General features: G+C 37.4%; 2 protein-coding genes across 6 annotated transcripts; one reads left to right on the top strand and one right to left on the bottom strand.

Annotated features, from left to right (window-relative positions):
• The first annotated feature begins 33,549 nt into the window (after window positions 1–33,549).
• On the top strand, window positions 33,550–44,185 carry LOC308686359 (uncharacterized protein). Of its 4 annotated transcripts, XM_081394768.1 has the most exons (7): window positions 33,550–36,528; window positions 37,441–37,606; window positions 38,370–38,960; window positions 39,839–39,883; window positions 41,769–41,810; window positions 43,062–43,105; window positions 43,361–43,406. In XM_081394768.1, the coding sequence occupies exons 1-6, from the start codon at window positions 36,316–36,318 to the stop codon at window positions 43,082–43,084; spliced, it is 1,080 nt and encodes a 359-aa protein (XP_081250894.1). In that variant the 5' UTR covers window positions 33,550–36,315; the 3' UTR covers window positions 43,085–43,105; window positions 43,361–43,406. The 4 variants fall into 4 exon arrangements, 3 of the variants coding, with proteins under 3 accessions (XP_081250894.1, XP_081250893.1, XP_081250892.1); XR_014029581.1 differs by having other exon boundaries at window positions 41,769–43,105; window positions 43,361–44,185; XM_081394767.1 differs by lacking the exon at window positions 43,361–43,406 and having other exon boundaries at window positions 43,062–43,268.
• Window positions 44,186–47,804: 3,619 nt separating this feature from the next.
• On the bottom strand, window positions 47,805–59,506 carry LOC308686360 (uncharacterized protein). Of its 2 annotated transcripts, none has more exons than XM_081394769.1 (18): window positions 56,193–59,506; window positions 55,716–55,833; window positions 55,352–55,444; window positions 55,010–55,220; window positions 54,506–54,675; window positions 54,312–54,410; window positions 53,710–53,942; window positions 53,444–53,622; window positions 53,263–53,356; window positions 52,773–53,117; window positions 52,442–52,559; window positions 52,275–52,366; window positions 52,055–52,172; window positions 51,661–51,777; window positions 50,858–51,049; window positions 50,480–50,632; window positions 49,603–49,805; window positions 47,805–49,454 (listed from the first exon to the last, which is right to left on the bottom strand). In XM_081394769.1, the coding sequence occupies exons 1-17, from the start codon at window positions 56,292–56,294 to the stop codon at window positions 49,603–49,605; spliced, it is 2,637 nt and encodes an 878-aa protein (XP_081250895.1). In that variant the 5' UTR covers window positions 56,295–59,506; the 3' UTR covers window positions 47,805–49,454. The 2 variants fall into 2 exon arrangements, with proteins under 2 accessions (XP_081250895.1, XP_081250896.1); XM_081394770.1 differs by having other exon boundaries at window positions 49,603–49,799; window positions 56,193–59,505.
• Window positions 59,507–72,089: the final 12,583 nt, after the last annotated feature.

Raw genomic sequence — 72,089 nt, forward strand, 5'->3', positions numbered from 1 at the left:
GCGAGAGCGGTGTGGTGCGCAATGCTTGCGCGAATAATAGCGCCGCTTGCTCCAGGGACCCTCGACTCTTCTAGATTAGGGCTCACAATTAATACAACACATACACGAGACAGAGAGAGAGAGAGAGTGAGAGAGAGAGAGAGAGGCCTGCTGAACACGATCCTATTGGAACATCTCAGACACTGAATGTTTACGAATGAGGCTGCGTCTGTTGGTCTCCTTTGTGATGAGCTTAAGTTTTGTCACATTTTCTTAGAGCACATAAAGTGCTCTGTTTGTTTCCTGGTACTCATTGTTTTTGTGTACGCCATGTAGGAAGCAGTTGCAACAAAGGCAAAACTTCACATTCATGTGTATGTCTGGGCCGTGCAAAAATTCCGAATTGAAGAATTGGCTGCCTTTGAATTCATGAGTGTGGTTTGTAATTGAATTAGCCACACCCCACAGGAATTGAAATGAAACGAGAGGAAGAGGAATTTACTGAATTGTTATTCCAAAAATTATAAACATTAGCAATGTAAGTATTTTTACACCCTGTTCTAAAGTTAAGTTGGATTTTTTTTTTCTTTTACATATTTCTAAAATGTTTTAATAATTATTATATATGTTATATGCATGTTAATATAATATTTGATTAAATTATTATTTTTCATAAGATTGTCTCTGTCTGTAAGGTCTTTAAAACACTGTAAAAAATGTTACTGCTATTTACTTAAAAAAATTATGGTAACAATATTACACATAATATTTTTGAGTAGTTAAAGCTTGATTTCATTCATGGAATCTACCTGAATAAATCATGTAAAACGCCTTAATTTATTTAGTCTATGACACACAATTTTTTAGTGAAAATGTGCTTTTTTATTTGAAGTATTTTTTATTCTCAAAATTGTGTGAAGTTAAGTGAATGATGTGACCTGTTTATATTTAACTTTGAGATATATTGTTTTATAAAAAGACCATATACTGTTAGAATAGCACAGAATCAAACTTGTTACTGCATCATCTTTAGCAGAGCTATTGCTACATGTATGTAACAATATGCTTCAGAATATTTAAAAAATGCAGTTATTCACAGCCTAACCATAAGCCCTACTCTTCTGCACAATGGTAACGATCACAACTTTAACATAATAGAAACTCTTTCAAATGTCAAACATACCTGAACATTAAACATTAACAGATGTTTCCCTTTACTCAAAAACACATGAAATAAAACTTAATTTCAAGATTTACACTCCATTTCCAGCCATGTGCAAAGCATGCTGGGAACAAACAATGGTGTCTCTAAATAAAACCGCATAAATTAGCTAATTCTCTCAAAATAAATAGGTAGCCCCTTTTCCTTAATTTTATGAGGTTTATCAGTTCCTCAATTCAAGCCTTAAAATTGTGTATGTTTCCTTAAAAAAAAAATAGGAAAATGCATCTCTTGGTTTTATTAGTGAAATGTTCTCAATATTTTCAATAAAACCCTAACCACAATTTTCTTAATAAAATATACATAATATTTTTAATGATCACCTCAATTTTTTTAATGAAAATTACAAGACTCATGATTCATTTTTTACAGTGAATGTTTTCAAGACTTGTCTTGACAAACTTTACTTTTCTAATTAAATTACAATCATATGAATTTCTTTGAATTCATTTTAATTTGACTTCCCTTTAAAGGATTAGTTCACTTTTAAAAAAACTTTTGCTGATAATTTACTCACCCCCATGTCATCCAAGATGTCCATGTCTTTCTTTCTTCAGTCGAAAAGAAATTAAGGTTTTTGATGAAAACATTTCTCCATATAATGGACTTCAATGGGCCCCAAACAGTTCAAGGTCCAAATGACAGTTTCAGTGCAGCTTCAAAGGGCTTTAAACGATACCAGACGATGAATAAGGGTCTTATCTAGCGAAACAATCGGTCATTTCAAAAATAAATAAAAAAGTTTACGTTTTATAAGCACAAATGCTCGCCTTGCTCTGTTCTGTGATGCGCGTTCGTGACGTCACGTAATACGCAATTACGCTGAAAAGGTCATGCTTGAAATTTTCTTTTAGGCTTTTTAATATTAAAACACCCAGGATACGCACACGAAATGGGCATTTTAAACGATAAACTCACACAAAGACATTTGAATATGTGTATATGGTCCTCCTTCCGCACATTTGTAAACACTGACTCGGTACTTCCGCCTACGTCAAGCGTGACCTTTTCAACGTAATTGCGTATTACGTGACGTCACGAACGCGCATCACAGAACAGAGCAAGGCGAGCATTTGTGCTTATAAAACTTAAACTTTTTTATTTATTTTTGAAATGACCGATCGTTTCGCTAGATAAGACCTGTATTCATCGTCTGGTATCGTTTAAAGCCCTTTGAAGCTGCACTGAAACTGTCATTTGGACCTTGAACCGTTTGGGGCCCATTGAAGTCCATTATATGGAGAAATGTTTTCATCGAAAAGCTTAATTTCTTTTCGACTGAAGAAAGAAAGACATGGACATCTTGGATGACATGGGGGTGAGTAAATTATCAGCAAAAGTTTTTTTTTTTTTTTTTTAAATGAACTAATCCTTTAAGTGCAATTCTGTAGCCAAGATTTAATTTTATGTTGATTATTTTATTTAATTTTATTATTATTTTTAATTATCATTATAATTATTTTCTGTTTTTTTTTTTATTATTTAATGGCACACAAACCGTGTGTTTTTGCATGTGTGTGTGTGTGTGTGTGTGTGTGTGTTTGCGTGTCTGTGTGTGTGTTTGCGTGTGTGTTTGGCCTTGGCCTATTTATTTATATTTGCCCTGCAAAATAAAAAGCATGATTCATTCTTCTCGTCCTGATGAACAAAAAATGACCTCATGTCTTCCTGTTGTCAAACAAAAGATTCTTTTATAAAAAAAAAAAAAAAAAAAACGCATAAAGGGGGGAGCAAACACGAAGCGAAGAATTTAAAACAACGCAACCCAAATCTCATCAGAGGGAAATGTGAAGCATACGCATTTAAGAGAAACAGACAATGACAACTTTTACCAGCAGCCCTGCCTCGACCTTGTTAGTGGGGCACTCTGGTAATCTGCGCTTAATGATTTTTCTCTTTTCTCCCTCGCCCTCCCTTCACCTCTCCCTCATTCTTCCTCCTTTCTCTCTTTTACATTAGACCACAGCTTGAGCCTGAACCGCAGAGTGTCACAGTCATTTAAGACGCAGCCCTAACGTTTTTTTCCTCCTCACATTCCGACGCCATTATGTTACATTGTTGCAGAATAAAGAGCCGTATTATGTTCCAGCAGTAAAGGGCACAAGTGGACTGAGTTTTTATCTGCTGAACGAATCAATCAGGATTATGTCAGTTGAAAAGAATCACAGACAGCAGTCGCCAGCGGACGAGGCCCGTGTATGTGCGCGATTGGGAGGGATACGTCAATATACGTACGAGAAAAGCGTATAACGGTTGTTGAGTGAAGCGTCATTTCTGCGAGAGCTCTGTTTTATTTTACACTGTTCTCTCACAGTCAGAGGATTGTGAGGACACTAATTATCATTTCAGCAGAAATGATTACGAGATCAAATGGAGATCGAATGCCATTTCCTTCCATTAATGCGGGGGGTTTAGTGCGGCTGTCATGCATTGGCCATCGCCGGGCCTGTGGGAAAAAGACTGAGGGAAGAATTGGGAGAGGCTTAGACCAGGGCGGGGCTTGGCCGACGGGAATATTCATAACAACAGTGCACAGAAACGGATAGATGACCTCCGGAGAGATTGAAAGATCGTCCGGGGTCCTCATGAAACTTTAAGATGTGTGTGGATGCTGGTTAAAAACGGCTGTATCTGTTCATAAAACGTGTCTTTTCATTTATTTAGCGGTTTTTGTCCGCACTCAATGCCTCACGTGCCGGGATGGAGGTCGTGGCCTGAGGGTCGCCCCTCACAACCTGCTAGTGAATGAGCACTCAAGTGAACAGCCATGAAAAGGACATTTTGTTTGTCAGTGTAGTCGGACAAATTGTTCCACTGCACCGCGTTCCTGTCCCCTGTTAGTAGCTTCGAACGAGCGAAGAGATTTGTGCTGCAGTAGTGGTAAAATTGTAGATATTGTTTAAATATCCTCCATTGGCTTTGCTTGAAATGGATGATGGAAATTTTCAAAGTGCTGCATAGCCATTTGTATTGTATTTATGTATTGCAAAAAAAGGTAATAGATCAAGCACATTCCATTATCCCCTTATAAGATCATTAGCAAATATAATTAGATATGAAAAGAAAGTAATTTGGGTTAGAGAGGGAGAAAAGCGCTATCAGGCACAGAAGACAGATTGCAACATCAGTGTTTGGCTTTAAATTGCTCAGTGGAGGTAGTATCAGTGTGAGAATCTCTGCCCCAGAAATAGACTGAGTCAGAGAGCAAGACACATCCACATCCCAGCCCTCCGTTTTCTCCGTTTTCTTTTCTTGACGTAGTCAGAGTGAGTCTGGTTGGTGTGTGATAGTTGCTCTTATTCTGGTTAATATGTGCAAGACAAACAGTTTTTGTGTCATTCTCCATCATCTGAGGCAGGTTTATTTGCTGCCTAGTCATTCGGCGGAGTAACAAACTCGCTGTTTGTTTTACCTTCACAGTCGTCCTTTCCTCGCGGTGCATTTTAACTCGAAAAAAGCAGAGGACTTTTTCAAGTGTGCCGCACGCATGAGGTCGCCTGCTTCTTTGTGCTCCTCCGTATACTTATCTAAAGGCAATCTGAACCCACACAAGGACCAAACGTACAATTCTGCCGTTTCCTCTAGAAACATTGGGTTTCTTTTACGCTTTGAGGGGATAGAAGGGGGTGGTGTGCGAGGATTCTTCTAGTCTTTGTGAATCCCTACAAATGGTATTCATAAACATCCTGTATTCATTAAAACCTTCTAAAAATATGATTTGGGTGCACTTCCTTGCGTTCGGCCCGCTTATATGTGTGTTTGCGTGTGTGTGTATTCGCACGCTGACTCGTATTTACATATTTATAAATACTGGGCTGTACAATGAGGTCTACCTTTGCCAAAAACAACTCTTTTCCAGCAGCACCGGATGCCTGGGAGAGAACAAAGCCACCCTCCATGGCAGAATGTGCGGTGTGTGTTGTGTTTGTGTTCAGCAGGAGATGATGGTGAACCACATCACTTACATCTAGACTTCATTCATATCGAAAAACAGAGACTTTTAGACTACCAAAAACAGCTGAACTGAAGTTTTCCTGTAAACAGAGGATATTAGACTAAGCACTTAGTAGTTACATAATGTGGTAAAAATATCAGTCAGAGGCCATGTGCAAAATAAATGTTCCCGATTCCTTTCCATAATGCATGTTCTGCCTTATCTGATTGTTTAAACATGTATTCAAAAGTTCTGAAATTCATATCCTCGCATTTTCCTCCAATTAAATGACCCCTGTTCTCTGGAAACCTAAAACGAGCAGGCCTTTGAAACACAAATATTCACTAAGTAGATTTCATGGTAAAAATAGAATACCTGAGGGAGGTCAGGGTATAAAGCGGCCCTGTGTTTTAGATGGGAGCGCTCTTCGCCTTAACTCTGTGGTCCGGGAATAATAAGAAGCAGTTAGGAAATGTCAGGACTTTGACTCAGACAGCCCCGCTTTTCCCCAAGTGTGCTGGCCCTTGTTAACTGAGCTTGCTTCCAGCCTTGTGCTGTGCTATTGTTCTGTCTGCCTTTTCATTTAGCCATTCTGTTAAGCATGACACTTGTATTAACATAAGATGGATCCTGGAGCTATGTGTCCTCTTACCATATGTCTTGTATTACTTTCCAGGGCCCTCTCTTGTCTCACAGTGAGAGTGTATTATCATGTTTGAGCAGTAGAGGGCGCCACATTTTCTTTTTTGTCATTTTGACATTTCAACGTTGTCATTTTCATTACCATTTAAAGTTCTCCTGTTGATGATGTAAAAATAATTTAGCTTTTCTTTTTTATTTGTATTGACATAATGACTAATTATTTAAAACCAATGTTTGGGCAAGCACAAACAAAGACACTTGAGAAAATAGACTGATGACAATGTAACATGACAGGCCAGAGTATGATAAATATTTCTAGGGTGGCGAAATAATTAAGCAATCACTCCACATGCAGACAGGGAGGCTTCAAAATTGATCAGAACAGGAGGAGGAAAAAGTTGCTAGGATCGTAAAGTTGGTGTGCTAGTCTCCAGATCGCAGTGGCAGTTGTTTGGGGAAAAGAAATGGCGTCCTTAAATAATAACATTCCAGGTGGCTTAGTTAATGAAGAGTGAAAATCAAATATGGGGCGGAATCTGTAACTCATTACCAGAACTTTCTTTAAGAGGAAGTCACCAAGAGCACTGGCCCCTGGGAGACCAGGCGTTTTTAAAACCTGAGAACATAATTTATTATCATTATGGTTATGATTATCTTAATTTCCTCATGGACGCACAACGAAAAAAAAAATGCCAGCAGACAGCTGTAGAGCCGCGACCACAGTATAGTCGTACAAAACACTGCCAATCACTTCAGATTTGATAAATATCAAACACTTTATCTGTAGATTAACATGAAATATCAGCAGGTTAAAGGAAATTGACATTGAGTAACAAGATCTTATTTTCAACATGAAGTTGGGCGGAAAGCTAATTCGGGGGCTTATACTGCCATCTCTTGGACAAAGTGTGCACTGCACCCTTCAGCCTGAACGGTTGAAAGAAATCAGTGGTTGTGCTTTTGCTTATCCTTGGTATTTAGTTTCTTTGATGTAGGCTACACATGATATTAAGACTCCAGACACAAAAGTGGCCTAGCTAGTAAAAGCTGTTTTATATTTATTTTATATGAAGCAGGTCGACTTCTGGGTGCCGACATGTTGAGATCACATGACCAGTCGAATACTACTCTCTTGGTACCCTGTATTATTGGACACAAGTTGCTACCTAAAATTTTTAAGTACAACCAACTTGGATGTTTAAGTAATTTCAAATTAAATGACATTAAACTGCCTTTAAAAATAATTGTTGCATCTTATATAACTTATAAAACTTATATAATAGTTGAAAATTGCTTAACTTATTTTTATGAGTTAAAGCAATGTAAAAACACATGTTGTCATAACTTGTTGATCATATATTTTTTGTACAGTGTACTTTCATAAGTAAGTAGAGCAGTGGCATTTGTGTTGTTTTTTTTTAAAAAGATGTGCGATTATTGATTCTTTTTTTTTTTATTTGCATAAGAATAATTTCTACCTGAGAACACAAAAGTGGTTAATTTTATTTCTTAATCTATATAAGCAATTTCAGAAGCGCCTGACATCTGAGTGGAAAGTGTGTCTGTTAAAGAAGAGCACATCTGAGATGTGCGCGTAATGCAAAGCGAGTGGGCGTCAGCGTTATTGCTCTTTGGCAAATCTAAATGACGATGTTTTATTCCATTATTAGCGGGGAACTGACTCCTTGTTTCATTTCCATAACATTTCTTGCGAGAGCACACTCAAATAAATGCATGTTTTAATTTCATTTTGTCATTTTCATAGAGGCACTTGAAAAGAACATGACTCGGAAATGCACTCTGTAGATTTTATTGCCAAATAATTTTCTTAGAGGCTGTAGAGGGAATTAAACAACATTTATATTATTTAGTTCAAACGGCGATAGCACATAAATAGGGAAAAAAAGCAGTAAGCGTTTTCGCCGGATTCAAACTTCAGCAGTAATTGCACAAGTGCAATGTTCACAGAGTTATTGTCTTTATATTAGAAGACTTTATATATTTATATAATATATTTATATTAGAGCAGGAAGAAGTCTGAAAGTGTTCAAATTATCCTCTTCCCATATCTAATATTTTATCTTACGATTCACAAGATGCGTTTTCTTTAGTGCCATTAGAGGTTAATGAATGGAGAGGGTAATAGTCAACATTTAAGCACACACACAAACACACACAGGCATTACAGTGGTCGTTCATTTCTTTCCAAATGTACCCTAAATAAAATAAAAAATTGTCTCATAATAACTGCTTTGAAAATCATAATTAAGTGATCACAAGTAAACTGTTTTTCTTTTATTCATTATTGTTCAAAACATTTTTTTTAGTCAAGGGAATTAAAGGATGTACATTTTGGTAACACTTAAGTGGACCTTAAGTCAGTTGAATTCTTATAAAACATGTTTTAGTCATTATTGATGGTCATAGTCATTATCACAGGCTAATAATAGTTCTTTGAATTTCATGTCCTTGAAGTGTTACCAAAATCTGAGATGCCAATTTAAAATAAATGACAACAAACATGATAATATGGTTTGATTACTCTCTTTCTTTTTTTCTGTTAATGATGGTCTGTCAAAAGTTGTATATGCATTTGAGAGAGAGAGAGAGGAACGACACAGGCCGTGGTGTTAATCTGCGTTTGTTCTCTTAACCGTAGTTCATCTGTGGGCGGAGGAAGAGGCGTCCCGAAGGTTTGGTCCTGCTCTTACCCCTGAACATAGCCTAACTGACACAGAGATGCAGGACTAATCAGAAACTAACATCACCTCCCCCTACTGGACTGAGCGGCCAAGAGCAGGCGACGGAAAAAGAGGACGAGGATTGTGACAATGAAGGACATTATCTTATCAAAAGCATTATTTAACGTAAAAGACTTCAAGAGAGAAAAGAAAAAAAAAAGACTAATAAATTGGACAGCTCAGATGGTTTCCTACACGAGCGTTCTCGCTGGATGGAGGGAAGAAGATCTGTTGATGTTTAGTGAGCTGGAAACAGTGAGGGAAAAAAAAAAAAACAATTTTTTGCTTCCTGTGTTTTATGTGTCTTGAATCCTCCCTTGTGTAGCTGATAAATACTTTCTGTGTTTTTAATTGCTTTTTTGACTTTGACCTAGTGAGGAAACGTTGAAGTGCTTGTCCCTCAGAGCAACACATTCCTTGAACCAAGATGGTGGAGAGTTGCCAGTCTCAGAATGAGAGAGTGAGAAACCGTACAGACTTCCCTCTCTCTCTCTTTCTCTCTCTCTCTGTCTCTGTCTCTCTCTCTCTCTCTCTCTCTCTCTCTCTCTCTCTCTCTCTCTGTCTCCCTCTCTCTGTCAGTGTTTCTCACTGCCCACCGAATCTTCACCAGTGTTATTTGTCTGAGGCTTCCTAAACCGTTCCTCTGGACGTTTGGACCAACTCACTACACGTTTGGAGACCAAGCACATCCTTGTCAAAAACTCAGCACACTCTTGGCAGTCAGTGCCTGGACGTCAAAGCAGAAGAGTGACAGTCCAGTGCATTCAGGAAATGGGAACACTGCGTTTAAAAAGGGAAGCTACTGTACGCATTTTTCTTTGAGAACTGGCTCCGTGATTTGACGATTTGTTCTCCTGGTGTGTTTGTGAGACGTTCAGAGCTGAACTCCTGAGAAAGAGGACGCTGTAGCGCTCGAGACAAAAAACCAGCCGAGGTGACGGAAGAACTAGTTTACATCGAGCGCGTCTGATGAAACGGCACGAGCCAAGGAGACTGCGAACGCGCAGCCTGCAGAAATCAAACAGAAACGCGGCCCCTAACCCTACATGCTTTGATCTCAGTCTTGCTCACTTCAAGTACTCTGGTTATGAGATTGTGTTTGTAATATACTGCCACCAATCAGTGTTGCAAAGTGTTACTGACTACTGAAATGGTTTGATGTATTCAATTATTAAAGAAAAAGAAAAGAAAAAAGAAACAAGTATTGTCTAGCCATAGATACAGTCATACGTTGTTGCATTTACAAAGCTAGCTGTTTTAGAGTGTAGGTATTAGATTGGAGTTTTCTTCTCTAGTACTGTAATTTTTGCCTTTCACCTTTGTAAAATACCAATAACATTAAAAGAACAGGAAAAAAAAGAAAGATTGACAATCTTCTTCTGTTGCTGCAAGCGTATAAATCCATACAGTATATATATACCCATGCCTCATGCAAGCAGATACAAACTGAGGTTTCCCCCCTGAAGTATTTTGCACTGTGATAGTAAATGAAAATCCAGTCTATACAGTACGCAGATCGCTAATGGAAAATGAAGGTGCGTGTGTGCGTGCGTGTTTGTGCGTCCCTTGACGTTGTGGACTGATATTCTCTCTAATCTTTTGTGAACTCTGCTGATTTGGTCTGTGTAGTTCAAACTATTTCATCTTATGATGGTCATCTATGTTGCTTTGAGAATCAAATCAATGGACTTCATTGAAGTCATTGTGTGTAGACTGATGCGTTGGAGTCCAGTCTCTTCAGATATATTCTTTAGTTGTCCTCTTTGCAAAAAAAAAAACAAAAAAAAAACACAAAAAAAAACAAAAAAAAAAACCACACATCTCTGAAAATTGAATTTGTTTTTATAGTTTCCAACCAAGGTTATGTCTTATTGTAAATGCTACAATTAAATAAATAAATAAATAAAATAAAAAAGTCTCAAAGTGAAGCTGTTTAGTGAACTAGTTTCAGTAAACTAGTACAGGCTACGGTAAGGTAAAGGACTTATGACAGGGAGGGTCAGTGATAGGAAATGTATTGACCAATCCCTATATACACTGGTTATAGATGAGCACACTTCTGGCTCCCTCCTCTGTGTAGTATAACTGAGCATCTCTCTCTCTCTCTCTCTCTCTCTCTCTCTCTCTCTCTCTCTCTCTCTCTCTCTCTCTCTCTCTCTCTCTCTCTCTCTCTCTCTCTCTCTCTGTCATTCTGGACTAATATATGAGCATTCCACACCTCTGAGCTGTCTTGTGGACTGTATGATTTTCATTTGGTTGCTGTATCTTCATGGCAGATGCTTTGTTTTGTAACTACTGAACTGTACTTATAATGAGAAATAAAATGTATTCAAACTATGAAACACCAGTGTGAACAACTGAGCATTTTTTTTTTTTTTACTACATATTTACAATTTTAACTTTGAACTTGCAAACGTTTTGTGAGGAAAGGGTGCAATAAATATTAAGGTACTAGTAAAGAAATGTATACTTTTACTTTATATTATACTTTGATATAATGTTACAAAAGATTTCTGTTTCAAATAAATGTTTTTCTTTTGAATATTCTATTCATCAAGTATCACATTTTACACAAAATATAAAGCAGCACAAGAAATGAGCATAAAATATTTTTCGTTAGCAGCAAATGTAACATTAGAATGATTTCTGAAGGATCATGTGACACTGAAGACTGTAAAGAGAGTAATGATTCTGAAAAAAAAAAAAAAAACTGAAGCTTTTTCCATCACAGGAATACATTGCATTTTAAAATATTTTTTAAAATAGACAACAATTGTTTTTTTTTATTATTATTATTGTTTTTTATTACTAATTCACAGTATTACTGTTTTGTATTTTTGATCAAATAATTGCAGTCTTGGTGAGCATATGAAACATTTAAGAAATCTTATCGATGTATGTATTTCCATTATGATGTTCATGTATATATATACAGTCTATAATTGTGAGTGGAAAAATCTACCAGCAGGGCGAGACAAATGCACAAAATACACTGAAGATATTTTTAGTGATTAAGATATCTTCTATAATGTTGCTTTTTCAGTAAACATTTTTTTAAGAATATTGGCATTTTACTGGAAAGACTTAATACAATAAGCATAGAGGACTTTTATCGGTTACAGTTATATGATTGAGATTTAACTAAATCATTTTAAACCCAACTCTCTCTCAAATAGAATTGCAGAGACACACACATGGCAACATTTCAGCACACGTGTGAGCTGAGGACTTGTACGATAGACAGCAGAAATGATACATTTCTCTGTCTTCCTGTTTCTCTGCACCCCTGACTCCCATGTTAAGCGTAGTACATGGTGTTAGCTGCAGGGCTACAGGCCTCTGCGTGTGTGTGTGTGTGTGTGTGTCTGACTCGGGAGCAGTGCGGATTATGACAGCTCGCATTACCGGCTGTGTTCCTGCTAACTGTGGCTCTCTACCCTAGGGCTATAGCCGTGTTAATTCCCCAAACCTGAGAGAGCTGGAAACTAGTGTGCCAATTGATGCTCATCCTCTTTTTTTTTTCTTTTTCTTTTTGCCTTTTCTAACTATTTCAGTCAAGACAATACATTCTGTAGTCCATGTGATTCAGCGCTGTGGCATAAATTAGCCTAAATGACCTTTTTTGACTTTCTAAGATCTGATCCAAGTAGAATAAGCAGATATGTCTGCTGTTTCTCTGATGTCATTAATTGTATCAGAGAAACACATATGTGACCCTGGACCACAAAACCAGACACATGGGTAATTTTTTTTTATTTTAATTATGTATACATAGCTGAATAAATAAGCTTCCCATTGATGTATGGTTTGTTAGGATAGGACAATATTTGGCCGAGATACAACTATTTGAAAATCTGGAATCTGAGGGTGCAAAAAAATCGAAACATTGAGAAAATTGCCTTTAAAGTTGTCCATTTATGTTTGCGCTTTTGCTGCATCCACTCAAAAAAATATATTTTTTAATATATTTACAGTAGGCAATTTACAAAATATCTTCATGGAACATGATCTTTACTTAAAGCTACACTGTGTAGGATTTTATCCCATCTAGCGGTGAAATTGTTTATGACCACCAACTGAATATTAGTTTCTAGCCCCTCCCATTCCGAGGGCGTTTTAACTCGTACGGTGGCCGTATTATTTCAAATCTGCCGGCAGTCGTGAGTAATCTCCCCCTCGCATCCGTCACAGTGCCACTGAGTGTAGTCATTATAAAACCGTGAAAGTGCGAAGCTTGAATTTCCAGGTATGTCCCTCTTTGGCTAATGTACTTTCAAGATGGAGGCACAACATGGCTGCCGCCATTCGAGCGACTCGCTCGTATGTATTCTAAATGGCAGATTCTACGCTTACGAGAATACTTGATTAGTTGGTAGAAGTAATTACACATTAATGAGCACATATCATTTTGAAAGAACAAAGTGTTTTTTTGCTAAAAATCAACTTAAAAAATTACACAGTGTAGCTTTAATATCCAGATTATTTTTGGCATAAAAGAAAAGTTGATAATTTTGACCCATGCAGTGTATTGCCACAAATATACCTGTGCGACTGTGCGGTTTTGTGGCCCATGGTCACATATTATTCTTTATTTTTCAAGGATAACCCCTTGAGATGCACCATCTCATTTTCGAGGGGGTCCTTTATATTACAAAGAAACCAGCAACAAAATGGAAAATCATAATTAAAGTAAATACTACACATATAAGCGGAGGATATACCTCTCAAGGACGTTCCCTCTCTCCAGCCCTCTTTCAGAGATGGATTTGCCCCATCACACACTCTCAACGTAGGCCAGTGACAAGCGATAAACTGACACCCTTTGGCAAAGAGGCCTTTTGTGTCAATACCTCAGAGAGATAAGACACTGCTCTCTAAACACATGAAAACCATTCTAAAACGCACATTCACACACCGCAGACTGAGAGAACATTTTCCCATTATAGTTCCGTATTTCATGTTTTTCTTAACCTTTTCCTGTGGGTTAGCGGGGTCTCAGTGGAGGGAAACCTGATACCCTTTAGTCTGATGGGATCCATATTTGTGTTAACCTGCCGTCAAGACCCGGTGAGGGGAGGTGTCCGAGGTCAACGCCTGACTAATTTTTAAACGGATCAGCTACACTAGACCAGATGGAGAAAGGCCTGGACCTAATAAAACTCACATCCTGAAAAAATAACCGTTTCATTTTCCTGAACCCCCTCCCTGTGTCTAGCTTGTCTGGCTGTTGAGTGAAGAAATTGGCGAAAGTCAAGCTATTTCTTTAAGATAGATGGATGGATGAATAGATAGTCAAAGATTAGGTTAATGCATTATCTTATTAATGATAGTCTTTGAAAAATGAGTAACATTGTTCGAGTTTTGGGTAACACTTTATTTTACAGTGTCCTTTTTACACACATGCAGTTACTGTAGTAATAACTATAAATTATGCATAATTACATGCAACTAACCCTAAATCAAATCCCAATCCTAACCCTAACCCTAAAGTAAGTGCATGTAGTTGATTAGTACTCAGTACTTAAATGTATACTTACACTGTAACGCGGACACCTTAAAATAAAGTGTAACCGGTTGTTGCTAAACTTCTTGTTACAGTGTAGTTATACATTTAAGTAATGAGTAATATTAATTAACAACATGCACTTACTATTGGGTTTGGGTTTGGTTTAGTTAATTGCATGTAATGATTCATCATTTACTTTTATTACTATAGTAAGTATAACAAGGAAACTAAAGTGTTACCCGTTACAACATTAGTTGTATACTAACCATTTGTTAAAGGAGAACTCGGCAACTCTAGCGAACTCTAGTCACTTCTTCGCTGATTTTCCCTTTTGTTGTCGCATGTTTTCCACACGAGCTCCCCCTACAGCTGTGGGGGGGCGTATATGTCACAACACGGTCGTAAAAAACTCACTTGCGGCGGCCTCCTCCCCCTCTCTACCGCTGCTCACGTGCGTTTGTTTTGATCGGAGCAAGCCAACTGAATCGTGTGGAGCTTTGTCTACCGAGGTGGGTAATCTGGTAATACATCATACATGCGTGTGTGTTTATGTTGAATTGCCGTAAAGCGATTCGTGTTTCGCGCTCGTTCTCGTTCTCGTTCCCGCTTCTCACGAGACTTCCCATTTCTATTTTGCCGGGACGCTAGTCCCCAAGTTGCAAGGTTGGTTTTCCGCCTGGGAACGCTGGGGGGAGCGGGGAAAGTCACCAGTATCACCAGAACAGGTTGTTTAACCATCCAAATGATTTCTAGACAGTTTTATTAAGTTAAAAAAGTTACCAAGTTCTCCTTTAATGCGGTAGACATCATGAACTAATAATAGACAATAATATTTAACATTAGTTCATGTATTATGAATGTCTTATGAATAAATTAACATTAATCTAAATGAATAAATGCTGGGAAAAGTCAGTTTTCGATGTTAGTTAATGATATCTGATGCATTAATGTTGACGAATTGAGCATTATTCTAAAGCGTTACCTCAAAAATACTAACACCCCTGCATTGACCATTTGATTCTTTTAGATCATACTGTTTCTCCCTCTTGTTTGATGGTCTTGGCTGGTTTAGGCTGGTTTCACAGCACTCAGTTGTAGCGAATCAGCTTACAGTTGGCTTGTTTCATTTTTTTTATTTAATTCATTTATCAATGAAGTATTCATTTGGAATGTGAGTATGGTAATCTTTTAGTCACCATACTAAGTTATCAAGATGATATCTATTTGTATAAGATATATCGATAATTAATAAGGATATACAGGTTTGTGTTTGTGTGCGTACATTTACGTATTGTAAAAGGTATTTCAGCGCATTAGTGTCACTCTGTCTCTGGTGTCATATTTGTGTGAGTGTGTGTATGTAGCTGATGTGTTTAAGAAGGCTGCGCGGCTGGGTTGCTGTGTGCCAGCACTTGTAGCTGGGCAGATGGTGACCTGCGCTTGAACCTCTCTTCTCTCTCATTTGTTCAGCTGGCTTTCATTTGGCCTGCATGCAGGCTGCATACTATAGCAAACGCAATTATTTATTCACACCACCAGGTGGCGCTATAAACCAACTTATAGCAACAATGCTTCTGATGGAGGCTGAACACTGTGATCTTTGAACACCAACACATGACATATAATAGATTACAATCAAGAAATGGATATTACATCAGTAAATCTTGATAGAAATGATGTGAGAGCTTGTGGCAGACATTTTAACATTCAGACCTTATATTTTTGTCCTGCCACTGAGTCAGTCACATGGATTATAGCCTGTTTATACAGTAGCATATCTTGTCATTAAGGGCAACTAAATGATATCTGAGAGAGAATCGCATTGTCTGCAGAGAGAATTGCACTCCATTTTCAATCTGCAGTCAATCCGTAATCAATCTTATCAGACGTTCTTTGACAGGCTTTTCACATTTTTACACATTTTTGCGCACTCTTCCTCTCTCATTTACACGCACGCAGACAACAGTCATCTGTCACCATTCGAGAGCTCTCTGGGCGTCTGGATACACACCGTGTCATAATGCTCATCATCGGCGAGCCCATACAGTCTCACACACATACACGTGCAACTTAACAAGAGTGTGTGTGCGTGTGTGTATTTGCTCAGCTCTCAGGCAGGGTCTTATGAATCGATGATCATGTGGTATAAGAGAGATAGATGGCTCGGAGCTCCGTCTTGTCTCCTCTAATTGTAAAATATTAGTTACATTAGAGTGTGTTGGGTGATTAATGGAACTTATTTGGAGGTGGCCCTTCCTGGCCCTCCCCCCCAAACCCACCCACCCCCCACTGCCAAAGCCTTCTCCACTGACTCCTCCGAACTCAGGGAATTCTCTTACGGCAGACAAATTGGTCCTGGGGACAAAATAGAAAGGAAATGATGAGAAGAGAGAGGAAGATGGAGGTGGACGGGAAATTCAAGAGAAACATATGGAAAGAGTCGTATGAGACTTGTAACAAGAGAGCGAGATATTTTATTCAATTTAACATCTACTTCTGTAGCTTACATGCAAACGGTCATGCGTCTGCATTGAGTCGCCCTCATCGATATTTTCCGTGTCTGCATGGGAAAAGATCAGTATTGGTGTATATAAAAGCTGATGGGAAATGTTATTGATACCTGTGCAGATGAGCACTTAGTCCTGCTGGAGGTCCAGTGACGCTCGGCCCTGCTCCCCTTTAGCCAGCCATTAGAAAACCATGGATCATGTTATGGCTAGCAGAACAACACCTGCTGACCCAGTGCCACACACACCTTCACCCTCTGCCTTTGTTCATATCAGTGTGTCTGTCTGCTTAGTGTCGATGCCTGTGGGAAAGGGAATGTTTTGATTGTCTTTTCAAGTGTGGAGGCCTTAAGGAACAACTGCTTGCCGCAAATATATGCACTTTCATTTTGTATCACTTTCATTACATATTATATTACACACACACACACACATGGTTTTGCTCTCTTTGTGGTGATTCTTCATATAGGCGTAATTACTTTTATACTGTACAAACTGTATATTCTGTCCCCTTACACTAACCTAAACCTACCCTCACAGAAAACTTTTTTATATTTTCAAAAAATATATATTTAGTATGTTTACTAAATAATTTCCCTTGTGGGGAATGATGTGGTGATATTAGGTTTTACTATCCTACTACCCTCTGTTTTATAAACCTCTCTCTCTCTCTCTCACACACACACACACACACACACACACACACACACACACACACACACACACACACACACACACACACACACACACACAGACAGTAGTGGCCAAAAGTGATCTCCGGAGGGAATATTTTTTTTAACGATCATTTGTTAATTTAATGATCATTTGTTATCATTATTTTCAATGTGTTTCATTGTTTTCACAAAATATGAGGAAACTATTTTATATTTTTTTAAATATATATATATTTTTAAATTAAATTATATATATATATATATATATATATATATATATATATATATATATATATATATATATGTTTGTTCTTATGAGGGAAGAACAAAACACTAAACTTGGTTCAGGTATTTATCTGACAAAATTATTTTGGTAAAAAATATATATATTTTAGTATGAATAAAATGTATAGAAAACAAAAAGCTCAGAGGAATACAGCGTACATTGGCTATTACTACATACATAATATTTTGATGATTTTCTCTTGTTTTTGCATGTGTTTTTGCATTTCTTAGTGAGACACCCTGACCAACAATTATGTCTGCGAAATTTGGCATGTTTCATTGTGTAATTAGACTGACTCAAGTATAACTGCGCAATATTCTTACTAAAATGTACATATATGTACAAAATATTTTGTTTAAAGGGTGAAGATAGGCCAGACCACAAACAAACAAAATTACAGTATTTTTTTTTATTAAGTAATCCAAAGGGAATTTTTGAGCTTGCGTCGAGTTTCATCCTCAAGTCCTCCATCACAGACAGTAGGCCCAATATTTTTCAAGCAAGGATTATAAAAATGTGAACTTGAGGGGGAAACTAATTTTTGTGTGTACTTCCTCTATTCATAGTTTAATTTTTGTTTGTTTATTCGCATATAATTACATTTTTGTTATTGTGGTATTTTTACTCAATATATTGCTTGTGAAAGTATACTACTGCATATATTATTATGACAAAATATTTCATTGCTTTTTTTTAAAGAAACACTGTCATGGTGATAATACCACAAATACTGAATAGTAATCATACAGATTTTGTTGTTTTTTGCTAATTTATTTCTACATATATATTTATCTATACTTATATATTTATAGGTTTAGCCTAAATAGTTGAAATTTTATCTTGGATATCTTTGACATTACAGCCGTCATTACCTTTGTCAATTAGATTTACCCATTAACTTAATTGAGTCAGATACAATTAAATTAGACGTACACAAAGGCTGATGTTTCGTGGTTAATTGTAATGATAATGTGTGATGAATGTAACAACAAATGAAATTCTCTATAGTGTGAATAATTGTATTTACTACGATACACAACCTGCTCAGACACTGGGCATATTTTAAGATTATGGATAAGCATTAATACAGATCAGACTTACGCATGCAAACTAGCTGATATGGAAACACATATTTTAAGGAAGACTTAAAATCTGCAGTTTAAAATCGAGCCCCAATTTACATTGTAATATGAACAGTTATGGCAAATGTAAATTTTGGTTCTCTGTGTCCATATATATATATATATATATATATATATATATATATATTATGAATCTGAAATGCATTGGGAATCAGGTATTGAGGGAGTCTTACAATTTGCCGTAGTCTGAATAGCAGGTGTGTGTGTGTGTGTGTGTGTGTGTGTGTGTGTGTGTGTGTGTGTGTGTGTGTGTGTGTGTGTGTGTGTGTGTGTGTGTGTGTGTGTGTGTGTGTGTGTGTGTGTGTGTGTGTGTGTGTGTGTGTGTGTGTGTGTGTGTACAATGATCATGTCTATATGGAAATAATAGATATGTAGCCTATTTATATATAGTAAAATCATAGATACAGTGACTGTCTAAAATGTTTTATTGTAAATACAATTTCTCAGAAAGACATTTTACCTTAAGCATTCTAAATAGTTCAGTGTTCCATAAATGTCAGCGTTATGATTATCCCTGCTTTCCCGTATCAAAGTGCTGATGCATCACTCAGCCATGCTACAGTACTTTTTTATTTTTATTTTTGTCCAGAGTGACCAAATTCAGAGTGAAACTCGTCAGGTACAAGATGCTCTCTTTTCTCTCTCCTTCGCAAAACACACACACACACACACACACACACACACACACACACACACACACACACACAGCATACACACACACACACTCGTAGACATTTATTATGTGTCTGGCGTGACAGCTCAGCACTAGAATGTGCAGCAATATGCTCTTTAGGGAAAGAGAGAAGGAGAGAAGTGAGCAGTACTGCAGATGAGTACTCATGAACTCTTCCTCCCCTGGCCACACAGATACCCACACACAGACACACAGTCCAGCTGAGACTGCCTGACACATCGCTCCCATCACATGATGTATATACTGCCTTTTACCCATGAGCTTTTCTAACTCTTGACCAATCACGGGGTTCTATTCAGACCCTTGCCAGCACCTCTCATGCACTGTCAGTAAAGGAAGTGGTATATTATCCCAAAAATCCTTCCCTTACCTTTCTGCACACAGTTACTCAGATATGTCCGTGTGGGAGAAAAAAAAATAAAAAAATAAAATGAAACACTCTGGGACACTTCAAAGAATTCCATTTGTTCAGAAAAGAGAGAAATGAAGCCAAGTAAGGAAGATTGAAGAGAGATATAGTGGCAGGCGGACTGGGAAATGCATAGCAGAGAAACAGAGAGTATATTAAGAGGTACGCCTGCTGCATCAGTTTGTAATCTAGTTCAGCGGTTAACATGGGACCTGCTTCCCCGGTGGAGCTTTTAGAGTTTGCTTTTGATACATACACACAATGCCAAATCCAAGTTCCCCTGTGTTTTTTTTTTTTTGTGTGTGTGTTTTTTTTAGAGAGTCAGACTACAGCATCATTTCTTCAAACTATTTCCATTAGAGCTGCATTTAGTGCTATATAATCTCTCATAGCTTTTCTTTTCAGTTTGAGAAATATCCATTGTGGTTGAGTAGAGGCTCATTAGCAAAATTCAAAACTGTTCCTTTTTTTTCTTTTTTTCTATGGAAACCTCTTGATATCTATGTGAATGCATTTAAACTTTATAATGATAAAACTTAACTATATTATTACTGAGCACAGTGCAGGTGCAAAGATGTTCAGCTTAGTGCCAGTCCATTGTAGTGGCGTCTTTGCTTCTTTGTGTTTACCGAATCAGAGCGAGTGGATCTGAAGGTGTGATGTCGGTTTTAGTGTGGAATCTTTCTCAGCAGGGTTTTGGGAGCAGGTGGGGAGAGATAGTGCGTAGCGCACTAACGTTGCGGAGGGATTTGGGTGTTTGGAAGCTCTCTTTGCTGAGTAATCTCCCAGCCTTTACAACACGCAGGTTATTACTGGCCGACAGATGGTACATCACTTTTTACTGCTCACACCTTCTGTGGCTTGCGTTCTCCCCAGACACACACTCCCTCTGTTTTTCTTTATTTTTTCCTTCTCTTCCATATAGGTGACACTCAAACACACACACAGAGACAGAAGTTTCCACTCAGATATAAGCACAACGATATGTAACATGCTTCACAGAGCAGAAAAACCTGGCCCAAAAACACACACATGCACAGCTTTGTGTAATTCCTACAGATACAGATTCATTATATTTGAAATATCACAAAGGCTTAGAGTATCACAGAATGGGCATGTTGTTCAAAAACATTTCAAGAACAGAAATCAGTATGGCACTCAGGGTATGACTCAGACGCAGGTGATCTTTGAGCACGTTGACTCTCCACAGGTTTGAATTTTAACATTTATACAACAGTATGTTCTAGTCCTCGATTCTGATTTGTTGAGCACAGTCCAACAGTACTGGGACTTTTCACTGTTTACATCGTGCTGCTTGTCTCTGTCTTTTGATAGACTGTCAGTTTGTGTATTGATGGGTATTTTTCAGTTACTCTTTCTGCAGGTTACATCATTATGCCAGAGGGTGGCGACGAGTGACTGTCTTTATGAGTTAATCATTGATCAGTTTCAGTTTGTTTTTATTTGATAGGGACAGAGCATGTTAATGAACATTGTACAAAATACACAATGTAAACAAGCCGGATTATAGCAACATTGCTAATTTACTCCTCAGTCCCTTGGCAGGTACACACAAAAACAAATACTCAGCACACAACTCTACAAAAAAAAAAAAAAAACAATACCCAAAACAAATTACTAAGAAAAATGTTTACACCTGATTTGTCATAAGCCACTTGTTCTTTAAAAGTGTGATAAGTAGAACATTGTCTTATTGACTGTGGTAAACTATTATAATATTTGCTCCCTATCACAGATAATACTTTCTGACCAAAAGATGTTCTCCTATATGGTACTTCACAATCTCCTCTAATGACAGACCTGGTACCAATACCACCAAAAGATGGTATGTGCATCCAATGGATGTGAAGTGTGTATACTATCCAATTAGGCCATGGGAGAGGATTTGTGAATGTCAGTAAAGTGACCCAACTGACACTGGTAGGTCACTTTACAAAGACAATATGACGAATGTTGGATGTCCGGGTTACATTTATACTACACACATTCAAAATTTATAGAACATTTTTGAACAGTTACAAAGTACTTATTCAAAAGACGTGCCTACACGGAGAGAATGCGATTTCGGATGCAGACAGTTACTTTATGAGTTAGTCATTGAATGATTACTTCAAATGATTTGTTAAAAAACTCTTAATCATTCAGGAATGAAACAAGAGATTGTCTTTATGAGCAAGTCACTGAATCATTTATTCAAAAAACACTGATTCCCTCAAGAACACTATACTACTGTGGCCTTATTTAGAAATATTTTCATTGCCGCTCCAAAAATAAAAGTATGTTGCATCTAAAATCTAAGTCACTCAAAATGAACTTATTGTTTGTTGAACTGTTGTATAAAAGCAATATGACTTTCATCCACACAGAGCGGAAGTGTTTAACTCAGGTGACCTCATTCATATCTACAGTGTGAGTTGAAAGGATGTGAGTGTTTAAACCCTTAATCACCCGCAGAGCGGAAGTCTCTCTCTCTCCTTCAGTATTCCTATCTCGCTCGTTCTCAAGCTGGAGTTACTCACAGTGAGCATCTGAAAGTCATTAAAGGCTCTGCAGTCTGTCAGGTGCCCCCCCCCCCCCCCCCCACACACACACACACACACACACTAAACATGCAGTATTCCTCCCAAACAAAGCCACACACATGCAGAAACAGACATTCATGACATGCTCATGAGCTATTATTTTTCTAAGACATGCCACACATACACAGGGACACATGCTCGAGTGTGTAAACACACACACAGTAAAAATGCTGAAGCCCTGCAGGTTCTTTCTGCTGCGTGGGGCAAGGGATTCGTCATGTGCTGATGAGCTGTTATAATAATATATGAGCAAATCACAAGCATTCTGCAAATTAATCATTTTTCCTCCTCAGCACCCTTCTTCCCGCTCTTTCTCTGTCACACACACATACACACTCTTTGTTACTGAGCGTTGGACAGGGTGACTTCTCACAGACAGACAGAGGTGAGAGGCAGCATTCTTTCACAGATGGTAGCTCTGGCATCAGATGGAATTTATATAAGACTGATTTTGATTACATGCCAAAGCACCTCCATGTCTGTCTGTGTGTGTGTGTGTGTGTGTGTGTGTGTGTGTGTGTGTGTGTGTGTGTGTGTGTGTGTGTGTGTGTGTGTGTGTGTGTGTGTGTGTGTGTGTGTGTGTGTGTGTGTGTGTGTGTGTGTGTGTGTGTGTGTGTGTGTATGAGTGACGAGATAAGAAAAGGAGAATGAAAAGGAGAGCGTGAGAGGGCAAGATCAGGTGGCACCACAAGAGGGAGCATTAGACGTGTCTTCAGAAAGGATGGAGATGAGGTATAAATACAGACTAGATTCAATGATGTTAAGATGTGTTGTGTATAAGAGAGAAAACGAGTGAACTGAATGAATAAATGTGATTATTTATACTATTTAAATTGTTGCAATGATAGACGGTGAGAAGGACAATGATGGAGTGATAATGTGGAATTTGCAGGAAGTGGGTGTTGTCATCGGTTCTCCCCCCTCCTCTCCTTCGCCCTCTGATCTCCACATATGAGGCCTTCAGGGGTTAATTAGGCAGGCGTGATAATGGCACACTGCTGAAAATAATAGAACTCTTTCGCACTCTTTTTCTCTCTCTATTTTGAGACAATGTTAAAAAATGATGGAAAGGGGTAAGAGGAAAAAAGGGTGTTGGAGATAAAAATCACCTGTCATTTCCATATGTTGTTTTGCAAAGCTTTGTATGTATAGAGGTGCAAATGTGTTCATGTGTGTTTTTTGGCCATGGAGCATTCAAAAGATTTATTGGTCATTGGTAACAAGTACATTGGAATTTTTACTCACACAGGACTCACAGTTTCGGGAAACAGAATGAAAAAAATGTGGAAAGGACTGACACATACTGGAGAAAGAGAGAGAGAGAATGGAGGAATAAAAATCCTCATACTAGCTCATGTCACTTGGCACCTTAGTTGCAGTAAATGTGAATCACAGGAGAGCTATGAAAAGAAGAATGAGAGAAAGAAAGAGGGAACAAGAAAGAGAAAGAAAGAGATGCCATCACTGCTGACATTCATGATTATGATGTTTGCCTATATGAGGACATACCTTGGACTTTTATTGTTTTTAAGTAAAGGTAATCATAATTACTACAGATTACTACAATTTTAGAAATAAAAAAAATATGTATTTCTTAAATTATTAAAAATGTGTATCTTTATTGTCCCTGGATGTCCCCAAATGAGAGGTTTTGTCAGATTTAATGAATGTATGGGGACAATTGTCCCCCAGTATAAACACAAACACACAGGCTTGTACTCATATGTTTCTCATTAACTTCTGTTTTTCTTTAATTAATCCTAAAAATAATCAGCACACCCTATAACCCAATCCCTTACTGTCAACATTTTGATTTTTTTTTTGATTGCAAGATATCAGAGACAATATTTAACCCATTATGAACCCTTTACATTTATGCATTTAGCAGACACTTTTATCCAAAGCGACATTTACATGCAGTTCTTGCTTTCCCTGGGAATCGAACCCATGACCTTGGTGTTGCAAGCGGCAACGCTCTACTGTTTGAGCTATAGAAAGCTACTGAGCTCTCTCGCTCGCTCTCTCTCTCGCTCGCTCTCTCTCTCTCTCTCTCTCTCTCTCTCTCTCTCTCTCTCTCTCTCTCTCTCTCTCTCTCTCTCTCTCTCTCTCTCTCTCTCTCTCTCTCTCTCTCTCTCTCTCTCTCTCTCTCTCTCTCTCTCTCTCTCTCTCTCTCTCTCAAATGTATTAAAAATGTTGCTTTAATATACACCGAAGTGTTAATATTTGTGTGTTATGTTTTAGAGATTAAATATGCTAAAATAAGAAAGAGATGAATTTGAGTAAAATGACAAAAAACAAACTTGCTGTAGTGTACTAGCATGGCACACACATGACACACTGTAATCTTTGCCCATAAAATCTACTATTCTGTCCCCTCTTATTTTGTCATTTGGAACTAGCAGCAACAAGCCGAAATTGCCCCAATTAGTTTTTAAGTAATCGGGGCAACTATTATGGGAAACATTTTGAGAGGGGACTCAATGTGTGTGCTCTTTTTGATATAAGAAAAATGTGCCCTCGAAATATGATTCATTCTTGCCAATTATTTTGATCACCAAATAGGCACCCTGAAGGGGCAGTATTATCTCACTTTGAAAAGGGAAGCTGGAGGAAGCTTTCTGGATGAATACCGAGGGCTGTGACAGAGGTTACATGTCAATAGGCATTGGTTTTCTTTTTTGTTTGTCTCTGAGGCCTGTTCATCATTTACCTGGAGTCCTGTCACAGCCACAGTGAGCACAATGCTCTCCTCCCAATATTCCTCTGAATTTCTGTATTTATTCTGTTTATCCCATGTACAGAAAATGTAGATTTCCTTTTTAAATGGGGTTGAAAATCACCCCATTCCGTAGCCAGTTGGACCAATCTCTGACAACGGCCAGCTCCCTCTGTGTTTTCCTAAACAGCCGCCACTTCAGGAAGAGACAAGATAGGGGAGAAGAAAAGAGAGGAGAATAAAAATGAAAGAAAGCTGACTTACAGTTGGTGACACTGGTGGCATGAGAATATGCTGCCTCTCCGACTTAGCGCAATGTAAGGGAGTGTGAAATTAAAGTGCGTATGAATGAAGCGGCCGGGATTGTGCATCGCCGGCTTGCTTATCAGACAACTGGAACATCGAAAGCTCTAAAACTTGTAGCAATCCCCTTTGTACCGAGGCCTCAGCAGACATTGTAGTATTCGAAAGCCACTGAGACTCCAAAGCCAAACACAAAGTGCTAATAAATCCTTCTTTTTTTGGGGCCACACACGCATATTTAAGCAGTCGAAGATACACACACTTACTTTGGGGATGCGTACATTTTTCACGTTGTGTTGCGGCTACACCTTTAATGCAGCCACTTTACATTCCCCACACCAACGCGGCTGCTATTTTAAACCGCCATGTTAATTTGATTTAGTGCTTTTCAAATTGAATTGAGAAAAATGTAGAGCAAATGTACTGTTATTAATGTTCTAAAGTATGTGTAGCTGAAAGTGCCTGGCTTTGCTCTAAGTGGATGGGCCCGATAAGAGAGCCAGATATGATAGGCACGTAATCTGCATTCCTCAAACAGACTTGTGTGGGCTATTAAGGGTCATTGTGTACAATGCACCGATGATCAGATCCAATCTCTTAAACAGCTGTACTTGCTCTAAGCTGAAAAGAGCACTTTCAAAGTTCTGTAGGATAACGCACAAAGAAAACGTCTTCACATGAAGAGCAGAGATTGTCCGCAAGGAAATGCTTTTGATACATACTGATGTATCAGAAGATTAAACTTCCATCTTGTGGTGGTTGTAACGGAGTACCTTACAAATACTAAACACAAGCGTTGTGTGGACCTTCTGATTAAAATTTGGCACAATATGTTGAATTCTTTTGATATTGTCAGTGTACAGGATGTTAATGTCGTTGATTTCTTTCCCAGGTCATGGAGGTCAGAGGCCATTCCAGTGCCGCTACTGCCCTTACAGTGCCTCTCAGAAAGGGAACCTGAAGACCCACGTGCTGTGTGTTCACCGCATGCCCTTTGACAACAGCCAGTACCCGGACCGACGCTTTAAGCGCTCTCGCATTGACTCTGATGTCTCCGGGAACTCGGAGGATGGGAATCTTCCCTCCTCCGGCCAGGTGAACACAGGAGAAGGTATTTCTGGTGATGCTCCTCGTTCTCTTGAGTGACGGTGCGTAAAACTTGATCCTTTCTAAGGATTTCTAAGGCCCTTCAGAGGTTTGAAGTGATAATGACACAACATCATGCAAACATTCCCACTGCATCCTTCTAAAAGAAACGTGAAGAGATTTAAAATACTTCTCAAAAAAACAACTAGTATTCCATAAGTTGGGGATCATAAACTCCCAAATCGAAACACTTCAGCCTCAGTAATGTTCTGTGAAGCACAGGATAGAGATGATGAAGTAGAGAAACCTGAACCATATTTCTGATGAGTCTGAAACTAAATACAAGCCTTTTATTGGAGTTGCCTGAATTGTGCATTGAAGAGACATTACTGAAGAGGGGAAAAAATGACAACGTTAAAAAAAAGACTGTCATTAAATTCCGTCTTTTGTCCCAAAAATAATGCTTTTATCAGAAAAACGATCCGCGCCAACGATTTCGCGACAGTTGGAAGGGATAGAAAGATGGAGGGGAGCTGTTGAGCACACCCTTCAAGAACATGACACCACCAGTGGCCATTTGCCCAGCGCCGCTGACGCACAGGGATGGAGTGAGCGGACGGAGGGATGTGGATGGTGAAATGGGGGGGTTGGGGCGTTTGGTGCCAGCCTGACTGGAGCTGTCATCACAGAGGAAATCAATTCAACCCCCCTCCCACGCTGCTTCCATTCAACCACCCCCCCCCCCCTCCCCCTCCCCATTTCACCTCTCCTCACTCTTTCAGAACACGTCAAGAGAAACCTTAGTCGCCTGAACAGCCGGGCCGCAGAAGGGTCGGTCGACGACTGTAGCACTTCCTATCAGCCTCCCTCATTCCCTCCCTTCCTCCTTGTATTTCTACTATGAAGTAGAAAAATAAATAAATCAATCAATGACGGCCAATAACATTGTATAATAATCAGTGGATAGATTGTTTTTTTCTTCTTTTTCATTGTTGTGCAGTTTTAGGATGTAATTTGTAAGTCACTTGAAGTGACACAACTGAATGGCGGAGACACATTAAATGTGCTTTATTTCCATTCAACACTTCTTAAAGATTAAAAAAAATGAAATTTTGTTGTTCTTGAAGAAGGTGCTGCTTTCCTTCTAACTGGTGGACTTCCGTACAGTATGTAACCAAGAAGGTGAATATGTTATTTGCTAAGTGTGACTTGGAAATAATATGAAGAAACCGTAGCGTTTTTCTGGGGTTTATTGACCCGCAGCGGGACTACCTTCTTTATAGAGCTCTTGAGAAAGCAGCACTATGAGGGCACTGTAGATATGAAGTATATAGATTATAGATAATCACTTCTCTGCTACATGTCTGTAATCTAAACTTCAGGATGGCATTTATTGGGTTTGTTTGTTTGTTTTTTATGTTTTGATTTCCCTAATAATCTTTACTTTTTTATGTTTCTTTTTTTTTTTAATGCCATGAATCATCATGGCCTCATTTTTTTGAGTGCATTTGTTGTCCTGAATGTTCCTCAACTAAAATAGATTAACAATACAGGCAGTTTGGATCCTCTGAAATCAAGCCTCTTAAAGAACAAAATAAAGTGTATCAACTTTCATTGTACTTCCTTTTATTAAAGGCTAGCAGGGGTTAGAAGGTAAACAAGTATGGTAGCGGGTTAGATGCAAGGGTGTTGGGGGGTGGGGGGTGGATATTAATGTTTTGTGATAAACAGAAATGATCCAGATTTTAAGAAAGTCAATATCTTCCCGCTCAGCACAGGGAAGCTCAGCACTTAAACCCCAGGGCCTTACGGCTGCTCTATTCACGCCGGGAGGAGTTTAGAGGACTCACAAATACCCGCCACACTCCTCACTAAGCAGTAAATAAAAACATAAACCCTTATCAGAGCCCTAAGTCCACAACATCTCGAGAAAAAAAGAGGGAAAGATAAAGAGAAGTTGAAAGTGGTCTAGAAGTGGTGCACAGAGATTTTACAAGTTCAGAAAAACAGTAGAGGTTCCGAGCAATGATTCTTTAATTCACCATAACGCAAGAAGATACTAACGTATTTTATTTTTGGTCTGTTCTTTGTTGTTGCTCTTTTCTTCTTCTTTTTATTAAGATAGTTCTCACTGCCTTAAATCGAGTTGATAAATTTAATACAACTATTTGTATGAGCTCTACTGGAGGGGCAACGTTTGAAATTAAAGACATACTTTCTGACTGCATTGAGCTTTAGAGGTTTCAACGCAAACTGTGTTTTCTGGTGACTGTCAGATGTTTGCTTTTCTTGTATTTAAGTGTGCGCACTCCAACATAAGTATATTAGAATAAATAAACTTTAAAAAAGAGAAAAAGAATAAAGGCAAAACAAAAAAAAAAATACAATAATAAAGGCAAAAAATAAAAAGACATTCCATTCATAGCACTTTTTCTTACATCTGACCTATTGGATCATGTTTGGAGCTCCGAGACAGGCAATAATTATTTTAGCGACACTGGAACTTTTTTTTTTTTTTGTACTGTATAGTGATTGTCCATCCCATAATTTCAGGTGCTAATGTATTCACGTTATACTCCCACCTCCACCCCCCAAAAAACACCATTATTTGTATCATTATTATTATTAGTAGTAGTAGTAGTAGTAGTAGTATTCCAACTCCACTCCACTATAAGAATCTGTAACCATGTCATTTCACTGGTACAGCCATTTGCATATTTTAGAGCTCTACAATATTGTGCTTCTTGGGAAAAAAAATAAAAAATAAATAAAATCATGTCAGTTTTCTTTCTCTCTATGCTATTCTATTGTATGTGATCATGAACATTATACTGTCCAACATTCCTAAATGAAGAATATTTCTATATCAGAGGATTTGCAGAGGAGGCTAGAGGATTATATTGCTACTTATATGCTTTTAACAAGTAGATGACTTGTTATTGTATTTAAGGATTATTCCTGGTCATTATTTATTGTCACACATCTTTTTGACAAAAGAAGAGAAAATAAGTATTCTGATGAACTATCAAGAAGTTGTTTTTATTTCAGCAATGGCTGTTTTCTTTCTGCTGTTTAGAAGTTCTAATGTCTTTGAAGCAGTACAGTTTTATCCAGTGTTTTACGCAATAAAACCTCTACCTCTTAAAACAATGACTTTGTCTCAATAATTTGTGTCTTTTCCTAGTTCTACCAGAAAGACTCGGGAGGCAAAATAACGTAACAAGTATGCATTTATTGCATACTTTGCATACTTGCAGCCCAGCAAGCAAGTATTATGATATAAAGTTCTTTGGCGTAGGCCCCGTCCGTAGCTCGCAATCCAAAGGTAACGGACTCTGCATTTCCTGCCTGAAGACGAAGGCATGGGTGTAGCCGACCCCCTGGGAGGTATGGGCAGGGACCATCCTGGGTGTGGTGGGGAGGATGGAGGTGAATGTTGGCATCAGCATCTGCGAACTCAGACATGTTTAAGTACTGATCTTTTATACTACAAGTAGCCTTTTAGAACACGATTGGTTAGATGTGAAGGTAATAAGTGACGTAACAATTGAGTCTTCCCGGCAGAACTTACGTTAAAGCTTTCATTTCAGTCATTTCAATATCCTTTTTGCAGAAAACCACAGATCTTTGTCAAAAAGCATTTAAAACCATTTGCATTCCTTCATGGCTGCCACTGTTGGCCATAACATTTACGGATAGTGAAACAAAAAAAAAAATAGTCTGTTGATGTGTGGCACCAAAGAGAGCCGTGAACAGCACTAAATGAAATCAAATGGCTTTCATAAACCGTAATGAGCACCACCTGTAACACTGAGACCCACAGAGTCATCAACACAGGACACATGCAAAGATATAAGTGTTAAAAATTTAACACTGACATACATGCCTTTATGCCTTCTTCTCTGTGTATGTATAATATAAGATAACCAACGCACTGAAAACGGTGGAAAAACAAGAGGAAGCTCAACACACAGCCCTTGAATCTAAAACGTCCCCAATGCATGCTCGTTTTACTGTTAATGGAGAAATACAGTGTGTGGCATGTTTAATAGGCTTTATTTTTATTATACAACACTGAATAATTAACTCTGAGGCAGAGTGTCACATAGATTTATCTTTTAATTAAAATTGCGTGGTTCACGCATATTTGAGTGGTAGTCCAAATAAATGCAATATCCAAATTTATGTTTTGTTTATCCTCCTGTTAATTATCGAGAGATTGTTCGCTCTATAACCCTTCATATTTTCCCTCTCCTCGCACAAAGTTGGGAGGTCTGCATCACAACTAATAAAACCTTCCAGTCATATTTTATTAATTTATAGGTCATTCTACAAAAAAAAAGAAAAGAAAAAAAAGGAGGTGGATATTCACAACAAAGGTGAATATTATGAATCTGTCTCTTTCAAATAAACCCAGATATCACAGTAAGTAAAGTCAAAATGTATTTAATTCACACAGGATTATGGGTCGATGATGTCAATGACAAAGTAAACAGAAAACCAATAGTGTAATTTATTAATATGTAATTAGTTTACACTTTCATCTAGTCTCTCTGTCTCTTGAAAAAAAAAAAAAACATAAACTTAATTTTACACTGTGTTTATTAGCATTATTAATATCAGTATCTATTATTTACGGAGCATTATGTGTTTTTCTTTTTATGGTTTCTGTCTCTTTTTGCTAAATATTTATTTTGTAGTCCACTTTATCTGTCCATATATATAGGAGACATAGATTAAGTGGATTATATAATAAATATTTCAAAAAAGAAATAGCTGTATATATTGTGTGTTTTTTAAAAAGCACGATATAAATAAACTTGATATACAGTAATGACTGGTTAACGGGATTTCTTTTGATTGTTTCTCTTTCATTTCTTTATTTAAATACTATAGTACATTACATACAGTGATCAAGGTTCTCATCTTAACATGACCTCTTTTATCTGTATTCAACCCAGCTCTGTGAGTTTAAACAGGTGATCTGTGGTGTTATGTGTTGGTAGGGGCAGGTCTCTCATTGCTCTAATCCTCCACTGCTGTTCTGAGATCAGCCCCTGCCGGCCCCTCCTGAGGCTGCAAGCTCTTAATTATGTCTGTTTTGTCAGGAGTTGGCAAAGGCCATCATTTGAACCTGCGGTCGCCCAATTATATTCTTTTTTACGAATTGCAGGCAAAGACGGCCATTTTGCATATCCACGCTCCCCTGTCATTATTGATACTCTCTCAGCAGAAAAGGGGCGTGTTACCAGCCTGTTAAATTTTCCGCTCATGTTCATTATGGGACCTTCGTCTTATAGGTAGGCTTTCATCAGCTCGCCATAATTAGCGCCAGTAAGACCCGCAGCCATCACGTAATATTCATGAGCCAAGTGTGGTTGCAGAGATAATACTAGAGCCAGTCCGAGAGGTGTTAGTGTGATAGGCAAACTCAAACATTGCCGACTAACTGAGATTTGGAAGTGTTCAGCTATTGCCAGGAGATCATATTTACACCATTTTTCGATATAGTCAAACAACGGATTTTCAACAAACCTACATACATTTGAGGATATCACGAAGCTTACAAAGCTCAATGCTATGATACTTACAACACTATAGTCACTTGAGTCCGTCCACCACAGACATCCCCAGAGCAAAACAATGAGTAATGCTAACTACTGGAACTTCCCCAATACCAGGGAAAGATCCCCGATGAGACCCCACATTATGTTACGTCCCCTAGTGGCGTGGATTTATGAAGAAGACTTACATAAAAGAAATGAAGCACTCTTAGGCTACGTTCAGACTGTTAGAACAAATCCAAATTTTTGTGCATATCCGATTGAAATCTGATCAGAATTAGCTAATGTGAACAGCAAAAACTCACATGAAATGTGAATCCCAGCGGCTACACATTTCCATGTTGTAAAATTCAAATAATACAACATCTCTATTGCAAACCCATCCATGTTGCGGTTGTTGTTGTTTTTGACGTATTCCTACCAATGCAACGTCATTGCCATAGAAACCAATGCAGATAATCCAGAAAACGAAAGAGCTGCATGGACACACAAATCGGATCTGAACAGTTGCGATACACAGTGTGGACATCAATAATTCTTTAATTTAATGTAAAGCTGTGATTTGCGGACATAAAAACATAGTTGTCATTTCATAAAACACAAAACATATTAACTTATTTACTAGTATATACAACTATGAAAAAACAAAACAAAAAAAAAACAGAAAAACACAGCAACTAAATAAGGGGAGGGAACAAAAGCCCTCACATAAATCAGGTGTGTTTTTGTGTCTTATTACCGCCTTGCATTAAACTTCCCATAATTACTTACAATAGGCTTTTCTGTAAGTCTTTGTACAGATGGTTTTTAGTCTCCCTGTTTATATTTGCACCTCATTTTTAGCTCCTGTGAAGATCTCTGCTTTTGTAGTGGTGAAAATATTCTCAAACAGTCTAGCAGCATTTGTTTTGGTGAGCACAGTCTGAGCATGCTCAGATTACACCAGTGAGAGAGACCACAAAACATGCTCACTCACCCCTACTGAACTAATGGACCGGAGGAGACACTACCATCGATGAGTCTAAAACGCAGAAGTCCTCCATATGGTTCTGCTGTGAAAATGTTTAATTGTGCTTTGCATGAACACTGGGTATTTCAGAAAACTGTATTAAGATGCGATGCATAAACAGGCATATTAAGTTGAAGCTAAAACCAAATCCAGACGTTTATCGCAACGCTCTATGTATAATGTTAAATAATTATCTGCATTTCTTGTTTTTCAGATGCCCAAAATGTCACCCCCGTGGCGCATGTGCTCTGGACCCTATAAAACAGCATAGTTAAAGAGAACGCCACTTGCTCCCTTTCTCCAGCCTTTTTGTGCTTAGCCGAGCAGCTGGCGTGTGAAGAGTTAACTCTGCGAGATAAAATATAAGATCTGTTTGGCCTGCAGATATCCATTAAAGGACAGAATGCTCTTTTCTATCACAGCGCAGACGCCAGATGTTCTCCTCCATTTCTAATCATTGCAGATGTAATGGGGTAGAATGCTGCAGTTTGTGGCTTCACTGGCCAACCCAGTCTCACGGCAGTTCGTGACATAGTCACGAAATTTAATCTATTGATTCGTGTTCGTGGACACGATTTTCCCCATTTTTTCGTGTCACTCAGCACGACTTTCAATCTAATGTATTTCAATGGGACGTATTTTTCGTGCCTGCACCACGTTTTTCTTTCGAGAGCACAGTATTGTTTTTTTTCTCAATTGTTATTCATTTTGCAAACTTTAAGAGCTACATTACTCAATATTTAATCAATAGATTTTAATCCTCGTTTTTATTGCTTTATATTCGGTAGGCTACTCAACATTAATCTATTTATTCGTGTCCAAGGGCACAAATATCCTTATTTTTTTCGTGTCACTCAGCACGACATTCAATGTATTTCAATGGGACGTATTTTTCGTGCTTGCACGTCTTTCTTTCGAGAACACACTATTTTTTTTCTCAAATGTTTGGCTATTCCTTTTGCAAAATTTAAGGGCTACATTGCTCAACATTTAATCAGGAGATTTTAATCCTCGTTGTATTGTAGCCTATTCGGTAGGCTACTCAACACGAATTTATTCGTGTCCAAAGGCACGAATTTCATTTTTTTCGTGTCACTCAGCACGACTTTCAATCTAATGTATTTCAATGGGGCGTATTTTTCGTGCTTGCACCACGTTTTTCTTTCGAGAGTTGTTTTTTCTCAATTGGTATTCATTTTGCCAACTTTAAGGGCTACATTACACAACATTTAATCAGGAGATTTTAATCCTTGTTTTTATTGCTTTATATTCGGTATAGGCTACTCAACATGAATCTATTTATTAGTGTCCATGGGCTCAAATTTTCTTCTTTTTTTCGTGTCATTCAGCACGACTTTCAATCCAATGTATTTCAATGGGACGTATTTTTCGTGCCTGCACCACGTTTTTTTTTCGAGAGCACCGTATTGTTTTTTCTCAATTGTTATTAATTTTGCAGACTTTAAGGGCTACATTACACAACATTTAATCAGGTGATTTTAATCCTCGTTTTTATTGCTTTATATTCGGTATAGGCTACTCAACATGAATCTATTGATTCGTGTTCATAGGCACGAATTTCCTTCTTTTTTTCGTGTCACTCAGCACGACTTTCAATCTAATGTATTTCAATGGGACGTATTTTTCGTGCCTGCACCACGTTTTTTTTCGAGAGCACGGTAGGCTATTGTTTTTTCTCAATTGTTATTAATTTTGCAGACTTTAAGGGCTACATTACTCAACATTTAATCAGGTGATTTCAATCCTCGTTTTTATTACTTTATATTCGGTATAGGCTACTCAACACAAATTGATTCGTGTCCATGGGCACGAATTTCCTTCCTTTTTTCGTGTCACTCAGCACGACTTTCAATCTAATGTATTTCAATGGGACGTCTTTTTCGTGCCTGCACCACGTTTTTCTTTCGAAACACAGTATTGTTATTTTTATTTTTTTTTGTGATTCATTTAGAAAACTTTAGGGGCTACTTTGCCCATCATTTAATCAGGAGATTTTAATCCTTGTTTTATTGCTTTTTAAATTATAATCGGTAGGCTACTCAACATTGTAAACCATCGTCAGTGCTTCCTTACATTAAAAAAATATGTATATTATTCCTGAATGCGAGTGCAAAGTTGAGTTACGGCTATTGCTTCTAAATATTCCTGTTTCTTTGCTGAAAAATACCGGTTTTCCATCGGTTTGGCGTGTCAAATCTAACAGTAACTACATTTCCCACGAGCCTTATCGACCGTTACTATGGTGATGACGACAGATAAAACTGAGGACCCGCCACCGATTCTCTTTTAATGATATCCTCATCTTTTTTCAACACACACGCGAAAGTGTGCTTGATAATTCAACAATACTATGTGTTATGGCCATCAGTTTTATTTGTTTCCAGTATTACCCATGATCATCAGCTTCCGTTGCTATGGAGACGGAGCCAGCCCGCCCTGTAATTGGGTGATTTCTTCAGTGATTTCTCATTGCGCTCAAACCACTTTCCAGGTAAGTTGCTAGGCTCATTCGTACGTAACGATCACGTTTTGCTATAAATAATTGATGCATTTGCCATATTAGATTCACATGATTTACACGTTAGGGCAACGAATTAAAGCCCGTCCAAGGTTTGCTCATTATCAGAAAAAAATCCTGTGAAATTAGGCTTGCTAAATGGATAGCCAACTTCAACATGCTAACTCTAACGTTAGTTATCTAAAATATGTAATTTTCTCTCGATCATCGTGGTTCACCCACAGTGTCACTGTAATGTGTCAGTAATAACAATATTATCACTTGGTCTAAACTTATACTGCACATAACGCTGCCTTTTAATCTGGGATGTCGAACCCCAGGCACATGTTACGCGCGCGCGCCTTTAAAAAAAAATTACGCGCACAGGAAATAGGAGCAACGTGAATCTGTATTTATTTATTTTAAGTATTTATAAGAAAATGGGAATCACTCACTATTAGGGTCATTAATAGGGTACATAAACACTACATAATCAACATTTTCTGTTGTTCTCCATGCAGATCCTGTCAAACACATCACCTGTCCGAACCTATAGCCACACCTGATTTCAAAACCCAAAGGCACTTTTAAGAGCCAACCTCAATCTCTTCTTTATTTTCTATATCTCACATTCTCTCTGTTCTCAATATCTATATTTCTCTCTCCATCTATCTCACAGTCTTTATCTATTGCTCGTTCTTTTCTCTCTGTCTGTCTTTGTCTACTTGTCTCTTATCCATCTTTGTCTGTCTGTCTGTCTGTCTGTATCTGACTGTTATAATGCCGGGGGGGTCTACAAAAAAGAACTGCCCTTTTTGTCAGGGCATTTTATTTTGTGCACAAAAGGTCTGTTCACACTGTAAAAAGGAGCAACCTCAGAAGCAGCGCCTCAAGAAGAAGCTTCAGAGGTTTGATGAGAAGCGAGATGAATGGGTGGTTGGTCGTAAGAAAAACCACAACATTGCATCCATCAAGGATGAAGCCAATATCCTGGTACGTACAATTTCATACATGACATTAAACTTTCCAGATCATCTAGGAAGTACATTCAGTGGTACCATTTGTTATTAAGTGAGCATGCCAGCGCAAGGTCAGAAAGACAGTATTTTTTGCCAATATAGATAAAGTTAAATTATTTTTTTCTAATGATACTTTGTCCTCCCTGTGTCATCAGAACTAATTTAAAAGTACAATTTAACTATCAAATTTGAAGGTAGATGTAATTGTGATTTTTAGTTTTTATTTTAGTGGTAGGCTAATACCCTAAAGTAAACACATCTTCACCATAACACATCACAGACCTTAATGATCTACCAGAGCAAAATTTGAACACACAGCAAATATAATTGATACTCAGGAATTCTTGAGTTCATAACAAATACAGGCATGTATTGTGACAGAATTGCAATATAATAATCAAACTTTCTTATCGAGTGGATGAGAAATAACAAATGAACTGCATTCATACTGTACTACTCAAAACAACAATGTGCACGTGTCAACTGTAAATATGTGCAGCATTCACCCATTTGGTCATGTTATCACTAAGGTTCTGCCTTTTTAAAATAAATCTTTAGATTGTCATTGTCCAGTTGCACAATGGCTACATAATCTTATCAACGTAGGTGCAAAACCCAAGCTCCTAATATTACAAAAAGTTATATTTTAACCTTATTTTCTATATATATTTGTTTTTTTTGCTTCTACTGTATGAGCCTTCCTGTTTGCACATACTTGGTTTTACAAAAGCAAAACTCACTATTAGGTTAAAAATCCTGAATGGCAGTAACCTGGATGCTGTCATTAATAATGTTATATTTTCTTAATAATTAATATTCCTAGTTATTTTTTATGTTGTTTTTCTATTTCATTAAACAGCAAAAATACACAATGTTGTCATTGCAGCTTGAGAAACTCCATGCCATTGGATACAAGCCAGTTCTGCTTCTTGGAAAGGAGAACAAAAAAAAAGAAATGAAGTGTGAAATATTAACCCCTCGCTGCACCCTCTCCGCCTATGCCCAGGACTACCTTCAGAAGATAGGTTCATTTTATGAATACCTTTGTGAAGGTGAGATGCATGCACTGTATCTTAAAGTCACAGTTCACAATTTGTGTTGAGAGCGCAAAAGATTTTATTATCTTAAAGGAGATTTAACATTGAGCTTAATTTTTTGTAAATCACAAAAATCTGGACATACTAATTGAACACATGAAATTCGCAAAGACACGTTTTGGTTACTGGGTCAATGAATTAAATGATAATATATATATATATATATATATATATATATATATATATATATATATATATATATATATATATATATATATATATATATATATATATATATATATATATATATATATATATATATATTCAATAAAACAATATCAAGGACGGCGCTAAAATGTAGAGCATTACCAGAAATAACACAAAGAAAAAGAAAACAATCAAATGTTGGCTGGATACACCAAAAACTTACACTGCTACTAACTTTGAGGCATAACCCAGACTGTAAACAAACATTATACTTGTCATTTTTTGAATAGATATTATGAGCAGTTTGGGTTTTATTTTCCCGACTTAAAGATATATTGTATTGGTTATAGTCATTGGAAATCAATCAAATATATTGCAGATATCTAATACATCCAGTTGACACTCAATAGTTCTCCTGCAATCAAAAGTGCCTTCAAATCTGGTTGGGCAAAATTTGGACTAGGCCTATATGATTCAAACAGATTAAAACTTAAAACAGGTACAGATCAAGCTTATGGTTAACCTCTATGTTTTAAATAAGCAAAACACAACACTTGTTTAACTTGCACAGGTTGGACCCAGGATTCCAGTGGCAATGATGATCAGCTGATTACGCTGCATCTCACACCCTGTGACCCATTGGAGAACAAGCAACCGGAAGAAGGTGAGCAGGCGAGCCCCGTGGAGGGGCAGGTGGATCAGGCGAGCCCCGTGGAGGGGCAGGTGGAGCAGGCGAGCCCCGTGGAGGGGCAGGTGGAGCAGGCGAGCCCCGTGGAGGGGCAGGTGGAGCAGGCGAGCCCCGTGGAGGGGCAGGTGGAGCAGGCGAGCCCCGTGGAGGGGCAGGTGGAGCAGGCGAGCCCCGTGGAGGGGCAGGTGGAGCAGGCGAGCCCCGTGGAGGGGCAGGTGGAGCAGGCGAGCCCCGTGGAGGGGCAGGTGGAGCAGACGAGCCCCGTGGAGGGGCAGGTGGAGCAGACGAGCCCTGTGGAGGGGCAGGTGGAGCAGACGAGCCCTGTGGAGGGGCAGGTGGAGCAGACGAGCCCTGTGGAGGGGCAGGTGGAGCAGACGAGCCCTGTGGAGCAGACGAGCCCTGTGGAGGGGCAGGTGGAGCAGACGAGCCCTGTGGAGGGGCAGGTGGAGCAGACGAGCCCAATGGAGGGGCAAGGTAATTAGAACAAATTTAAAGAGTTACAGTTTATATTTGTAAAGGCCTAAAGTGTTTGACCAATGGGTTACCTTGAATTTACTTGACTTCCAGTTTATTTCCCCCATAGAGCTTGATGCAGGTTAGGGCTCTTTTCAGCATCGACATTGCAATGTGTGCATGTGAAATAGTCACAATGCAGGATGCATGATGTCAAGTAGGGGAAATGAACTCAAACACACCATGCTATAACTTTTTTGCTGGTTGATAAATTAAAACTCACAAGGTTCTCATTTTCCATGGATAATCTGCTAGAAAAGTTGATCTGATATTACATAATTAGATGGTCTATCCGATTCTGTACTAGGGCTTTTGGAAGGAATTTTGTGAGTCTATTATAAATCTAAAAGTAAAAAAAAATGCTACTAATCGAATGCTGAAATTACTTGGCCAAAATTAAAGATTAAAGATATTAGGATAATTTGAATATTCAAAATAATTGGGAATGTCAGTGTCCCATGCACACTAAACTTGAAGGCAACATATCTCAATTTATCAGATTGCTATGAAATTTGATGAGCACATTTCATGCTCACAACCACACCACCATTTTCCCACCCCTTGCGTTCCTTGATCAAGTCAGCGAAGGATCAGCTCTTGTTGAAACAAATTAGGATTATCACAAACAGGATGGACATAAGCGAGAAAGTGAAACACGTGGAGTAAATGGAGCAACCTTAATTCAATCGCAATAAGACTACATGTACTTTACACCTATTAATACATGTACTGCCACACTTGTGCGACGTTGTGGTCTTTCAGTATTTTAAATAATAAGTTAAAGATTTATTTGGTATATGAGTAATTTTCTTTCTCCAAACCCATTGCTGTCTTCACAGGGTCAGCCAGGGGCACAGTTGCAAGTCGCAAAAAGAAAAAGTCAGGTATGTAAATAATGTTTGTTGGGTAATTATTGGTGGTTCTGATAACTGTTACCATAGCTCATTAGTCAAGCAGATTCTCTTAAAGGGTTAGTTCACCCAAAAATGAAAATTCTGTCAGTAATTACTCTCCCTCATGTTGTTCCAACATTCATGTTTACCTCGAAGCTAATACTCCCGCTAGCATACAATAGCCACATTAGCAGTTAGCTGCTGTTTGTTACACACAGTAGAGCAATAAAAACACAGTCTTAAGGCCCGTTCACACCAAGGATGATAACTATAAAGATAACGATAAAGATATAATTCTAAAAATCGTTCTCCATATTAAAGAATAACAGAGTTCACACCACAACTATAACGATAAAGATATGAGGAACGATATCATAGGGATCACTTTCAGAACGATTTTTTTCCAGCTGTCGAACGATAAAACACTGACAGCCAATCAGAATCCATTCTAATTTAAAGGTCTCGCGCATTTAAAATGGATCTGGATCATCCGGGCGCGCGCGTGCTTAGAATAAAAAGTCCGTTATCGGTCGCTGGTGTGGACACATATATAGTTATCTTTATCGTTATCTTTATAGTTATCGTGCTTGGTGTGAACGGGCCTTTACCGTTTCAATTGCAGGCAAGTCTCTGATTGTTGAAAATGGCCCCTTTTTCCCGAGCTTCGATGCCAACTTCGCCTGATATTGCCCCAAATTTGTGAAGGATTCCGGCGTAAAATGTTTAGTTAGCACAGACACCAAACGTTAAGCCAGTGGGAAGGGTTGTAGGAACCGCGTCATTAAAAATGAATTTAATCCACTGGTCCCTGATAGCTAGGTCCGTTCTTGGTAGAGAAAACACATTTACATGTTGATTCTGGCAGTCAACAACAGAGCAACTCACGTGTGCACTACGTTTCTGCATCTTTCGCGACTGAATTGAATATGAGGGGGTAAGGGGCAGGGCAGGCTTCCCGCGGCATAGGTCTGCGGTGTCCATATATGGTATATCCTGCCCCGTCATGACGTCAAGTCGGGGCTGAAATTAAAATCTCGTATTTGAGTGCGCGTGCACGCTTGCTGGTTGATGAATCCTGGGGTAAACAAACGCTTCACTTTTAAATATCGGCTTCCCGGCCAGTGTATAATCGTTAGGCAATCATAACATACATTGATTCTCGTGGAAAAGTGAAAATTACAGGTTATGACTCCTTTAAGATTGAGCAACTGGAGTCACTTGGACTATATTAACAATCTCTTTAATACATTTTCTGGGCCAGCAAGTTTCAATCCCTTAGTAGCCTATGGAAATGTGATCCAGCTCTCAGATTTAATCAAAAATATCTTAATTTGTGATCCGAAGATGAACGAAGGTCTTACGGGGTTGGAAGAACAACATGAGGGTGAGTAATTACTGACAGAATTTTCATATTTGGGTGAACTAACCCTTTAAGTAAATAAATGAATTACGCAAATAGAATTTAAAGGGGACCTATTATGCTAATTTCCAGTTCTATATTTTTGTTCTGATAGTCCACTAGAGTAGCTTTGCATTATCCTTAAAAAAAAATCCTTATTTATCTTGAACTGGTCCTTTATGCAGACCCTGTCTGAAACGAGTCGTTTTAGATGGAGTATTCTATAAGCCTACTATGATTACTATTCTAATGAGCCTCAGCCTGCATGTCATGTAAAATGTGGAGCCAAATATAAACAGCGTGTTTGCAGACACATTAACTGAAATAGAGGATGGTCTTTTTCCATATTTCAGGGGTCTCTACTCTCTAGACACACCAGGGAGTCAGGGACACATATTTATGTTGAAAAGACATTACAAAGTGCATTTTGTCTAATTAATGTAAATGTGTTTTTTTGTTTTTTGTTTTTTCTCACAGGGGGACCAAGGCATATGCCGGAAAGGAAAAGGTCACAAAAGAGTAAGTGCATTGCATGTAAATGCAATGATTGATACTTTGCTATACATTGCAACTTTTACCCCGGTTTATTTGCTATAGTTCCATTGCTTTTTTTTAACTACTTAAAACAGACAATTAGTCAAAATTTTATTTATTTATTTAATCATTTAGCAAAAGCTTTTATCCAAAGCGACTTAGCGACCCGCAACAGGGCAACAATATGTAAATGTCTTGACCAGTCCAGCTAGTCCAGCGTAGCACACATAACCATGATTATTCATAATAGATATAGAATAGTAATAATAATAATAATAATAATAATAGTAGTACATAATAGTAATAGTGAGATTAGTACAATTGACAACCTATAAAATCCAACAGGCTTAATTAGTCTAATTTGACCAAAATGCATTGTAGTAGTAGAAGCAGCAGCAGTGGAGTATTCTCAGTTGTGAGCTGTGGCTTAGCAGTAGTATGGTTATTCAAGCAAGCATACCACATTGGAAATTAGTGATTTGGTTCCATGGTACATGTTTTGATTAGTGATAAACATCACTTGTTGTCATCCTTGCAAGTCTGCTCCCTACTTAAAGGGATACTCCACTTTTTTTGGAAATAGGCTCATTTTACAACTCCCCCATAGTTGTACAGTCAAAATACAGTAATATGTAGCAGCGCCTGAAAATGGTCGACCCTAGTCTACCGAGCTGGGGACTATTTTCAGGCGCTGCGTCATATCATTACGTCTGCTGGACTCATGGTACGGCAGCAAAGTTTCTTGATTATTACGCAGGAATGAGAGTATAGTTCCTAGCCATATCAGCCTAGAAAATCACAAAGTGATTCATAGTTGTAAGTCTTCATAGTTGTGTTTATTTTGTTCCTAAACTAACTAATAAGTATTTGAAACGTGTTTTTGTTCACAGATTGCTCCTACCACACTCGCCTAGAGGCTTTCCCCATCAGGAGTGTAGTAAGAGAAAGAGTGAGAAAGGTTAGACAGTCATAAAGGAACTGCAGAGTGTAGGCAGTATGCAGAGTGCAATATAGGATTTAGAAACTTCCTTGTGAGTTGGCAAATACATATTACAGTATACATACCATAATTGTTAGGTAGATGCTTTTTATGTGTTTGGTCTTTTTTGAATTACAGTTTAGAAAGGAGTGTCTACTGAAAATAATGACCCATTGTATCAATGAAACTCAGTGCCTATAACCAGACATAATAGCCTTATGCTAAGAATGGAATTATTTATTTATTTTTCTTGATAGGGCAAAGCAGAAATGTTGGTTGACTGGGAGCCCTGTCCAGTATGGTAAGTATTTCTCTGTTCTTCTGCTTTATGAATTAGAGATAGGGGGGTTGGCTACAATACTTTTTCTATTAATCCGTTCTGTTTCAGATTAAACAAGCATTATAACAAGTGTAAAGCACACATCATTACAGAACTATAACAGTTTCATTTTCCATCTATGAAGGACCACCACCATTAATGCATGCATGAAGGTGGTGGTCCTTCATAGATGGAAAATTAAACTGTTATTCCCTAAAAATTCCCTTCTGTTTTTAGTGGTGAGCAGTGGGCCCAGTCCTGGCAGCCAAAGGATTCTCTCCGAAATAATGAAAATAAATAAAATGTATGTTTTGAACTCCATTTTGGTTTCAGCGTATTTATTCAATTGTTTCTGTTTTGCATTTGAAGTCGTATCTCATCTTTCTGTAGTAATGAAAAGGTGAAAATCTCCAAGAATGTGACCTGGAGTTTAATCTCGAGAGGGCTGTACTAGAAATGTACTTAATCCAACTGAATTTTCTTCTTCAGATGTTATTCAAAAGCATGTTTTCATATTTCATGATTATACATTGCACTTTTATTTTATTACAGTTGACGCGTAACTTGATTTCATGTTCTGTTGTCTGTGCTTTTCAAAGTTCACTTAACCTCACTGTGCACTGTTAAGAAATACAGCCTTATGGCTTGTTTGACATGAAGCTTAAATATGAAGTTCAACAAATAAGACTGACCTTCTTTATACTCACTCATTACTTTATATCTTTTACATTCTCTCTCACTCTCTTCTACTCCAAACTCATCAGCTGACTGGGCGTTTTACGTCTTAAACCAAATGTATTTTCTTCTCAACCCTCTTGAGCCAATCGTGTCATAGGTCCCTCCGCTGTGCTCATCAGGAGAAGAGCTCCACATTCATCCAGATCTCAGCATTGCTACTCACCCCTTCACCACCACCAGTGTCGGCTCCATGTAGGGGATATCCCTCTTCATATCATGCATTTCTCTACAGTACACCTTTAAAAGAACGATGTTTCGATGTGTTCCAATTGCCAAAGACTATATAGTTTCTACTTGTCATGCACCTTGTCAATAAATTTGTTTGATCACCCTTTAAGCCTCTTGTGAGTAATAAAGCAATACATAAGCATTTGGTGTATTTTCACTTATATTTTTGTGAAAGACCACAAATACACTATGATAACACTTGCAAAAGATGATAATTTTTGTTTTTACTTTTCCATACATCAAATTCAAAACAATATGATGATGTGGTTGAGACAAAAGAAACAACCTTCATTGAGTATATTTATATGTGGAATTTGTTTAACTTTACAAGTGGATTCTTTTTAAATGAAAATGTAGCCTATATATAATTTAATCAGGGCCTTCAAGTTTTATAAAAAAATTGGAGTGAGGTTACATTTGTTTGGGGAGGAGCCCCTCAAATATTTGAAACAGTGACCCCTCGGCCCCAAGTTTTTGCTTGCAGTTCAGTTTTATCTATTGTTCATAATTGACCAGCACAAACAAATGATAACAATTGGTAAATCTGATGAAAAAAACATGCATATTTAATCCAAATAAAATAAATGGTTTTATATATTTCAAAAGATAAAGCATAGAACTGCGGAGCCGCTTGTTGGCTGAAGTACCAGTTCCATCTGTCACACTTTGATCTCTCTCACACACGTGATCTCTCTCTCTCTCTCTCTCTCTCTCTCTCTCTCTCTCTCTCTCTCTCTCTCTCTCTCTCTCTCTCTCTCTCTCTCTCACACACACACACACACACACACACTGATTTAATTATAAAGATACATGGATCACCATGATTTTAGCTTCTAGAATAGAACAGTTTTTGTCACTAGTTAAAAGACAAATATTGATTTATTGTGAAGGTCTTGATCTGGACAGTATATCGCACATTTTGTCTCCTAATGCTGACATATTTATACACAGCAGTTTATTACATTCATCAGGGCAGGGGGCAAAACAAACACGTGGAGGCCATAATTAAATAATAATAATAAAAAATTAAAGGTCGCTCTTTGAAGGACTAAACTCCCGCCGACAAACTCGAATTCATTTCTACTGTAGGCTACAGCCTATACCAGCTAAAACCACAGATGTTAAATCCTGGCGATTTTGTTTCACCCTGATCATCTAAATGCAGCATAATGTATGTTTTGGCTGTATAATGTATGTTTCTTGATATATATAATAGTAAAGACACATTTTTATAACCCTGGTCGGGAAACCAGAAGAACTACAAGTATGGTGGCTGATTTGTACACTTTGTAAGAAGTTCTATGGCGCGTCTCTTGTGGGAATTGTAGTTTATAAATAGCGTACATTGGAGATGGCCCTGATGGTTGTCCTACAACTACAATATCAGTTAAATATACTTAATGACCTGAGATCCTAGCGATTTTTTTTTATTTTGATCATTACTATCACTATATACACAAACTGTAGTTTTTTTAGGAGCCATGTAGAATCTCAAAAACAAACACACTCTACAATACACACTGGTGAGATAGGCTACATGCAAACCAATACTACAAAAACTAATGCGGTAATACGCAAGCGATGTTGGTTGTGGTTCTCTCCTTCAAAAACGTTTTCACATGATGAACACAACAAAAATTCAAAAATTCAAAAATTCAAACACAACAAAATTTTTTTTTTTTCATTCCTTAATACAAAACAATACACCAAATAACACCAATAAAGATGATTCTGCTCCAGCATCCCATCTTTGGTCCTAACCAGTCATTGGGGGTAAAATCCCCTGGGACGCATGAAATGAAATGTGCAGGCAGACTTCTTCCAATCCATCGTGTCCTACAAAATTAGAAGCACTGATAATGCATCCTTTTTATAAAATGGAAGCATATATCTGTATGTGAGGCAATTTGATGCATTTCTTTTCATTAAAGTAGTATAGTGCAACAGCCACCATACATGTACAGTATGTGTAGTCACAGCACAGAGTACAGCACTCAAAAGTTACAGTAGAGAGCAGTCTGACCCCTACTGTACCTTTTTTCCTCCCTGAAGTTTCTGATACAGTTTTTCTTGATTGTTTACACACATTTTCTGAAAGCATGCCTCATATTCTCAGAACTCTACACACAAATCAAAAAACACACACACAATGGGCAAAACCCCTCAATTCTCCTGCAAAATGAAACTTTACATTCAAAACAATGTTATTTCTTCTCAAAATGGTATTTTGTTTTCAAATGACACACACAAACCATCATATGAATAGACATTTATAAGAACCAGTTGAACACTGATGTGTTCAGTGTAAAACACTATGATGAATGGAAAACACTTCTTCTCCATCCATCATAATGACTTAGGTATTTTCTTGTTCAGTGTTACACTTACTACAGACAGTACATACATAAATGTTGTAAAATATCTGAGAATATTGTTTTTATACTCAGAACACACAAATACACGGTAACAAATACATTTTATTGTTCCCACAAAAACAATGTACACAGTGTACATCCCAACCAATTAAAAAGTTGTACATAGAGTTGTCTACATACAAAACAACAGAAGAATTGCCTGTGTACATTTACAGTAAAAAATGTTGGCATCCATTGCCCCATTGAAGAGCTGACCTGTTGCTCTTTTATGCTAAAGCTCTGATTGTTAATTGTAAAACTGTGTGACGGGTGTTTGCCCATATGAAGAGTCAGTGTGCATATTTGAATGGCAGTGTGTTCCTTGTGAAAACAAGAGATTTTCTGCATGAAAATTGTGCCATAAGCAGAGAATTGTGTGTAGTGTTTTGAAAATGGTTTTAGAACTGCAATTTGAGTGTAAAGCAGGAATTGTCCTTGTAGTTTCGCAGAATTGGTTCAGGGGGTTCGTGAATGCGTTACATGTTGTGCTCATTGTGTCTCAAGTACCAGTATTTGTGTGTAAACAATTGAGAAAAACTGTAATGGAAGCGACGGTGAAGTGACTCTCAAGTTTGGCTGTACTCGTCGCCCAGCCTCCTTAGTCATAGCCTACCATGGACAAGAACATGGTCAACTAAAAAGGCACAAATCTCATCTGAGACTGCTTGTCTTTTTGCCCTCCCCCTTCTCCTCCCCCTCTCATCTTATCCCTTTCATCGATATATTGAAGGTTCTCGATTGCTGTGTGACCAGTTTTGACTCTTTGTGTTTCCTCCTGGGTGATTGTGTGCTAATTGAGCTGAAGCTGTGCTGAATGCTAGTGCTTTCTAAATTACAACATTGTGTACGGCAATGATAAATGAAGGGATATGTGTGTAAAGTTTTGCAGTGAAAGTTCAAGAAATCTTACTCATGTGTCAAAACTGGGGAATAGTGTTTATAGTTTGGGGAAAAGGGTGTGCTTTTTGATGAATGGTGTTATGGTTTTGAAATTTTAGGGTTAGGGTTAGTGTTTCAGCAATCGAGTAAAACTGTAACATGCCTTAACACACCTTAGATACACATTACTTATTATACTAGATCGATCTTGTTTAATTACAAGCCAGGTTGGTTTGAAAATAAGTAAAAAGACATGCATTAAAGTAATGAATTAATAATGCAGTGTGATGTTAAATTAAAAAAAATTCCACATATAAATACGTGATGTTTTTTTTCTCCAGCTATTGACTTTTATCAACCATAAAAATATAAAATCTTATTTTTCAATAATAATGGATGAAAAAGAAAAAAACATAAAATGCTCATCTTTGGAAATACTTTATTTCTTGTCTTTTACAACAATACTACTGAAAATACACCAAATGCATATTTGTCAAACAAGCCATAAGGCTGTATTTAAAAAACACTGGACTGTGAGGTTAAGTTCACTTGAAAAGCTCCAGCAGAAAAGAGAATCAAGTCATCTGTAATAATATACAATAAAGAATAATCATAACAAAAAAACAGTGTATTTTTCTGTTACATACTATAATGCATCTGTGCAGTAATATAAAATTACACAACAGTTATATCCTACAGTATAATACACTCAATCAAATAGCGATCCATAGGCAGCCTCTGAAAAAAAAAAATGACATAGACAGACACAGACACTGCTGCTGCACCGCAGAATAAGTAAATGTGGAGAAATGCAAGTAATCAAGAATGAGTTTTTACATCATGGCCTAAATGTGATGATAAAGGAATGGTCATGAGGTCACCAAAGTCATCATGTGCTTACAAGATTTCATGGCAATCTGCACAATTAGACAATATCAAATACAATGTCAAATTTTACATTCTGGTCTAATGGTTGTGCTACAGGGAATGTCATGAGGTCAACAAAAATGACATGATTCATTGCTCAGCAAAATACAAAAATTGGTTCATAACATTTGTTGTATGCAAGTCAAAAGTTTGGCCTGATGTTGGTGCAAAAGGAAAGGTCACAGGGTCACCACAATCAAGGGGAGTCTCTCTTAAAAGAGTATGAATACACTACCCAAATATCATGTGAGCCCAGTAATTACATCTGGTAATATCATACATGCTAAGTTGACATTTTTGGCTAAGATTGGTGCACCTATACTGGTAGGTTTGTGCATCTTCATTGAACTGTGCAATGTGCTTACTAAATTTAGGACATACTAGCTTTGGGACATACTACTTTGTCATCTTAATGGACAGATCTGTCGCGTGCATCATGTCACCGTTAACTGCCCTGTCAATCATCTTGTTAAAATTCTCCATTCAATCTAATTTTATTTTCTACCGTTTCGGAGAGAAATGTAGTTGCACGTTGATCTGCCAGTCGTGGGTCTTTCATGCGGAGACTCTCCTCATGTGTTTGCAATTTGAATATAATGATGTAAAAGTTAATGGCTAAAACGTATCTTTACAAAAGTCCACAATGCATCTGCAGATGCAATATAATGTAGACAACACTTAATAAATACATTTTCGTCAGGTTAGATACTGATAATTAATCACTCTAACCCCTTTATCTAAACCTCTCTACATAACCGCTGGATTCACGCGTCCTCCATGTCTGTAGTTTTTTAACACTTTTCACTCGTGTTTGTAGTTCTAACCGAATCCTCGTCCAACGCGCGATGGGTTGTGGGCAATATTAGCCGTTATAGTGTGCATCGATCTGCACTTCGGATTCTGACCGGAAATAGTAGACCATCCGGGTATATTTGGAACACTCATTTCAACGATTTGGGACGTACTAATTCTATTTTCGAATGCTATTTAGGATGGATAGTATGCGAATTGGGACGCACCTACAGTTTGAATTTTCAACAAGATATAATGCACACAGATTTTGATGAGGTAAATCAGCATACTAATAATACACAGATATAGGGCAAGTCCATTTCCTTCAACACAGTCCTTCGTTCAGCTTCCATCTGGGGAAATACAGAAAACAATAATAAGAGGCTGAATTTCAGCTGTTTTAGCATAAATAAAATACACAAATAAATTACTAAGAATAACAGTATTAGGGGGTTATTCCAAAAACTAACAAACATACATATTAATAAATAAATAAATGACCTAAATTGTGTTTTCCTCTTCATCCTCACTGGTGTCTGGACTACTGAGGCCACTTTGATCTTCCTCTTCAACATGTAGAAGGACAGAGGCCTCAGGACCTAAGGCAGTCTTATACTGTTGGAGGACCACTTGGAACCTTTCTGACACCTCTGACAGTCTTCTTCTTAAGAGACAGCAAAGTCCCTCATTTCCCTTGTCTACGTCTCAAAATACAAAAGAGATTACATTAAAGACAAACTATGTTAAGATTATTCAATAAGGCCAAAGAACTAACCTATTAAAATCTACATAGCAGGATGGTTGCCATTTTTATGTGTATCGCTGACATGGGACCAGGCTAGCTTCTGTATAAAACGACTTGAGGCAACATGACGGCTCACTGAGATGACTTTATGGAGGGAGGCCCAAAGCAGCATATAAGCGTTTTGTGCCCATGTCTGATAGCTGTTTTAAGTTAACAGTTTTCTTCTTCACTACAGTTATGCTGAAGTAACACATTGTGTTAGTTCCTGACCATCAAGGTTTTCTATGTTGACTGGAGGAAATAATAATAAGATTAATCTTGATGTTATGCTAACCCCATGTAACATATCAGGACACAAATTACAATGGTCAAAATTCTTTTGTTCATTTACGCTTTCAAGTAACAGCCATAATACAACATATCTGCACATCTTTCAAGCATCAATCTTTACAACCTTACTGACTTGTTACCATAGCTACAGTAACAATTGTAATCCCCATTTTATGTATATCCCAAAGGACCACGGCAAAGAGAGCCATAACCGTTCTACTCCATCCAAGTTCTGTGACTGATGTGTTTTTTTGTATGTTTTTTTTAAACACATTAGATGGACAGGGTTTTAATTAAACTTACCCTCCTCAGCCAACTTGTTCTTGAGAACCATTGCCAGGCTCTGCAACCACGTGCAGTGTTGTGCCATCTCCAACACCAAAACGCTTGTTTCCTCATGCAGTCGCCTTGTTAACATCACTTGGTCGTGCACTCGTTTCTTGATCGAAATATTTGCTAAGAATCAATAACAGTTACATGTATCCATGAGACAATCTTGCATAATCACTGCAAACATTGACTTTTTTTTAATCAAATCGATACATAAGAAAACTGAAAATACACCATTAAACTAAATTAATATTACAACACTCAATATGTAACATGCATGCCTTAGTTCAGTATACTCTATAAAGCAGAACTGTAAATAAATTCCTGTGAAGCATCTAAAAACAGACATACCACTGCCATGAACCTCCCACGGCCATATTTGAGACACAGTACTCTCTCCAGTTAGGGAATGCTCCACCACAGCTACGTCAATGTTTGTTGCCGATTCTAGTACAAGATCATTGTATTTCTGTATCTCCTGAAGAAGGAGTTTTTTGTCTTCTGCCAGCTTCCTTCGAAGGCGATGGCGAAACTTGCTGCTGTCTAGAAAGACATGAAGTACAGAGGCAGAGGTTTTTGACAGAACTCTTCAACAATAAAAAAATTATAGCACCAAAAAATTGAAAAGCAAAGCTGCAGTTATTGAAAACATAATGAAATACAGTATGTGAAAATTATAATGTAGACTGACATGGGAAACAAATTGTCCAAGGTGTAACATTTAGGGGGGAATCTATTTGCATGATTTTCATGATTGCCTGAAAATAATAATTGTGCATTAATTAATTTAGAATTGGCAGTTTTTTATCTAAATACGTTCCCCTTCCACGGAGGCCTCTATGTTGCACCTCCATGTTCCTACAGTAGCCCACAACGGACAAACAAACACTAGATAGTACCTCTCACATTTTCTCGTCGGCTACCGTAGCTTGGAAAGATAGAGGTGAGGGAAGCTGGTTGCATCGTCAAACCTCACTGATAGATGCCACTAATTCCTACCACTAAATCCTACAGACTGGTCATTTAAAGAACAGAATTCAACGATTGAGCTGAACTGTGCTACTACACTTATTTGCTAATTCCATGTTGGTGGAGTAGGATGCATACAGTAGCCTGAACTTATCAACCTATTATATTATATTATATAGTTATACCATTCTGACGGTAGAGGGTTCGCTTCCGGTGCCTCACACTAAGGTAGAGCCCCTCAATTGACTGCTGAAGTCCTCTGTGTGTGGTGCCTTGACTGGCACGAGATGTATCAGGTGTCTCTGTAGAAGATATAACGAAAGCAAATTCACTGTTAAAACAACACAGAACCGTTTCTCTGCTTGAATTTCATGTAAAACCTTTTAATCAAACTTATTTAAACTTTGTATGTGCACTTCCTGCAGGAAACTGGAATATACTAATAAACCTGACATCATAAATGTGGCATCACATTAGATGATGATCAACCTACTATTTTTTGCTGCTCTTTAATATCAAACATAAAATTTAGATTGTAGAAAGGGATGTTTGTTGTTTCTTTTATCTGGTCATGCTTACCACCAGCTGCCCATTCCTTTACATCAGATAGCCACTGTGACACCACTTCATCTGTGCAATCTAGCTCTGTTTTTAGGTCAGCTAGCCTTGCAGTCTCATCATGGAGTCTCTGACAAGTCTGATGAACAGTGTTATACAATAATAAGGATTAAAACTTGATTAACAACAGGCCAAGTAAACACAACAAAAGGACACACAAAACAATTAATATGAGACTTACCTTCACATATCTTGTGGAAAGTGCCTGATGTAAAGAGATATTTTTTTTCTCGTTCCACCCCATTGCATGCAACGTAAGCATGTCCACCCGTGCTGTTGAAAGCAAATAATGAGGTTATGATGATCAATCTAAAAATTTTTTACAAGAATATTGCAAACTCCGGTCACCTGCTTTGGACATATATTTGGTCGTCAGGGCACAACGTGAGAGGTAGCTGTTCACTTGCTCCACCTCCTCACCAGCGGTAGTCCCTGCTCCTTCCTGGTTCCTGCCACTCCAATTAATCTGTTAGTAAAGGGTGGAAGAAATTCAATTTAATTTTATTTATATAGCCCAATATCACAAACCACAATTTGCATCAAAGGGCATTACATTCCATGCAAGAAATGGTTATGCAAAAACACAAGATAACATAGTGTAGCTTAACTTATATTTAATATTATTAATGTGCTTGTAAATATTACAAATGTACATAAGATGCCAAAATATTATACACACCTCACACTTAGTAGCATGGGCTCGAGCATGCATTACACTGAGAAAGGGTTTCATAGTGGTCAGTTCCTGAAGAGCAGGAAGGACACTAGCAACTTTCTCCAGGTATGGCCAGTATTTGCATGCCACGTCCATTGCGAAGAATTGTGCCTTGGCTGGCATGAGCTCCTTCTGAAGGTACAGAGGGTAGGCAAATATCTCCCCCCTGTACATATTAAGGGCTTTCAAAAGGAACCCATGGCGACACACAGCAACCTCCATCCCCTCTTCATCCAATTTTGAAGCCCTCCTTGAAGTTTCCCTCGCTGCTGTCCACTGGGAGTCCCCACATGTGCCTCTTCCCTGTGTCTATGAAACACAAAACAAACACGACAAATCAAATAAAAGCAATGGTGTCATTCAATATATGGCATTTTGATTTTGTAATTGATATGCAGGAGTAATTGAAGTGGGGGTTACGTTTATTATTGTAACAACTATTTTGTCAACTTGCATTTTTCACTGCTTTCTGTATGGTGTCGACAAATCTAGACACCGCGCTGTCTTCAGCCACAAAGAGCCCCTCAAAAAAGCCAGGATCATCAGAGCTGAGGAAGAAAGAAAAATAGAAAATCCATTCATGAAATATATGAAGTAAGAAAATAAATCAATAAAAAGACTGGAAGAAAGATCACCTTCCGTTTCGGCGAAAGCGATATAGCTTTCTGTTTCCATCTGCTGAAACAGCCAACATTTCTGGTGTGCAGGCTGGGCAGGTGAAAGGAGCACTACAGCAGAGCTGGTCTTCCTCAAATGATGCATACGAAAGCTCTAAGAAGCTACGCTGCAGTGCATCGCCGTTGATAGATCCAGACTGGAAAATATATAGAATGAAATAGTATTTTGATATTGTCTGCTTATGGAATTTTTTTTATAAAATGGTAATAACATTTACACTTACTCTTCCTCCACACTTAGTGCGATGTTCCAGCAGCTTTGCGAAGGCTTGTCTGGAGAATCCCGGAGAGATGATCTTGAGTTCCTGAAAGGAGCTCAAGAGGTCCAGTGTATAAAGTGTGGAATTGGTGACGGAGGCTGGCCAATATCCACTTCTTAGGAGGTCTTTAAAGTCAGGGGTCCACTGCTGCTGGCATGTTTGACATTCATACAATGGCTGATGCAAGTCAAAACGCCCTTGGAACAAAAAAAAATAATTAAAAATATAATACACATTTACCACATACTTAATTTTACAACACTTAGTTCATTATGCACATTGTGAATGGTTAAGAGACATTGCGCAAGTTCCTATAATCCCACATTTATATTTTCAAATTCACTAAATTCCACACTGCTGTGTTGATTGGACATCATGCTGGAAAGATGCTAGGACAAAAAAAAAAAAAAAACCATCTGTCTTTGTTTCAGTTAATAACATTACCATGTGCTATTCCATATTTCTGTCACTTCTGCAATTGTAAGCACAATGCCACAGCACAATAGTGTGAAAAACATCACATCTACAATATATATATATATATATATTTATTTTATTTTTTTTACCATTGATGGTAATTAAAATCACTGGTTTGCCTGGTAACACAGTGAAGTTTGTGCCTCCACAGGAGCAGTCTGGCACCTTCACAGTTGGCAAAATGCAAGCTGGCAAAAAGAAGGAAAACCAATAATTTAGATTATCTGTAACTGTCTGCAGACACACATTGAACAGCAAAATTAAAGCTTTCGTGAGAACGTACCTTGCTCATGGGTGCAATATCCATCCTCCCCTTTAATGATGCATGTGGTCGGAGGAATGGCTTCAAAAAAACCACGAATCATGCATTCCCTGTTGTGGAGTGGATGTTTTTTGTGATGCAATACATCACAGTCCCCACAGAACCACTCCTCAGGAAGACACTCCCTGCACCTAAGGAGAAAATTATATATATAAAATTAATATTATAATATAATACATTATTATATGTTATATGAATAACTCATATAAAGTACTGTACACTCTATTTAAGCTATTTACCTTTTACTAGGTTTGATTTTATTGTATAGGATTGCGTAGTGCCTCAGTGTTTAGCACTGTCACCTCACAGCAAGAAGGTCCTAGATGTACTTTTCTCATTAATGTGTTTTTCATCTGGGTATCTAAGTCTTCTCCCATCCCAAAAGACATGCATCTTAGCCTATAAAGCAGGGCACTCTGCAAACCTACCCTGGGTAATTGAAGTTTGATATTAATGAAAACCAACCTAATAACAGCAGGCTCGTTGCAAAGGCAACACAGGGGATGACCAACAGCCTCTATTGAAATAAGGCATTTTAGGTGGTATGGTCTTGCTTCTTTCCAGCGCTCAGAGGCTTTCTGCTGCCGAAAAGACCATGATGATGCAGAGCTACTTTGAGGCTGAGCAGCAGAAGGACATGACGCCAAAATATCAGAGAGCCTCTCCATATTTTTTTCTGTAAAGAAAATCCAAAAATAAAGCGGTAAGGGATAATTTAGATAAGGAACAATTAAAAGTCAACTGATCAGTATTAGAATGAACACTTTTTTTATACTGTGCAAGCTTAAATTAATCACTGTGAATTACCAAATTCCCCTTGAGGATTTAGTTTTGTTGAGATTGCAGTAAGTGGAACCTCCACACTGGATGACAGGGAGCCCTCAACCGTGGGGTATGTGGCTGTAAAACAGCACATAGAAGAATAAGAACAAGTTAGGCTATCACACTCTATTCTTGTTCTTCTTTTCAAACTATATACTAAACAATTTATGAAATCAGACATATTTTTGTTAAGTACTTGGTAGTGTCTTCTACAATAGTGTCACTAATGTTTTTTTAGTTATTTGAATATCTTAAACTCTCAATAAACAATTACAGTGTTCTAATTTGAGTTGGTCCAACATTATCATTGTAAATTCCTCCTACAAATGTCAAATAATTCAGATATAACCTGTAGCGGAGGCATGGCGTCGCCCTCCTCGCCTCCCCCTCGGCTTACCACGTCCTACAGAGTCCCTTTTAGAGGTGTGTGGAGGGTCTCGTACACGTTTCCTCTCATCAGCTGCTCTCTGTGTATTGGAGTGAATATTTCTTGTAAGACTGATGTTGATAAAAGTACGGTAACCAAAAGGCAGGTAACTTGTGAAAGGAAAACACAACATAGTGTGTTAGTAAGGTGTTGAACAGCTTAAATGAGCCTTGGAATAGATTCTCCAAGTCTCTGTAACTCAGAGGGATGGAACTGCATATACTACTATTATTATTATTATATTCCCTTATTAACACGTCACAGAACATGGCAGGATGCATCATGCAATATACCTGTATAAAATCTTCTGCACTCATCATTCTTACATATTCCTCATCACGTTTTACTTTAATTTATGTTTGTTTTTATAAAATGATTGAGGTGTACAAAAACTCTAACCTTGGCTTCAGCTAGAATGTGTTCATGTTTCAGCTCCAGAGCCATGCGTCTCCCCTCTTGGTAGTGGGGATCCTTTGAATCAAGTTTATGCTTGGTGGCCATTGCAATGCAGTCAGATACAGACAGACAGTCAGATACAGACAGACAGTCAGATACAGACAGACAGACAGTCAGATACAAACAGACAGACTGACAAAGATGGGTAAGACAGACAAGTAGTGCTAGACAAAGACAGACAGGGAGGAAAGAAAGAGCAATAGATAAAGACTGTGAGATAGATAAAGATTGAGGATGAAAGAGAGGATGTAAGATATAGAAAATAATGAAGAGATAGAGGTTGGCTCTTAAAAGTGCCTTTGGGTTTTGAAAATCAGGTTCGGATAGGTTCGACAGGTGATATGTTTGACAGGATCTGCATGGAGAACAACAGAAAATGTTAATTATGTAGTGTTGTTGATATAAGATTTAAAAAGTGTACCCTAATAGTGAGTGATTCCCATTTTCTTGTAAATGCTTAGGATAAATAAATACAGATTCACGTTGTTTCTATTTCCTGTGCTACTGTTAAAAGTCGCGTAAGTTAACATTTTTTTTTAAAGGCGCGTAACATGTGCCTGGGGTTCGCCATAAAGGCAGCGTTATGTGCAGTATAACGTTAGACCAAGTGATAATATTGTTATTACTAACACATTACAGTGACGTTGAGTGTGAACCACGATGATCGAGAGAAAATCACATCATCTAAATGTCCCCAATTACTATTCCCCCAATAAATTCTCAATAAGCAGTTACACGTCCAAAATATATGTGGACTACATCATGTGGACATGATATATATATCACAACATGTTTTTTTTATGTGGAAATAGGCTAACGTTACTCATAATTTTATTTTGTATATATACATCTACAGCTATATATCTAGGCTTAGAACATGTTTTTTTTTTTTTAACTCGTAATTTTCTTCATTTTGGACGTGTAAATAATGCTTATGAATTCATCTTGCTTATTAGACTGTTGTAAGCGACTTACCGTGGTGGAATCGCGCTGGGCAATGGTTTCTGCGATGGTCGCACACAGTGACGTGTTGCACAAAATTGCGCCAAAATATCAATCATAATTAAAAGTACAGTCTTAATATTTTATATCCGTGCTCAATTTTAAAGGGGTCAGCATAAATGTCCAAGTGAAGGAAAAACGAGTATGTAGCCATTACATTTAAACACATATCACTTCCCAGAATACATCCATCTCTTTGCGAAAGGATATGTCCATATAAAGTAATATAAACATTTCTGCAGTAGGCTATATAATTAATTTATTACAACTGCATAAACAGTATTGAGATGAAAGTTCTATAAAAGTAGGCTATTCTTTTTTTCTTTTTTCTTTTTTGGGGCGCAGAAAAAAAAGAAAAGTAGGCTCACTATAAGCCATTGCAATTTGAAATAACATCGACAATTATAAAATATCCCACAATAAATTAAGGCATGTTTTAAGCCTACAGCAAATATGCAGTCCTGCAATTATGTCGTTTTAATGTAGTCCACAATAATATAAAAAAGAGGAAAAATCGTGATATTACCGATTTAGAAAAGGGTTTCAGCTAGCTACCCTCAACGTCGGCTTATGGACGTGAGGGGGAAATTACCACAATATGTGATCGAAAATTATAAAATATCCCACCTAAATGAAGGAATGTTTTAAGCAAATAGAAAATATACCGTCTTGTAATTATGTAATTTTAATGTAGCCCAAAATTATATAAAAAGAGAGGAAAAAGAGTTAGGTTTAGGAAAATAATAAAAGTTCAAAATTCAAAGATGAGTGATTTGCACTCAAATCTATCGGACGACCCTCTCCGTTGTCAAGTGACGAATAGGGGGTACCCTCAACGTCGGCTTTGGACGTGAGGGGGAAATGACCAAACGGCATAGCCTATGCTGAGCCTATGTGACGAATAGGGGTGAGACCATGTTGCAAAGAAAGACGTGGTGCAGGCACGAAAAATACGTCCCTTTGAAATACATTAGATTGAAAGTCGTGCTGAGTGACACGAAAAAAAGAAGGAAATTCGTGCCTAGGGACACGAATCAATAGATTCATGTTGAGTAGCCTATACCGAATATAAAGTAATAAAAACGAGAATTAAAATCACCTGATTAAATGTTGTGTAATGTAGCCCTTAAAGTCTGCAAAATTAATAACAATTGAGAAAAAACTATAGCCTACTGTGCTCTCGAAAGAAAAACGTGGTGCAAGCACGAAAAATATGTCCCATTGAAATACATTAGATTGAAAGTCGTGCTGAGTGACACGAAAAAAGGAAGGAAATTCGTGCCTATGGACACGAATCAATTTGTGCTGAGTAGCGTACCGAATACAATACAACGAGGATTAAAATCTCCTGATTAAATGTTGAGTAATGTAGCCCTTAAAGTTTGCAAAAGGAATAGCCAAACATTTGAGAAAAAAACAATAGTGTGCTCTCGAAAGAAAGACGTGGTGCATACGCCCCATTGAAATACATTAGATTGAAAGTCGTGCTGAGTGACACGAAAAAAAGAAGGAAATTCGTGCCCATAGACACGAATCAATTTGTTTTTGAGTAACCTACCGAATACAATACAGAGATGATTAAAACCACCTGATTAAATGTTGTGTAATGTAGCCCTTAAAGTCTGCAAAATAATAACAATTGAGAAAAAACAATACTGTGCTCTCGAAAGAAAAACGTGGTGCAAGCACGAAAAATACGTCCAATTGAAATACATTAGATTGAAAGTCGTGCTGAGTGACACGAAAAAAGGAAGGAAATTCGTGCCTATGGACACGAATAAATTCGTGTTGAGTAGCCTACCGAATACAATACAACGAGGATTAAAATCTCCTGATTAAATGTTGAGTAATGTAGCCCTTTAAGTTTGCAAAAGGAATAGCCCAACATTTGAGAAAAAACAATTGTGTGTTCCCGAAAGAAAGACGTGCAAGCACGAAAAATACGTCCCATTGAAATACATTGAATGTCGTGCTGGGTGACACGAAAAAAAGAAGGATATTTGTGCCCTTGGACACGAATAAATAGATTAATGTTGAGTAGCCAACCGAATATAAAGCAATAAAAACGACGATTAAAATCTCTTGATTAAATATTGAGTAATGTAGCTCTTAAAGTTAGCAAAATGAATTACAATTGAGAAAAAACAATACTGTGCTCTCGAAAGAAAAACGTGGTGCAGGCACGAAAAATACGTCCCATTGAAATACATTAGATTGAAAGTCGTGCTGAGTGACACGAAAAAATAGGGAAAATCGTGTCCACGAACACGAATCAATAGATTAAATTTCGTGACTATGTCACGAACTGCCGTGAGACTGGGTTGCTATGGCTTATGAAGCATCAGAAGGAGTCTATGAGAATGAATAGAAAGCCCAAGATTTTGGGCTCTTTGGCCAGAAATATGTTAAGGAGGTAAAAAGGGCACGTCTGAATAGCTGATTTATCATCAAAACAATTCTATAACTGTATATAGTTTGAAAAATTTGGAGGACACTTTGACCACAAATAAGTTCAAAAGGTCAGATATGGACATCTATATGGCTTATGATGCATCAGAAGGAGTCTATGAGTATGTATAGAAAGCCCAAGATCGAGGACTCTTTGGCCAGAAATATGTTCAGGAGGTCAAAACCTCTGAATAGCTGATCATCAAAAGGATTCTATAACTTTACATAGTTTGAAAAATTTTGAGGACACTTTGACCAAAAATAAGTTGAAAAGGTCAGATATGGACATATATATGGCTTATGAAGCATCAGAAGGAGTCTATGAGTATGTATCGAAAGGCCAAGGTCAAGGACTCTTTGGCCAGAAATATGTTCAGCAGGTCAAAAGAGGAACTCTGAATAGCTGATTTATCATCATAAGAATTCTATAACTTTATATAGTTTGAAAAATTTTGAGGACATTTGACCACAAATGAGTTCAAAAGGTTAGAGATGGACATCTATATGGCTTATGATGCATCAGAAGGAGTCTATGAGTATGTATAGAAAGCCCAAGATCAAGGACTCTTTGGCCAGAAATATGTTCAGGAGGTCAAAACCTCTGAATAGCTGATTTATCATTAAAAGGATTCTAGAACTTTATATAGTTTGAAAAATTTTGAGGACACTTTGACCACAAATAAGTTCAAAAGGTCAGATATGGACATCTATATGGCTTATGAAGCATCAGAAGGAGTCTATGAGTATGTATCGAAAGCCCAAGGTCGAGGACTCTTTGGCCAGATATATGTTCAGCAGGTCAAAAGAGGAACTCTGAATAGCTGATTTATCATCGAAAGAATTCTATAACTTTATATAGTTTGAAAAATTTTGAGGACACTTTGACCAGAAATAAGTTCAAAAGGTCAGATATGGACATCTATATGGCTTATGAAGCATCAGAAGGTGCCTATGAGTATGTATAGAAAGCCCAAGATCGAGGACTCTTTGGCCAGAAATATGTTCAGGAGGTCAAAACCTCTGAATAGCTGATTTATCATCAAAAATATTCTATAACTTTATATAGTTTGAAAAATTTTGAGGACAATTTGACCACAAATAAGTTCAAAAGGTCAGAGATGGACATCTATATGGCTTATGATGCATCAGAAGGAGTCTATGAGTATGTATAGAAAGCCCAAGATCGAGGACTCTTTGGCCAGAAATATGTTCAGGAGGTCAAAACCTCTGAATAGCTGATTTATCATCAAAAGGATTCTATAACTTTACATAGTTTGAAAACTTTTGAGTAAACTTTGACCACAAATAAGTTCAAAAGGTCAGATATGGACATCTATATGGCTTATGAAGCATCAGAAAGAGTCTATGAGTATGTATCGAAAGCCCAAGATCGAGGACTCTTTGGCCAGAAATATGTTCAGGAGGTCAAAAGGGGACCTCTGAATAGCTAATTTATCATCAAAAGAATTCTATAACTTTACATAGTTTGAAAAATTTTGAGTAAACTTTGACCACAAATAAGTTCAAAAGGACAGATATGGACATCTATATGGCTTATGAAGCATCAGAAGGAGTCTATGGGTATGTATAGAAAGCCCAAGGTCGAGGACTCTTTGGCCAGAAATATGTTCAGGAGGTCAAAAGGGGACCTCTGAATAGCTGATTTATCATCAAAAGGATTCTATAACTTTATATAGTTTGAAAAATTTTGAGGACCCTTTGACCAGAAATAAGTTCAAAAGGTCAGATATGGACATCTATATGGCTTTTGAAGCATCAGAGGGAGTCTATGAGTATATATAGAAAGCCCAAGATCGAGGACTCTTTGGCGAGAAATATGTTCAGGAGGTCAAATGACCTCTGAATAGCTGATTTATCATCAAAAGAATTCTATAACTTTATATAGTTTGAAAAATTTTTAGGACACTTTGACCACAAATAAGTTCAAAAGGTCAGATATGGACATCTATATGGCTTATGAAGCATCAGAAGGAGTATGTATAGAAAGCCCAAGTTTCGAATACTCCTTGGCCAGAAAAAAATTCAGTATTTCAAATATGGTCATCTATATTGTTTATAAAGCATCAGAAGGAGTCTATGTGTATGTATAGAAAGCAAAAGATCGAGGACTCTTTGGCCAGAAATATGTTCAGGAGGTCAAAACCTCTGAATAGCTGATTTATCATCAAAAGGATTCTAGAACTTTATATAGTTTGAAAAATTTTGAGGACACTTTGACCACAAATAAGTTCAAAAGGACAGATATGGACATGTATATGGCTTATGAAGCATCAGAAGGAGTCTATGAGTATGTATAGAAAGCCCAAGGTCGAGGACTCTTTGGCCAGAAATATGTTCAGGAGGTCAAAAGAAGACCTCTGAATAGCTGATTTATCATCAAAAGAATTCTATAACTTTATGTAGTTTGAAAAAATTTGAGGACACTTTGACCACAAATGAGATCAAAAGGTCAGAGATGGACATCTATATGGCTTATGATGCATCAGAAGGAGTCTATGACTATGTATAGAAAGCCCAAGATCAAGGACTCTTTGGCCAGAAATATGTTCAGGAGGTCAAAACCTCTGAATAGCTGATTTATCATTAAAAGGATTCTAGAACTTTATATAGTTTGAAAAATTTTGAGGACACTTTGACCACAAATAAGTTCAAAAGGTCAGATATGGACATCTATATGGCTTATGAAGCATCAGAAGGAGTCTATGAGTATGTATCGAAAGCCCAAGGTCGAGGACTCTTTGGCCAGAAATATGTTCAGGAGGTCAAAAGAAGACCTCTGAATAGCTGATTTATCATCAAAAGAATTCTATAACTTTATATAGTTTGAAAAAATTTGAGGACACTTTGACCACAAATGAGATCAAAAGGTCAGAGATGGACATCTATATGGCTTATGATGCATCAGAAGGAGTCTATGAGTATGTATAGAAAGCCCAAGATCAAGGACTCTTTGGCCAGAAATATGTTCAGGAGGTCAAAACCTCTGAATAGCTGATTTATCATTAAAAAGATTCTAGAACTTTATATAGTTTGAAAAATTTTGAGGACACTTTGACCACAAATAATTTCAAAAGGTCAGATATGGACATCTATATGGCTTATGAAGCATCAGAAGGAGTCTATGAGTATGTATCGGAAGCCCAAGGTCGAGGACTCTTTGGCCAGAAATATGTTCAGCAGGTCAAAAGAAGAACTCTGAATAGCTGATTTATCATCATAAGAATTTTATAACTTTATATAGTTTGAAAAATTTTGAGGACATTTGACCACAAATGAGTTCAAAAGGTTAGAGATGGACATCTATATGGCTTATGATGCATCAGAAGGAGTCTATGAGTATGTATAGAAAGCCCAAGATCGAGGACTCTTTGGCGAGAAATATGTTCAGGAGGTCAAATGACCTCTGAATAGCTGATTTATCATCAAAAGAATTCTATAACTTTATATAGTTTGAAAATTTTTTAGGACACTTTGACCACAAATAAGTTCAAAAGGTCAGATATGGACATCTATATGGCTTATGAAGCATCAGAAGGAGTATGTATAGAAAGCCCAAGTTTCGAATACTCCTTGGCCAGAAAAAAATTCAGTATGTCAAATATGGTCTTTTGTCAGGAGGATATAACATCCGAAGATATCAGTCTGAATGTATTGTATTAATCTTTTAGGACTCTTTGGCCAGAAATATGTTCAGTAGTTCAAAAGGGGACCTCTGAATAGCTGATTTATCATCAGAAAGAGTCTATAACTTTACATAGTTTAAAAACTTTTGAGGACCCTTTGAAGATATCAGTCTGAAGATATCAGTATTAATCTTGTAGGACTCTTTGGCCAGAAATATGTTCAGGATGTCAAAACCTCTGAATAGCTGTTTTATCATCAAATGGATTCTATAACTTTATATAGTTTGAAAAATTTTGAGGACACTTTGACCACAAATAAGTTAAAAATGTCAGAAATGGACATCTATATGGTTTATGAAGTTTCAAAAGTATTCTATGAGTATTTATAGAAAGCCCAAGATCGAGGACTCTTTGGCCAGAAATATGTTCAGGAGGTCAAAAGGGGACCTCTGAATAGCTAATTTATCATCAAAAGAATTCTATAACTTTACATAGTTTGAAAACTTTTGAGTAAACTTTGACCACAAATAAGTTCAAAAGGACAGATATGGACATCTATATGGCTTATGAAGCATCAGAAGGAGTCTATGGGTATGTATAGAAAGCCCAAGGTCGAGGACTCTTTGGCCAGAAATATGTTCAGGAGGTCAAAAGGGGACCTCTGAATAGCTGATTTATCATCAAAAGGATTCTATAACTTTATATAGTTTGAAAAATTTTGAGGACCCTTTGACCAGAAATAAGTTCAAAAGGTCAGATATGGACATCTATATGGCTTTTGAAGCATCAGAGGGAGTCTATGAGTATATATAGAAAGCCCAAGATCGAGGACTCTTTGGCGAGAAATATGTTCAGGAGGTCAAATGACCTCTGAATAGCTGATTTATCATCAAAAGAATTCTATAACTTTATATAGTTTGAAAAATTTTTAGGACACTTTGACCACAAATAAGTTCAAAAGGTCAGATATGGACATCTATATGGCTTATGAAGCATCAGAAGGAGTATGTATAGAAAGCCCAAGTTTCGAATACTCCTTGGCCAGAAAAAAATTCAGTATTTCAAATATGGTCATCTATATTGTTTATAAAGCATCAGAAGGAGTCTATGTTTATGTATAGAAAGCAAAAGATCGAGGACTCTTTGGCCAGAAATATGTTCAGGAGGTCAAAACCTCTGAATAGCTGATTTATCATCAAAAGGATTCTAGAACTTTATATAGTTTGAAAAATTTTGAGGACACTTTGACCACAAATAAGTTCAAAAGGACAGATATGGACATGTATATGGCTTATGAAGCATCAGAAGGAGTCTATGAGTATGTATAGAAAGCCCAAGGTCGAGGACTCTTTGGCCAGAAATATGTTCAGGAGGTCAAAAGAAGACCTCTGAATAGCTGATTTATCATCAAAAGAATTCTATAACTTTATGTAGTTTGAAAAAATTTGAGGACACTTTGACCACAAATGAGATCAAAAGGTCAGAGATGGACATCTATATGGCTTATGATGCATCAGAAGGAGTCTATGAGTATGTATAGAAAGCCCAAGATCAAGGACTCTTTGGCCAGAAATATGTTCAGGAGGTCAAAACCTCTGAATAGCTGATTTATCATTAAAAGGATTCTAGAACTTTATATAGTTTGAAAAATTTTGAGGACACTTTGACCACAAATAAGTTCAAAAGGTCAGATATGGACATCTATATGGCTTATGAAGCATCAGAAGGAGTCTATGAGTATGTATCGAAAGCCCAAGGTCGAGGACTCTTTGGCCAGAAATATGTTCAGGAGGTCAAAAGAAGACCTCTGAATAGCTGATTTATCATCAAAAGAATTCTATAACTTTATATAGTTTGAAAAAATTTGAGGACACTTTGACCACAAATGAGATCAAAAGGTCAGAGATGGACATCTATATGGCTTATGATGCATCAGAAGGAGTCTATGAGTATGTATAGAAAGCCCAAGATCAAGGACTCTTTGGCCAGAAATATGTTCAGGAGGTCAAATGACCTCTGAATAGCTGATTTATCATCAAAAGAATTCTATAACTTTATATAGTTTGAAAATTTTTTAGGACACTTTGACCACAAATAAGTTCAAAAGGTCAGATATGGACATCTATATGGCTTATGAAGCATCAGAAGGAGTATGTATAGAAAGCCCAAGTTTCGAATACTCCTTGGCCAGAAAAAAATTCAGTATGTCAAATATGGTCTTTTGTCAGGAGGATATAACATCCGAAGATATCAGTCTCAATGTATTGTATTAATCTTTTAGGACTCTTTGGCCAGAAATATGTTCAGTAGTTCAAAAGGGGACCTCTGAATAGCTGATTTATCATCAGAAAGAGTCTATAACTTTACATAGTTTACATAACTTTTGAGGACCCTTTGAAGATATCAGTCTGAAGATATCAGTATTAATCTTTTAGGACTCTTTGGCCAGAAATATGTTCAGGATGTCAAAACCTCTGAATAGCTGTTTTATCATCAAATGGATTCTATAACTTTATATAGTTTGAAAAATTTTGAGGACACTTTGACCACAAATAAGTTAAAAATGTCAGATATGGACATCTATATGGTTTATGAAGTTTCAAAAGTATTCTATGAGTATTTATAGAAAGCCCAAGATCGACTCTTTGGCCAGAAATATTTTCAGCAGGTCTGTTATGGACTTCTGTAAGACTGATTTAACATCAGAAGGAGTCGATACGTTTATAATAGTAAAAAACATTTTGAGGATTCTTTGGCCAAAAATATGTTCAATTGGTCTTATATGGTCTACAGTCTGGCTGATATAACATCATGAGAAGTCTGTATAGTTTGAGAAATATGTATAGTAAGGTAAATGTTCAAGGTCTCTGGCCAGAAATATGTTCAGAAGGTCAAATATAAAATATAATATGTTCTGTATGGCTGATTTAACATAAGAAGGAGTCTATATTCGTTTATAGTAGACAACATCATTTTGAGAACTCTTTTGTCAATGATTTATTATCAGAAGGAGACTATAACTTTATATAGTTTGAAAAATTTTGAGGACACTTTGACCAGAAATAAGTTTAAAAGGTAAGCCATAAGCCAAATAGATATCCATATAGATATCCATGGCTTATGAAGCATCAGGAATCAAAAATGTATGTATAGAAATCGAGGACTCTTTGGCCAGAAATATGTTACTTTGGTCAAATATGGACTTTTGTATTGGCTGATCAGGAGTCGAAGAGTATGTATAGAAAGTTAACATCAGTTGACTGAATGTATAAGTACATTAATTAATGTGCAGTAAAGGAAAATCATTGCACTGGGTTTTGCTTTACAATGGACACAATTAACTCATTCCGTTGGACAACGATAGAATGCACGGTAGAATACCGGAACATATAGATAATGCACTTTTCGCATTGCATTGCACACCATAACTAACTTCCCATGTTCATTAAAGAGATGACATTTATGTTGTTGCATTGCATTGCACAAACGATCTAACGTTGTCCACTGAACAATAACATATAGGCTACGCACTTCTTGGATTGCATTGCATTGCACGCTACAACTAATTCATTCCCATGTTCATTAAAGAGATAACATATGTTGTTGCATTGCACAAACGATCTATCGTTGTGCATCATTGAAGAAAAACATATGCACTTCTATCCCTGCATTGCACACCAAAACAAACTCCTTCCCATGTTCATTAAAGAGATAACATCTGTTGTTGCATTGCATTGCACAAACGATCTAACGTTGTGCAATGAAGAGTAACCATAGACCATGCACTTTTTGCATTGCATTGCACACCAGATCAAACTCCTTCCCATGTTCAATAAAGAGATAATATGTTGCATTGCATTGCACAAACGATCTAACGTTGTGCATTGAAGAATAACATACAGGCTAAATGCATGCATTGTATTGCATTGCACACCCGAACTAACTCCTTCACATGTTCATTAAAGAGATAACATATGTTATGCAACATTGCATTGCTTTGCAACAAACGATCTAACGATGTGCACTGAAGAATAACATTTATACACTTTTTGCATTGCATTGCATTGCACAGCAGAACTAACCTCTTACCATGTTCATAAAGAGATACCATTTTGCATTTCATTGCACAAAACGATCGTTTGTCTCAACGATCAATGTTGTGCATTGAAGAATAACATATAGGCTAAATGCATGCATTGTATTGCATTGCACACCAGAACTAACTCCTTCCCATGTTCATTAAAGAGATAACATATGTTGTTGCATTGCACAAACGATCTATCGTTGTGCATCATTGAAGAAAAACATATGCACTTCTATCCCTGCATTGCACAACAAAACTAACTCCTTCCCATGTTCATTAAAGAGATAACATCTGTTGTTGCATTGCATTGCACAAACGATCTAACGTTGTGCATTGAAGAATAACATACAGGCTAAATATGCATGCATTGTATTGCATTGCACACCCGAACTAACTCCTTCACATGTTCATGAAAGAGATAACATATGTTATGCAACATTGCATTGCTTTGCACAAACGATGTGCACTGAAGAATAACATTTATGCACTTTTTGCATTGCATTGCACAGCAGAACTAACCGCTTCCCATGTTCATAAAGATATAGCATTTTGTATTGCATTGCACAAAACGATCGTTTGTCTCAACGATCAATTTTGTGCATTGAAGAATAACATATGGGCTAAATGCATGCATTGTATTGCATTGCACACCAGAACTAACTCCTTCCCATGTTCATTAAAGAGATAACACATGTTGCATTGCATTGCATTGCAGAAACGATCTAACGTTGTGCATTGAAGAATAACATTTATGTACTTTTTGCATTGCATTGCACACTGAAACTAACTCCTTCCCATGTTCAGTAAAGAGATAACATGTTGCATTGCATTGAATTGCATTGCATTGCAGAAACGATCTAACGTGCACTGAAGAATAACATTTAGGGTATGCACTTTTGGCATTGCATTGCACACCAGATCTTACTCCTTCAAATAATCATTGAAGAGATAACATTTTGCATTGCATTGCGCAAACGATCTAACGTTGTGCATTGAAGAGAAACATAGACCATGCACTTTTTACATTGCATTGAATTGCACACCAGACCTAACTCTTTCCCATGTTCACTAAAGAGATAACATCTTGCATTTTGTTGCATTGCATTGCAGAAACGATCTAATGTTGTGCACTGAATAATAACATTTATGCACTTTTTGCATTGCATTGCACACCAGAACTAACTCCTTCAAATGTTAGAAAAGTTAGTTATGGTGTGCAATGCAATGCAATGCAAAAAGTGAATAGCCAATGTAAAACGCAAATGCAAAACGTTAGATCGTTTGTGCATAACATATGTTATCTCTTTAATGAACATGGGCAGGAGTTCGGGTGTGCAATGCAATACAATGCATGCATATAGCCTATATGTTATTCTTCAATGCACAAGAATAACACATAGGCTAAATGCATGCATTGTATTGCATTGCACACTAGAACTAACTCCTTCCCATGTTCATTAAAGAGATAACATATGTTGTTGCATTGCACAAACGATCTATCGTTGTGCATCATTGAAGAAATACATATGCACTTCTATCCCTGCATTGCACACCAAAACTAACTCCTTCCCATGTTCATTAAAGAGATAACATCTGTTTTGCCATTGCATTGCACAAACGATCTAACGTTGTGCAATGAAGAGTAACATAGGCCATGCACTTTTTGCATTGCATTGCATTGCACACCAGATCAAACTCCTTCCCATGTTCAATAAAGAGATAATATGTTGCATTGCATTGCACAAACGATCTAACGATGTGCACTGAAGAATAACATTTATGCACTTTTTGCATTGCATTGCACAGCAGAACTAACCTCTTCCCATGTTCATAAAGAGATAACATTTTGCATTTCATTGCACAAAACGATCGTTTGTCTCAACGATCAATGTTGTGCATTGAAGAATAACATATAGGCTAAATGCATGCATTGTATTGCATTGCACACCAGAACTAACTCCTTCTCATGTTCATTAAAGAGATAACATATGTTGTTGCATTGCACAAACGATCTATCGTTGTGCATCATTGAAGAAAAACATATGCACTTCTATCCCTGCATTGCACACCAAAACTAACTCCTTCCCATGTTCATTAAAGAGATAACATCTGTTTTGCCATTGCATTGCACAAACGATCTAACGTTGTGCAATGAAGAGTAACATAGGCCAACTCCATGTTCATTAAAGAGATAACATATGTTGTTGCATTGCATTGCACAAACGATCTAACGTTGTGCATTGAAGAATAACATACAGGCTAAATATGCATGCATTGTATTGCATTGCACACCCGAACTAACTCCTTCACATGTTCATTAAAGAGATAACATATGTTATGCAACATTGCATTGCTTTGCACAAACGATGTGCACTGAAGAATAACATTTATGCACTTTTTGCATTGCATTGCACAGCAGAACTAACCTCTTCCCATGTTCATAAAGATATAACATTTTGTATTGCATTGCACAAAACGATCGTTTGTCTCAACGATCAATTTTGTGCATTGAAGAATAACATATGGGCTAAATACATGCATTGTATTGCATTGCACACCAGAACTAACTCCTTCCCATGTTCATTAAAGAGATAACATGTTGCATTGCATTGAATTGCATTGCATTGCAGAAACGATCTAACGTTGTGCATTGAAGAATAACATTTATGTACTTTTTGCATTGCATTGCACACTGAAACTAACTCCTTCCCATGTTCAGTAAAGAGATAACATGTTGCATTGCATTGAATTGCATTGCATTGCAGAAACGATCTAACGTGCACTGAAGAATAACATTTAGGGTATGCACTTTTGGCATTGCATTGCAATACAAAATCATTGCACCTTATTTCTTTAAAGAAAATGGGATTGATTTAGTTCTGGTGTGCAATCCAATGCAAGAATTGCATAACCTATATTATTCTTCAATGCACAACGTTAGATCGTTTGTGCAATGCAAAATGTTATCTCTTTAATAAACATTTGAAGGAGTTAGTTCTGGTGTGCAATGCAATACAATGCAAAAAGTGCATAAATATTCTTCAGTGCACAACGTTAGATCGTTTCTGCAAAACAATGAAATGTTGCATAACATATGTTATCTCTTTTATGAACATGGGAAGGAGTTAGTTCGGGTGTGCAATGCAATACAATGCATGCATATAGCCTATATGTTATTCTTCAATGCACAAAGTTAGATCGTTTGTGCAATGCAATGCAAAATGTTATCTCTTTAATAAATATTTGAAGGAGTTAGTTCTGGTGTGCATTGCATTGCAATGCAAAAAGTGCATGGCCTATATGTTATTTTTCAGTGCACAATGTTACATCGTTTGTGCAATGCAATGCAAAATGTTATCTCTTTAGTAAACATTTGAAGGAGTTAGTTCTGGTTTGCAATGCATAAAGTGCATAGCCTGTATGTTATTCTTCAATGCACAACATAAGATCGTTTGTGCAATGCAATGCAACAACACTTGTTATCTCTTTAATGAACATGGGAATGAATTAGATCTACTGTGCAATGCAATGCAATCCAAGAAGTGCATAGCCTATATGTTATTGTTCAGTGGACAACGTTAGATCCTTTGTGCAATGCATAATTGTTATATCTTTAATGAACATGGGAAGGAGTTAGTTCTGGTGTGCAATGCAATGTGAAAAGTGCTTTATCTATATGTTTATTCTTCAGTGCATTCCAAAGTTGCCCAACGACAGAATGCACTTAAGAAAAAACATATAGATAATGCACTTTTCGCATTGCATTGCACACCAGAACTAACTCCCATAATTGTGTCCATTGTAAAGCAACAGCTAGTGCAATGATTTTCCTTCACTGCACATTAACCTACTTATACATTCAGTCAACTGATGTTAACTTTCTATACATACTCTTCGACTCCTGATGTATGTAAGAATATATTTGTCCAAAGTAACATGTTTCTGGCGAAACAGTCCTCGATTTCTATACATACTCATTGACTCCTGATGCTTCATAAGCCATTATAGATATCCATACAGATATGGCTTATGGCTTACCTTTTGAAATTATTTGTGGTCAAAGGGTCCTCAAAATGTTTTAAACTATATAAAGTTATAGAATCCTTTTGATGATAAATCAGCTATTCAGAGGTCCCCTTTTGACCTCCTGAACATATTTCTGGCCAAAGAGTCCTCGATCTTGGGCTTTCTATACATACTCAAAGACTCCTTCTGATGCTTCACAAGCCATATAGATGTCCATATCTGACCTTTTGAACATATTTGTGGTCAAAGGGTCCTCAAAATTTTTCAAACTATATAAAGTTATAGAATCCTTTTGATGATAAATCAGCTATTCAGATGTTTTGACCTCCTGAACATATTTCTGGCCAAAGAGTCCTCGATCATGGGCTTTCTATATATACTCATTGACTCCCTCTGATGCTTCAAAAGTCACATAGATGTCCATATCTGACCTTTTGAACTTATTTCTGGTCAAAGGGTCCTAAAAAGTTTTTAAACTATATAAAGTTATAGACTCTTTCTGATGATAAATCAGCTATTCAGAGGTCCCCTTTTGACCTTCTGAACATATTTCTGGCCAAAGAGTCCTAAAAGATTAATACAATACATTCAGACTGATATCTTCGGATGTTATATCCTCCTGACAAAAGACCATAT

Source organism: Scardinius erythrophthalmus, assembly GCF_964197995.2.
Source record: "Scardinius erythrophthalmus genome assembly, contig: HAP1_SCAFFOLD_206, whole genome shotgun sequence".
NCBI classification, from domain to species: Eukaryota; Metazoa; Chordata; class Actinopteri; order Cypriniformes; family Leuciscidae; genus Scardinius; species Scardinius erythrophthalmus.

What these genes read in the sequence shown, in the direction of transcription:
- LOC308686359 (XM_081394766.1), top strand. Translation starts at nt 36,316, where the DNA reads ATGCCGGGGGGGTCTACAAAAAAGAACTGCCCTTTTTGTCAGGGCATT. An exon ending in GAGCCCAATGGAGGGGCAAG is followed by an intron (nt 38,961 to 39,838) that starts GTAATTAGAACA and finishes CTGTCTTCACAG; the next exon opens with GGTCAGCCAGGGGCACAGTT. An exon ending in TCGCAAAAAGAAAAAGTCAG is followed by an intron (nt 39,884 to 41,768) that starts GTATGTAAATAA and finishes TTTTTCTCACAG; the next exon opens with GGGGACCAAGGCATATGCCG.
- LOC308686360 (XM_081394769.1), bottom strand. Translation starts at nt 56,294, where the DNA reads ATGGCCACCAAGCATAAACTTGATTCAAAGGATCCCCACTACCAAGAG. An exon ending in ACATTCTAGCTGAAGCCAAG is followed by an intron (nt 55,834 to 56,192) that starts GTTAGAGTTTTT and finishes TCCAATACACAG; the next exon opens with AGAGCAGCTGATGAGAGGAA. An exon ending in GTGGGAGGTTCATGGCAGTG is followed by an intron (nt 50,633 to 50,857) that starts GTATGTCTGTTT and finishes ATTGATTCTTAG; the next exon opens with CAAATATTTCGATCAAGAAA.